Below are 61,205 nucleotides of genomic sequence, written 5' to 3'. Positions count from 1 at the left end.
ATACACTCGCCAAGAAAGGGAGAACAATCTCACAATTAAACATAACACTCTATCCAGAAGAAATGAAGAAACTAAATAAATAGTAAATAAAATAAATGAGAAATAGACACGCTGTCATCCGAATCACAAGAAAGATGATGCCCATTATAAGCTATCCCGACAAGATCAACGTCTAATCTTTCAACTCAGGACCGGACACAACAGAATGAGACAACATATGTACCGCAAGCTCAAAATTGGAACCAGTGAAATTGGCCCTTGTGGAGTGTCTGTCACAAGAGAATGCTGATAATGTCCTCCAAAACTGCTCTCTTTACCAAGAGGCCCGTACAAGACACTGGCCCCAATAGAAAGAAAACTATATGGAGAGCTCCCTGATTTGAAAACCACTGCGCAGTTCATCTCATGTATTGGTCTAGTCATCTGAACGCTCCAACATAAAAATGAGAATCAAGAAGAGGAAAAAAAAAGATATTTTTTCTTTACAATTTTTCTTCAACGTTCGTGATGCCCATTGAGGGCCATATTCTGCTTTGAGAAAAAAATGTATGATATCCAAGATTTTTTTCATTTTCAGATTTTTTACTTTAGGACCATTTGATCTCTACCGTCAACCATTTTAACCACTATGAGCGCCAGCCAGACTTATCAATCTAGAGCAGCGCCCATAATATTAACCAAAGTGGCAAAATAAGTATATTTTTTTAATGAAATACAGTAGTTTATGTTTGTTCATGTATGTACAATGTGTGCAATTTTTGCTAAGAAATTTTGTGCTCAGTTTGATGCCCTGTGCGGTCCGCACCACCCGCACATGGCTAGCTACGTCATATATATACACTAATACACAGTGCTTTTTTTTTAAACAAAAAAAAAAATAGGTCACAATGATCCCATGACCCATGTTTGAACCATGCCTAGAGGAGTTGTCAAACTACGATGAAATAATTTCTAAAAGAAAAGAAAAGGCCTATTAAAATTATTATTTGGGAAAGAAGAAGACCCTTGTGTTAAATATGAGTTATCCTGTAGACATAAGTGATTTTTAAATTGAAATTAAACTATTAACACTGACAAAGGTTTAGATTTCAACAGGTTTCTTGTAGTGGAAAGCAAGATAGTGTCTGTGATCAGGGCCGGCCTTAGGTCATTGGAGGCCCTAGGCGATTAAGTGAGTAGATAAATTCATACAACGCCGATAACACTAATGTGCTTCATGGATGATTCATGATGATCAGACTAGAAATAGCGTTTGGACATTTCACCAAAGAGAAGAAGAAACTAAACAGTGGCTAATAAACCTTCAATCCTAGCTAGCTAGTAGAGACTTGTTAGGCTAGTAGACTTAGAGCCATACAGTTTGTTGAGCTAGTAGACACTTAGAGCCATACAGTTTGTTAGGCTTGTAGACTTAGAGCCATACAGTTTGTTGAGCTAGTAGACACTTAGAGCCATACAGTTTGTTAGGCTAGTAGACACTTAGAGCCATACAGTTTGTTGAGCTAGTAGACACTTAGAGCCTTACAGTTTGTTGAGCTAGTAGACACTTAGAGCCATACAGTTTGTTGAGCTAGTAGACACTTAGAGCCATACAGTTTGTTAGGCTAGTAGACACTTAGAGCCATACAGTTTGTTGAGCTAGTAGACACTTAGAGCCATACAGTTTGTTGAGCTAGTAGACACTTAGAGCCATACAGTTTGTTGAGCTAGTAGACACTTAGAGCCATACAGTTTGTTGAGCTAGTAGACACTTAGAGCCATACAGTTTGTTGAGCTAGTAGACACTTAGAGCCATACAGTTTGTTGAGCTAGTAGACACTTAGAGCCATACAGTTTGTTGAGCTAGTAGACACTTAGAGCCATACAGTTTGTTGAGCTAGTAGACACTTAGAGCCATACAGTTTGTTGAGCTAGTAGACACTTAGAGCCATACAGTTTGTTAGGCTAGTAGACACTTAGAGCCATACAGTTTGTTAGGCTAGTAGACACTTAGAGCCATACAGTTTGTTAGGCTAGTAGACACTTAGAGCCTTACAGTTTGTTGAGCTAGTAGACACTTAGAGCCATACAGTTTGTTGAGCTAGTAGACACTTAGAGCCATACAGTTTGTTGAGCTAGTAGACACTTAGAGCCATACAGTTTGTTGAGCTAGTAGACACTTAGAGCCATACAGTTTGTTAGGCTAGTAGACACTTAGAGCCATACAGTTTGTTAGGCTAGTAGACACTTAGAGCCATACAGTTTGTTGAGCTAGTAGACACTTAGAGCCATACAGTTTGTTGAGCTAGTAGACACTTAGAGCCATACAGTTTGTTGAGCTAGTAGACACTTAGAGCCATACAGTTTGTTGAGCTAGTAGACACTTAGAGCCATACAGTTTGTTGAGCTAGTAGACACTTAGAGCCATACAGTTTGTTGAGCTAGTAGACACTTAGAGCCATACAGTTTGTTGAGCTAGTAGACACTTAGAGCCATACAGTTTGTTGAGCTAGTAGACACTTAGAGCCATACAGTTTGTTTATCTTTCAGATTTGATCCATGTTTCGAAATATTTCTCTAAAATAATTTCTCTGAGTCCTGTGCGAGGCCACAAAAATTAGGCGGTTGCCTAATTTGCCCATGCCTAAGGCCGACCCTGCTGTGATCATCTAACTGTTGGTCTAATGATGTACAGACCAATTTGAAAAAAATAATCCTTCCACTACAACTTGACTTCATCAACATTTTACAGCCTCCATTGGACACTGTTAAATCAGTTCAAAACAACTGTGTCCAAGAAGTGTCCCTCAGTTACAACACTTTGAAAAAAAAAAAAGTATATTTTAAAAATAATTTATTTGCATTTCAATGTACCAGCATATATGTACTATATAAATGGTTGAAAAAAACAACATTCCACTATATATGTTTAAGAACTGAAGTCATTAACGTTATAGGAATATTCTTGTACATCGTTCAACTAAATCTTTCTCTCTAATTAACACGCGACTAAACAATAAAGCAGTGATACCCTTTAGGGAAACTTAAAGAAGAAAAATAATTGACCAGTTGCTTGAAAAATCTCTCCAATGAAATCTTCTAGTCAGCAGTGTAAGAGATGCATTATACACTCATAGTGTATCAATAGATACAGCTCCTTCTGTCCTGAGATGCATTATACACTCATAGTGTATCAATAGATACAGCTCCTTCTGTCCTGAGATGTATTATACACTCATAGTGTATCAATAGATACAGCTACTTCTGTCCTGAGATGTATTATACACTCATAGTGTATCAATAGATACAGCTCCTTCTGTCCTGAGATGTAAAGATCTAAGGGCACATTCTCAGGCCTCAGATAAAGGTTGCTGATGCGTCAAAAGTCCCTCTCTCTCTCAATTTTAGAGCTCCTTAGATGTTAGGACTATCATTTATGACCATGATTTGGAAAAAAAAAATGAGTTGATCAAACTTTTGGCCCTAGTCAAAAATAATCTTAACAGTAAAAGTATCAAGAGAAATGGCACTGACATCAAGAGAAATGGCACTGACAGCAAGAGAAATGGCACTGACAGCAAGAGAAATGGCACTGACATCAAGAGAAATGGCACTGACATCAAGAGAAATGGCACTGACATCAAGAAAAAAACAACAAAATTAATAATTTTGTAGACAATATCAATAACTCAAAAACTTAAAACCAATACATGACATTATTAACAAGAATATACTACATCAAATAACTGGAACATTTCTATACAGAGCACATGCAAACTTAAATAACATTTTTACCATAGTATCCATATAAGTGAACCTGATCCACCATTTCTTACAATATGACAGTGATTGCACACAATTATTAGTCATTATAGAATTTACAAAAAAGAAATCATTAATATTAAAGAAAATTATTTTTTGGAGGAAGGGGGTGGGCTCAAACACATATTTATATACATTGTAATTATTCATTATTGAAAACATTGACAAATTGATGAAAATACTTTGCCTTCACAAATACAAATATCCATTTTGTTTGGGGTTAATATTTACTAATATGCTTCTCTCTTCATCGTCATTATAGCTACAGGGATCTCAGGATTCGATACATTCCATTCCTCTGCACACCAAGTTGGATAGAGAATAAAATTTAAAACAAAAGTACATTAGAAGCCAGGATAAACTTTGGGAAGATGTAAGGCTAATTTAGATCTAAATAATGGATAGTTGAAATAAGCATGGGGATCTGATTTCCTAATAATATTAAATTCAGCAGAATTATTTTTTTTAAGATTATAATTAGCTTTTTTTTTTAATTCCCAATAAATAAAAAAAATGTATTTTAGATTCACAAGAGTAATTTTTTGTCTCTATACAATAGCTATGACAACATTAGATTTAGATCTTTAGTTAACACATGGCATGATTTGTCCTCATATTCCTACTGGGGGGGCTCTGAAAGAATGTTTTATTAGCTACACAAGAGTCCTTGTAATCACAAAACAAATTACTGTATTTCTGTATTTTCTTTATTCTGGAAATGAATAAGTTTATTATTTCACATTTTCTAGTTTTTTTTCTCCCTAGTCTGTTAGTACTAGCATTGATTCAATACATTCAGATTTCTGATTATTAAAAAAAAAATATTTAAAATGTGCATATTTAGAACAGAAACATAATAATAATAATATTTGAGAGTGGATGAAAAATGTGTATACAATAGTGATGTAAATGAAACCAGCATTTTTGTATACATTTAAAAAAACAAACTGAAAGCAGAAACAATGAGTCTGAGAGATATTTACAAGCTATAGAAGGGCAGCACTAGAACATAATGTTGTCTTCTGCTCTTGCCACTGTACAAATAGAACACATATTGCATGGACCTTACGCATTGTTGGCTAGATATAGATTGTATAATACTTGACTTCCATTCATTTCATTTACTCCTTGAGGCTTAATAGTGACAGTGTCCTTATTAAACAGAAATAATTTGTTGCTTTAAGTAACTTTACATGATTAATGTAGGTAGTGGTCAGATTTTTTGATACATCCTGTAAAATTCTATCGCAAAAACATAAAATGTTCCAAGGAAAAAATTGGGATACCATAGAGTGTAAAAGCATGTAATTACTGAAGAAGATGAAAATAGTATGCTATTTTAAGAACAGAAACATCCTGCGGGCAACGAACTACTGCCCACAGGTTGTGATGTCCCAGGTCAGTGTTCAGGCCTTTTGTAAAGATTGTACTCTATCTAAGTCATTAATGGCAATATATTAAACTTATGGTGCCAACTCTTCTATACTATAACAAAGAGATGATTGTTTCAGAACATTTCCATGGGATATAGTTGTGTCCTTTATCCCTACACTAGCAGGAGTTTCATCTTGCTATCAACCAATATGCAGAGACTTGCCTCATTTGAGTTTGCCTATCAAACTAAGAAAAAAAATGGAAGTTATCTTCTGCTAAACATAATTCAAAGATTAAGGATGAGTGCAGTGCTTCACAAACTACACAAACCGAGTTGTGACATGAATCTTTTTCCACCTCCCTTTTAATGTTAGACTATTTTGTGTGTTTGGGCAGCACAATATCCAACAACTGTCTAGAGAAATAGCTAAGGCCAGCAGTGCTTTTGATTGTAGCAAAATAAGAGTTTAGCAGAAAAGGTCTCTCTATCTACTAATTCAAATCAATGTCTGTAAGGCAGTGGGTCTCACCACTCTTAAGTATGGCTCTAAGACCTAAGGCTCCTAAAAGCTTCTACAATAGTGTACATAGAACAATGTCCATAATAAATGCCTATATTCTCCTTGTTTTCTTGAATACAAAACATTCTAGTAATGTTTTGGATTCTGAGTATGGTCTTAGTATGAATCATGCTGGCACAGAAAACTTTGACTGCAGTAATATCTCACAAATCAGCACACCACAATATTGCCTACATAATACAACTTTGTTAATGGCTTCATCTTTTCACACAAATATTGAAAGATAAAAGTATATTTAAAAACAATAAATTTAATAGTTAGATACAATTAAAAAAAAAACAACACAAAAAAACCTAGAAAGACATTTTTCCCGTTGCTCTAACAGTATGGATACATTTTTACTTCATCTTAGATCACATGAGCGTCTGATCAAGTTAACAGCTGCTATTTAAAAAAATAATAATTAAAAACTGTCATTCAAGTGGCAAAGTTTTCTGTTTAAACATAGAAAATATGAATGGAAAGCAAAATCACATAAAATTGGGAGAAAAATGCACAAACGAAAAATGATGCCAAATTTTTATGATAATAAAGTTTTGTTTTACTATAGTTATGTACAGTTGTGAAATGGTTTTGATTAACTAAACTTATCTAACTGGCATATAATGTCACAGCGCAGACAATCTCATCATCTATATCAAAAGATAAAGCTACAAAGCTGAGCTTTTGAAGAACATCTCTTGCTGGTGTTGAGTCCCTTGAAGAGCATCCTCTATCTCTAGTTTAGTAAGTCCTATATCAAGCATCATATTGATTAGAGCTTCTTTGTTACCAGCTTGCAACATTATCTTCACTTTCAGAGAATTATTACATTTGATGAGATCATTCAACTCCTGTGTCAATAAAAATAAGGTAAGAAACATTGGATCAGTTTATTCTCTGAGCTGAAATATAATCCAACTATCTAGGCAACAACAATTCTCCAAAGACTGGAGGAGTAGTGGCTGAGTGGTAAAGAGCATAGCTTCTGAAATGAGGAGTTTTAGATTAGAATCTCTGTGTAGGCTGGGATTTTGTATCTCAGGATTTTTAGGATAACCCTAACTCTAATGGTTTCTGGCATTAATTGGGAAAAGTAAGAGGGGCCACATGACACCTTCATCAACCAGTAAACATAGAAACATTAGAGTTTTACATACAGATCATGTCTGAAAAGGGTATCTTTACTTTTTTTTTTTAATTCTCAAATCCACCTATGGTTTTAAAAGTGTTCAGTTCTTTTTAATTCTCTGACAAGCCACAGAGACTACTTAATGTGGACAGTGTTCAAAATAGAGCTGGACAGTTATGTCAATAAGGAGAAGACTGCCTGGTTGTGTGGTATGCCCTCTGGACTGTCATTTGATGGTTTTGGGTTTGAACCATGTCTGCTATTCCCCGCGAGGTGAGGGCTAGGATGTAAGAATCTTCAAACCTGAAGGAACATAGTAAAACAAACAGAGATTACATTCTATTCATGCTAATCAAGGGTGGACCATTGACATGCAACAAATATAGGAAGTTCTTCTGGTCCCACCCACACATAGTGCATTAAACAGATTCAAATGAAAGATTCCCTAATTAAATTGTCAGTCAGTGATAAAAAGACTGGGAACCAAATGACATATATATCAGTTTATCATCTTTGGTAACTAGCTTAAATTTTGGTTTGTTTTCTAGATAAAGATATTTACCTTTTCTAGTTCAATAAGTTCTTGTTTTTTTTTCCTTCTGTGTCTGGCCGCTGCCTCCCTGTTCCACTTCCTCCTTAGTGTCATTCTCAATCTGTCTTTTTCTGTTGTTGGTCGAAACCATAAACTAGGGAAAACTAACTATAAGGGGAAAAAGAAAAATTTGGATAATATGATATCTTTAATATAAAGTGCAAAAAATGTTTGTAAAATGTTTTACATGTTTCTGATACTCCTTCAGAAATGAAGATAATTTACTTCCTAGTCCAAACCTCCCCCAGGATGATGGGGGATGGCAGTGGGTAGGGTATCAACCCCGGAGCATCGAGAAGTCTGAACAACAGTCCAGCGTGCTTACCGCATGACCAGCCTTCTGTAAGGTGTATGTATGTATGTCCCGCATAGAAATCAAAATAGTTTTGACCACTCCTGATAAAACCTGGTATAAATATTCCTTAGATCATGGCAGAGACTGTAGTGTATGTTGAATGTCCCTCCCACAACCCAGAGACTCTAAAAATAAAACTGAATACCTAAATCTATCAGTATTAAAGAACAAGACTTTTTAACAAATCTGGTAAACCCATTTTCACAGTATTTTATACTTGATATCAATATGACGGCTAAAATGGTAACCTATTTTAACTATTTTTCCCTCTACTTTCATTTTTGTGGCGAAAAAATGTTTCACATAAATCTACATCCAATCCATTAGATCAGTTATACCCAAACTAAGGCCTGCAGATAATATTTGGCTAGTAATATTATAATAATAATATATAATATCTAGACAAATAATGTGCAATAATGGATAAAAAGAAGCCATTCATTAAGGAACAGTATATTCTAACAACATGTCATTGTTTAGCAGAACAAGAAAAGGTATAGGGAGGGGGGGGGGGGGGGCTGGCATACAATAGTTAAGACTTGAAGTGGGAATCCAGTAGTAAAAAAGAAATTATTATTCTTCATTAATTTTTTAACCCCTCCCTCCCTAGTGTCACATTGCCATTCAAGTGACCTAGTTGCATTGATATTAAATAACTTTGTGTACTTATGTTAATTACTTTATTTGATGTTTACTTATTCATTATTGGATTGCATTTATTTTTTGTGATAAAGTTTTAAGCTAAAACCTAATCACCTTATTTTCAGCACTGTTAGTTAGAACTTGCTGATCTTTACCTTACTTTGAGAAACAAAATGCAAGCTATGCAAAGAACACAAGTCATAAAAAAAACCCACATGACACCAACAAGTTTTGAGTTGTGTTTACATCTGTATCCAATAACAAACCTTTTTTCTTTGTATAAGTTGTACCCTTAGGTTTGTCCTCTGTCTTGCTTTGAACTTCCTGCTCACTCTCCTCCTTGGTTCAATTTGTCCTTTTTCTTCTTCTGTTAATTGCAGAACACAAGATGTTGGGGATTCTAACTGTATAGAGAAATAAAGAAAAACAAACACAACATTATATTGAATCTATGTAATGATGTAGGCAGGTAGGTTAGTGTGTGTGTGTAGCAAACATAAAAGTAAAAAACGTTGAGAAATACAAATACAGACTTAGGTATGAGAATAAGTTCTAGACTTGTCCTGGCAAGTGTGGCCACAAAACTGAAAAGATGGTACTATCATTAGAGATTTCTTGCTACAAATGAAACAATGGTTTTAAAATGATGCAGAGCTTGATCCAATGTTACCTTTGTGTCAGATCTGTGCAACTTGTCTGGAGATTGATGTTCTGGGCAAATATCCTACTGAACTCTGCCCAGCTACTGAAATGTTTGTTCCCATAAAATAATGCCTTACATCAAACAATGTAAGGTACTATAAAGTTGATAACTCTGCTTCTATAGCCTGCTCCATGAAGGGGTGAAACAAGAATGCATTTTAGCACTAAAACTAATCACTCTCCCCCTCCCTCTAAATATATCTATATTTAACTATTGTACTAAGATTTATTTTTTTTGGCAGCCCACAGCAAAATTCCAAAGTTAAAATTGAGTGGGTTGACAATTGACTTTAAACACATTAGGAACCTCTCCCCCCTTCCCCCCCCCCCCCCCCCACACACACAAACAAGGTAAAATTAATGATTCTCTAATCAAACCTGGAAATAAAATAGCTATCAGTGATAAAATAACTCAAATGCAACAATTCCCACCTTTGAATCCATTGCCATCAATCTCATTTCTTTTTGGGTTGTGTCTGGATCTAGATCTGTATTTAAAACCTCTAGTTTTATATCACTTGGATTTTGTTCCCATATCTGTAGCATGCTGTCCTCATTCAGATTCATCATTTGTTCATTTTCCTCTAATTTTACTTCTGTTAGCTGCAGAATACAAAATGTCATTAGGCTTGTTAGGTTTAGGTTTAGAGTCTTTAACTCTGATAAGTCACTGGTTTTCCTGGCTTATTCAGACAACCAGTTTTGTGCTCTAATGACACTATGGATGACGGAGCACTTGTATGTATTTGTCTAAGCAGATATATGTTACCGGCAAAGTGTGAAATGCATGTATTCTATAGAATGCCGGGCGTTCTTAAGTGAAGTACGAAATGATTCTTCATTTCCTATTTTCTCTAGGTATTCTATAGAATATATATATCTATAGAGAATGACTAGTTCTTTGTCAGGCAAAAAAATGTCTTCTTTAGAAAGATTTATTTATAACTTAAAAATAAATGAGGAAAAAAAACACAAATAAACAACAGGATTTCTTAAGACTAAAAAAATACCTTTGTAGGCCCATGTCTTAATACCCTATGCTAGGTGAAATTGCAATTTTTAAATAAGCAAATTATACTTTAATTCAACTAATCATATTTAAAAATAGTAATATGCATCAGTAAATATACCGTTGTTCAGTTTCATCTAACTAGACTCAAATGAGAAATCAAAAGATAAACATTGAGATGGTAAAACTGTCTACATGCAATAGCAAAAAGTCTACATACTCTATTTGTATGCATTTTGATTTCCACTTTTCCTTGGTCTTTTCTACTAATAAATCTTATGTTGAGAAAAAAATATAGTGAGACTGAGGCTTTACCAGAAATGTTCAACTGAGGCTTACCAGAAATGTTCAACTGAGGCTTTCCAGAAATGTTCAACTGAGGCTTACCAGAAATGTTCAACTGAGGCTTACCAGAAATGTTCAACTGAGGCTTACCAGAAATGTTCAACTGAGGCTTACCAGAAATGTTCAACTGAGGCTTACCAGAAATGTTCAACTGAGGCTTACCAGAAATGTTCAAACCCATAGGAAGACAATGAAGGAGATCAAGTCTCACCAAGAATGACAAACAATACAAACAAGACCTAAACTAGGCTTAGAAAATAGTGAATGGAAAATATTTGTAAGTCATAGGCTGTATCTTATCTTATCTTCTTCTTATCTTATACATTACAGATTGTACTTCAAAAAACAAGATAATTACATCCTACACATTTCATGTGCCAATGTGCATGTTAACCAATGACTTAAACTCTGCTAAGTCATAGGTTTTCCTGGCTGATTCAGGCAACCCATTCCATACTCTAATGGCACTAGGGAAGAAGGAGCACTTGTAAGAATTTGTTCTGGTGTATGGAATAAGAAATGTGCCTCTATCTTTGTGTTTTTCTGAGTATTTCATTAGGTTTTGTTTTTTCTATTTGTAAATTATGGTTCAGTGTTTTATGTATTATAGCTACTTTACTTTGTATTCTTCTGTCCAGAAGTGTCTCTAAGTTTAGTGATTTCACTATAATTTTACTGTTTTCTTGAGTTGAGGGATCCCAAACAGAGGATGCCTATTCTAATATTGGCCTAGTTAAAGTTAAATAGCATTTTAGTTTTATGTTCTTGTTTGATTAGTAAAAATTGCTAATGCAATTGGTAGGTCATTTATGTAGATTAGAAACAGTAGTGGGCCTAATTCCTTGAGGTACACCTGAGTTTACTATTATTGGTGTAGATTTGGAGTCATTTATTATTACAGTTTGTTCTCTTCCTATTAGGAAATCCTGAATCCATTGATGTAATGAACCATTAATGCCAAAGTGTATGGTGAACTTTTTCAATTGTCTTAGAAAATTCTAATAAAATGGCATCTATTTGCTCACTGTTATCTAATCCCTTTGAAAAACCATCAATTAATCCTATTAGTTGAATTTCATGTGACAAATTTCCTAAAGCCATGTTGGTATGGAGTATGGACATTACGTTTATCTAAGTAATTTATGATGTTGCTACATATTATGTGTTCTAAGATTTTACATGTGACCCTGGTGAGTGATGCTGGTCTGTAGTTCCACAGATCAGATTTTTCTCCTTTTCTAAATAGGGGGGTGACATTAGCTTCTTTCCAGTCCATCTGTACTCTGCCTTGATTTAGTGATGTCTGAAAAAGTATTTTGAACTAGCTCATTGCTTAGTTCTTTGAGCAATCTAGCTGGAATACCATCAGGTCCAGAAGCTTTATTTGGTTTTATGCTAGCTAGACAAAATTAAACATCAACATCACATTACAGTGGATCCCTGGACACATTGGCGTCATAGGAACTGAAAGGGCAGATAAGCTTTCAAAGGCAGGATCATCTATAGAACCCTAAGGTCAATGTTAATCAACAACCATAAAGAGGAGTGGCTCAACCAATGGGCAAAAGGAAACACAGGCAGAGCCATGTACAAAGAAATGAACATGCCTAACAAACTGGACAGTATTAACTTCCTTCCCCGCAAAGAGAAATCTACAATCTTCCATCTAAGGACAGGACACACACCTCTGTTAAATTACCATCTCAATAAAATAAATCCTACACAACTCTTCCTTTATAGACACTGCACCCACCCTTATGAAACCGTAAACCATATCCTTTTTGAATGCCCCTTCCTAATCCACATTAGGCAGACCCTACTACCACTCCAGCCCAACATAACAAACAACCTGTACGACAGTGCTGAACAACTGAAGAAAACAGCACACTATTTTTCCTTGGCACAGTCTTCAAAATAGCTCACAGCTCAGCAGCAAAAAGCTGGCTAGAAGAAGAAAAAGAAGAAACCCCATTTCATGTACATTTATATCTCCTATGTTTTCTACTTGGTTTAAATTTATAAAAATGTCTTTGTCTCCTAGGGATGAGAATGCTGATGCGAAATATTTATTAAAAATGTATGCTTTAATTTCATTATTGTTGTGTGTTTGGTTATCTTCAATTTTTAATGGGAATACTTCTGTTGTTTCCATTTCCTTAGATTTAATATATGATCATACATTTGTATTGTTATCTTCAGATCTTACTTGATTTATGTATTCACTCTGCAGCTGTCTGCTAACTTTTTGGGTTACGTGACAGTCAAATTAACTATTATGTTCATCATAAGTTGTTCAGACATAGTGACTTTTCAGAACTGTTTATTATTCGCACAACAACAAAAAAAGTTTGGAACTTAGTGTACAACATATTCTTTCAATAGAGACACATCTTTTCATCAGGTAATGTTAGCCTAGTGACTTTTTATTTTGATCTGAATGGGACTAAAAGTCAATTAAATCAAACTGAGAGCATTGTACATGAGAAAATACCTTATTAGAATGAGTTTAAACATCATTTCTGTTTTGAAACAGGTCACTTTCAAGACAAGCAAATTTATATACGGGAATAAGCACTTTTTTTTTTTTAAAGGCAAAATGTCAATATTTAAGACAAAAGATGAATTGCAATGAAGCCTTGTTTAACATGATAAATTAACTTCTTGTGTTTTCATCACAACAAAACTTGTTATTAGTTTGATCAATATCTAGTCAAGTAGTTATTTCTTAGTAATCATATTTGCCATGATAACATATTAAACCTATTTTCTTTCACCTTTCATACAACACAATATGAAAGATCTTTAGTATCAGCTTTGTACCTAGTACAATGAAGTTGTACAAGTCTGCACACTAAGACAGTCATAATTACATATACTCCACATTTTAATGAACAAGGCTAAATTATTTAGATTACTGGTGAATAAAAATATTATTATGAGAAATTTATATTATTACTGGAATACTTTGAATCACTTTGCCTGAAGCAGTTGTAGTCATTTTATACAATACCTAGGCAAAGTAGGGAATGGAGAAATCATTTATCAATTTACCTGGACATTTCAGGCATTCTAAAGGCAGGTGGGAAGCTGGGCAAACATTTTTCTCTCACACAGATGAGACATCCCAGGATTCAAGAACGAAGATGTTTAAAAATAAAAAAAAAACTAACCAATGACATCAAATAAAGAATGCTTTAATTTCATGTTTGCCATTTACAAAATGTACTCACTATTGGTTCTGGCTCTGATGTAAATTCTGCTTGCACTTTCTGGTTATCTTGATCATGACTACCAAGAAATGGCTCTGACATATGGCACTGGATTTGCGTCGCTTGAAGAGCTTGTTCTATATCTAGCTCGGTAAATCCTCGGTCAATCATCATCTTTATGAGAGCTTCTTTGTTACGGTTTTGTGAAAGTATCTTTTCTTTAAGGAAACCATTGTGCTTGATAAGATTTTTCCACTCCTGTGTGTAAATGAAAATTCTTGAAATGAACTTTTCCGCAAAATAAAATATCCATTTCTAAAGCAATCCAAATAGCAACTTATTCAGTTTTAAAAGAATACAAGGATTATTTCTGCAATAATCTAATAATTGATAAATGAATTGTTCTGCTGAATTGACCTAGATCTATACAAAGTTATTCCAAATTTTAGACAAATTCCTTGAATAAATAAAAAAAAATTAATGATGAGCCTTTTTCATTTATGACCTAAATTGTAATTTTTTTTAAACAATGAGCAGCCTAAGATTTTTTTTAATGAAGTCATTTTTTTGGTTTAAAAAAAGATTCTAATACCTATTAGTGGTCTAATACCTATTAGTGGGTATCTAAAAAATCTCTTTTGGCTATAGATTTAGGTAACTTTGTTTTATTTGAAGCCCTGTGAATGTTGAAGGGTACAACTTTTGCAAACAAAGATTACATTCTATTCATGCTTATCATAGAAGGACTATTGACATTCACAACACATATAGGAACTTCTTTTGGTCCCACCCAGACAGGTGCATTAAACAGCTTCAAATGAAAGATTCCCTAATTAAATTGTCAGTCAGTGATAGAAAGACTGAGAACCAAATGACATGCATATCAGTTTATCATCTGTGGTAACTAGCCTAAATTTTGGTTTGTTTTCTAGATAAAGTTCTTTACCTTTTCTAGTTCAATAAGTTCTTGTTTTTTTTTCCTTCTGTGTCTGGCCGCTGCCTCCCTGTTCCACTTCCTCCTTAGTGTCATTCTCAATCTGTCTTGTTCTGTTGTTGGTCGAAACCATAAACTAGGAAAAACTAACTATAAGGTGAAAAAGAAACATTTGTATAATATAATATTATAATAATAATATATAATATCTAGACAAATAATGTGCAATAATGGATAAAAAGCAGCCATTAATTAACTCTTTCTCTCCTAAGAGATGATGACAACGTTGATTGGAACCCATTAAACTAAATGTATTTTTGGGCGTAAAAAGAGAATGCATTCTCCTATAATTCGATACCAAATATAACATTTTCTGAAAACAAACAACAAATTTATTGAAGTTAAATCTGAACAGGAAAAAGTGAAATACAAAATGAGCAAAATGAATAACACTATCAGAAAGAGGAAAATAATTACGGAGAGATTGAGTTAAATCAACAGTATATTTTAACATTTAGCAGGGCCATATTTCCCTCAAATGAAGTCAGAGTTGACATTTATGATGGAGTTGCACCTCGACAACACTGCTTCTTGAATAAAATGTGCATTCTTACTTTTTCAGAAAAAATTATTAGTGGCTCGTATATCTAAAAACACATACATAAGAAGTACATATAGACATTTTTTTATAAGTTTATTTTTACAAATAATAAAACTGTGTGTACTAATGCTACAAAAAAAAAAGTATTATTTCAATATCTTCATTGTGACTCCCATAATATTTCCATTAATAGTGCTTATTATATGAGTATTTTGTTTGTTTTTAAAATGAAGTATTTTTATAAAAATAAAAAAGCTAGCATATTTATTTTCAAAATCAAAACAAAATGTAGCTATTGAAAGCTGCAAAATACGAAAATCCAAAACCTTTTCTAGATTTTGAGATCTAAGTGTGTAGAACTGATAGACTGACAGACCACATAAAATTTATAAAAGGCTTTTCTCCTTTTGCCATGGTGGCTCTGGTAAAAGGGTTGGCTCCTGAACCAGGGGGTCTCAAGTTAGAATTATGAAGAAAGAAATTTTGAATTTTGGTATTTTTGGTGACAACCCAGCTCCAGCTCAAACAGATACCTGACATTAGTTAGGAAAAGTTAAGTCAGTAGCTCATTTTGTTGGACATATGTTAGCTTTGTTAACCCTCGGCCATAGAAACAGAAGGTCTTTACATCATCTACTCTACAGATGGCAACGTCTGAAAGGGGTAATTTACTTCTATTTTTCCAGGTTCACTAATGATGAACTGATGAATCACTTCCTTTTTTAGCATCATAATTCATGAAAATGTTTCCTTACAAGGTCCTAGTCCTAGGAAGATCCTAGTTGGGATCACAAGAAAACTCTCGCCAAATAAAAATAAAAGAAACTTGCATCAGAATAAAGCTCTTAAATTAAAATATTTTTTTTTACTTGTATATGTGTTATTTTCCTACTGAATCATGTCACAATCTTCTGAATTCAGACTCTTCCTCTGTTCAATAGTTGTCACTGATAGGGGAAGAAGATACCAAGCATATCACTCCCGAGTTTGTGTCAGTAACCTTTTTAAATTTTTTTTGGGTTGTGTGTAGAACTGTATGTAACAGGTTGATTGATTTGATTTTTGATTTGAGGCACATCGGCACAATTTAGGCCATGTCGCGCCTGCAGTCCCTTAAGGACTACTCTCTCTCTAAACAACAAGGGCCAGATTCTATACAGTCATATCATTAAAATCAAGGTCTATTCACAGTTAAAATAGTAAAGGTAGTAAAAATTTAAATATTTGGTAAAAATCTAATGTAAATGGTGCATGTTCACAAATTCATAAATCAGATCTTCGTAGATAGCCCCACTTCCTGGATAAAGCCCAGTACCTTCCCAGGGTCGACATTATCAAATAGTGTTTTTAAATTAGTGGCTCTAAGATATTTCGCCCTGACATCCTGGTATCTGGGGCAATCAACGAGGATATGTTCCACTGTGAGGCGAGAGTCACAGTACTCACAAAGTGGAGGCTCCTCTCTCTTCAGTACAAAAGAGTGCGTGATGTAGGTGTGGCCAATCCTAAGTCTGGACATGGTCGTGCTACCACGCCTTGTCAGACCCTTAGATGTGGGCCGCCACCTGACATCTGCCACAATCTGCCTGAGTTTACTGTGAGTCTCAGCCTCCCATTGGTTCTGCCACTCTCGATAGGTGGCAGAGGCAATACTTTGTCTCAGGTCCGAGTAGGGAATTTGGGTTCCTGACACCGCATGATTTAGGGCTCTCTTTGCTTCTCTGTCTGCGGCTTCGTTTCCCTCAATGCCAACATGGGAGGGGACCCAGATGAAGGTGACATCCCTACGGTCGGCTGTTATTTGGTCCAACAGCTTCAGGCTCATATGTACTAATGGGATGTCAGTCTTCATCCGCCCCAAAGCTTGCAATGCAGATTTGGAGTCGGAGCAGATTATAAATTTCCTCCTTTCTGATGCTTTAACGGCCATAAGTGCAAGCAATATTGCGTGCAATTCGGCCGTAAAGATGGAGCAGCCATCGGGGAGTCTACGGGAGATTGTTTTGTTCCGAAAGGAGCAGGCACATGCGACCTTTCCCTCCATTTTGGATCCGTCTGTGTAGATGGTGCCACAATCTCCGTAGCTCTCCTGCAGTTCCCTAAAGTGGACTTGTAGTATGCTTGGGTCTGTATTTTCTTTTTTGAAATTAAGGAGGGATAAATTTAATTTGGGTTTATTCATTAGCCAAGGAGGATTCTGAGGGGTTTCTATTTTAGAGATTTGGTCAATGGGAGGGGTTAAATTTTGGATGGGTTCTCTCATTCGAAGGCCCAACGGCTGTATGACGTTAGGCCTTCGATTGTATAATTCTACCTCTGTGGGGTTAAATATGGAGTCGAAAGCAGGGTTCGTGGGGTTGGATTTTAGCTTGACTATATACTGCATTGCAAGCTTTTTTATTCTTATATCCATGGGGAGTTCTCCAGCCTCCACATGGAGACTTGGGATAGGTGATGTACGAAACGCGCCGAGACAGAGACGCAGGGCAGCATTTTGTATTGGTTCCAGTATTTTTAGGTACGACTTCCTTGCTGCTCCATATAATATGGATCCGTAGTCTAGCTTGGATCGAATTAGACTCCGATAAAGCAGCAGTAAGGTATCTCTGTCAGCTCCCCAGTCCGTATGGCTGAGTACTCTTAGTATGTTTAATGACTTTTGGCATTTCTTCTTAAGTTCCTTAATGTGGGGGAGAAAATTAAATTTGGAATCTAAGGTGAGGCCTAAAAATTTTGTAGTTTTCACGACAGGGATCTTCTTTTTGTGTATAAATAGTTCAGGGTCTGGGTGGAGTCCCCTTAGATTACAAAAATGCATACTAACTGTTTTGGAGTCTGAGAATTTGAAACCATTATAATTTGCCCAACCCTGAATTTTGTTTAAACATAACTGTAATTTTCTTTCTAAGGTGTTCATGTTTTTCCCATAAGTAAAAATGACAAAGTCATCAACATACAAAGAGCACTCTATGCCAGGGGACAGCGCATTTATGATGCTATTTATTTTAATGTTGAACAGGGTGACTGACAGAATGCTGCCCTGGGGTACACCCATTTCCTGGTCATGAGTGTCAGAAGCGGAGTTGCCCACTCGAACCTGAAATTTTTGATCTTTCAGGAATTCCTCCACAAAACGGGGGAGGTGTCCCTTAAGCGCCATAAGCGCCAGGTCACGTAGAATGCCATGTTTCCAGGTTGTGTCATAGGCCTTTTCTATATCGAAGAATACAGCTACTAGATGTTCTCTTCTGAGTAATGCATTTCTAATATAAGCTTCCAGCTTTACCAGGTGGTCAGTTGTTGTCCGCCCCTGCCGGAATCCGCACTGGTAGTTTGAGATCACTTTATTCCTTTCCAGGTACCAGACCAGCCTACTGTTAATCATTCTTTCGATGGTTTTGCAGATGCAGCTTGTTAGTGCTATTGGTCGATAGTTAGCTGGGTCAGAGCCGTCTCTTCCTGGTTTAGGTATCAGTATAACTGTGGCTTTCCTCCAGCTGTTTGGGAAAGCGCCTGTTTGCCACACACAGTTATAGACCCCTAGCAGGACTGCCAATGAGGGTTCGGGAAGGTGCTTGAGGAACTGGTAATGGATTTCGTCTTCTCCAGGCGCTGTGTCATGTGACTTGTCCAGCGATTCCCTCAGTTCCTCAAGCGAGAACGGTTTGTTGTAGTCTTCATTGTTCTCTGACCTGAAATCAATGGGGTGTCTTTCCTCCCTGGTTTTGACTTTTTGGAACTCTGGCGTGTAGTGTGCAGTGGATGATTTTTCTGCTATTGAGGATGCAAGGCAGTCAGCTATTTCTCTGGGGGACGTGACAGTTCGTCCTTGGTTTTTCAAATGCCCTATTGCATTTGATTCTTTCCCTTTGATTCGCCTTACTGCCTTCCAAACCGCTCTAGCAGAAGTTTTGGCATCCAGACTGCCGACAAAACTTCTCCAGGAATTCCTTTTGGCTGACCGTATGGTTTGTCTAGCCTTTGCTCTAGCTATCCTGAATAGCTTTAGGTTTTCCTGGGAAGGATTCTTTATAAATGCAGCCAGTCGTTTTTTCCTATCGCCAATAGCACTTTTGCAAGCTGTATCAAACCATGGTTTGCTAGGCCGTTTTGGATTTGCAGAGGTTAGGGGTACAACTTTCCTGGCTATACTTAGTAGCTTGCTAGCAAAGGTTTCAGCTGGGTTCTGTTCATGGAGGATATTTTCTGTGATATCCTCAGAGCATCTTTTTTGGAATTGTTCCCAATCGGCCTTATTCAGTTTCCACCACTGAGGTCGTCCCAATGAAGGGAGATTGTTAGTAATGATGATTGGGAAGTGATCACTTCCCCGTAGATCATTGCTAACTGACCATAGAAATCCGGGGACGCATACGGTGAGGTCAATGCATGTGAGTGATCCAGTTCCTGGGTGCAAGTAGGTCGGTGATGCATCATTAAGTATGCATAAATCATGTTGGAGGAAGATATCCTCCAGCATACGACCTCTTGTGTCGGTATTGTTGAATCCCCACATGGTGTTATGGGCATTGAAATCCCCAAGGATTAAATAAGGCCGGGGGAGTTGTTTCAATAGGTCCTCCATGTGTGTTGGGTTTAATGGAGCGCCTGGTGGTAGATACAGGCTGCAGCAAGTGATAACCTTGTGAAGGGTTATCCTAGCTGCTACGGCCTGTAGTGTGGTCTGTAGTTCTACCCTCTCATGGGGGATGCTATCCTTCACAAGGATACAGACTCCACCTGATGCTCTCTCTGCATCCTCAACATTCTTGCTGTAAGCACGGTAGCTTTGGAAGCTGATGCAATCTTTCAGAAATGTTTCCTGTAAGCAGACAGCTACAGGAGTCTCAGAGTCCATCAGTAGCTGCATTTCCTCGTAATTGGCCTTGAGGCCTCTACAGTTCCACTGTACAATTCTGGAATCCATGGCTTATTCTAGATGACCTACTAGGAGCTATTTGGCCTCGGGAGGCCCCCGGAGGGGTTTCCCTTTATTCCAGTGACCTTGGTATTTTTATTCTTGGGTTTGGATGGAGAGGAGGACAACCCCCTTTTGGGGGAAGTCTTTCTTTCTGGTTACAGCGGAGGTTATTTCCTCCTCTCTCACCTCGGGCATCCTCTCCACTTTGATTTCTCCCCTAAGGGAGTTGGTCAACCTCTAATTCGGTAGAGGTTGGGGTGTCTGGCTGGGTTCTCTGAGGAGAACCTGTGTCAGACATGATGTCTCCGGGTTCTCCCGGAGTATTGGTTTTGACATGCTGATCAGTCTCCATGCTCTCATCAGTGAGCACAGAGAACCTGTTCTTTAGCATGACAACAGGGCTTTCTTGTTTCTTCAGAGGTGTGTTCTTTGGTGGTGTTTTCTTCTGAGTTGGAGGAGGAGGAGGGGGTGGTGGGGTCAATGTGTCCGTCTGTGTGGCTATGGATCTTCCTATCTTAGCAACAGCCTGGGCGTAGGTCTTTGTCAAGCCGAATTGGCCCTTGGGTAGGGCCAGTACAGCCGATTTTGCCTGGCTGAAGATACATCCATTTCTTGCCTTGTACTCCTGCACGTCAACCTCCTGTTTCCACACAGGGCAGTCCTTGGAGTAGGCTGAGTGGCCAGCTTGACAGTTTGGGCATTTGAACTGGGCTGTGCAGCCCTTGTCCTCATGACCCTCTCCAGCACATCTGGCACACACAGTGTTCCTCTTGCAGACTGCCGCGCCGTGTCCATAACCCTGGCACTTGAAGCACCTCATGGGGTTAGGTATGTAGGGCCTCACTGGAACTCGTAGGTATCCTGCCTTCACATACTCTGGCGGTGTCCTAGTTCCGAATGTGAGGATAATAGTGGCAGTTTTGACCTCCTCACCATCCCTGCGTCTGGTAATGCGCCGGGCATGGGTGACTCCTTCAATGCCCTCCACTATTTCCTTCTCGGAACATTCCAGTAGGTCCCTAGAGCTGGTGTTCAGACTCTTGTGTGGCATGACTTCCACTTGGAGATCACAGAGTCTTCTGCATGTTAAAAGCCCATCAGAGTGTGTCTTGCCATCTACTTCTACAAGAAGTTCCATTGATTTGTGTAGCTTAGACACACTCTTGGGCTCTCCCACTACTGACTTGAGTCCCTTATAGATAAGGAAAGGGCTCAGCTTTGTCAGACTTTTCCCCTCCTCTGTGCACCTGACCACCAAAAATGATGGCCAGGTAGTACAGCTTTTTGTGGCCTCCTCCTTTTTTGCCTCAATACGGCGTCTCTTGCCCAGACTTAAATCTGGGGCAAGTAGTTTACTGTGTTTTTTTTTGTCCATATATATTCTTGTTAATTCGGCACCTGTGCTCCCCACCCGCCATCGAGTCCAACAAGGGGATGGGCCATTCGGAAGACCAGAATGAGCCCGCCAGGGCTACACAGGTGCTATACTCAGTCAGCTGCTGCATCGGACATGTGTCCGATACAGCAGCTCCCTGATTGACCCTACAGCCACCGCCCTCGGTAGCTCGGCATGACCAGCCGATTGACCCAGAGCGGGCCATCTGGGCCTCAGGTCTAGGGGAACTTGGAGCCAAAGTATTGTGCTGTGGTGGTTTATCCTCAGATAGCCACCACTCAAACACCAGGATCTCTTTATCCCCCCTTACCCGTCGCAGTCCACGGCAAACGGACTGGTCTAGGACGTAGTGAGATTTTAAAGATAAGGAGACAGAGTGATGATCAATGAAGGCAGACTGAGGAAAAAAGGAGGCAGACACAATAATAGTGTTATAAACCTGGTGGTGGCACAGATGGGGGTAGTGGTGTGAGTGTAGTCAGCCGACGCAAATCGCCCCAGGCCAGCGCTAGACGAGCGGTCAACCGTGACGAGCTACGACGGTCAACCGAGTCGAGTATCAACAGGACGGTACGGGAAGGATCGCCATCGTGAACAGAGCTTATGAGCGTCACGAGAGTTGTAGTCATCGGACCACCTAGAAACGTCGAGCGGCGTTCTGTCCGGTTCGAGAAGGCCAGTAGGGACCCTATATAAAGAGCGGAGGTGTCGCAGTCAAGACGGTCGAGAAAAGGGGCTCAATACAGCAAGGTTCAGAAAGGAGGTTCACGACAGGAGTTCAGAACACGGTCGACTACAGCACAGTTCAACGGTGTGGTTCTGTACGGAGCATTACGACGGTTCAGTGTGGAGTACTGTCAAGTACAGTTGAGACGAACAGCGTCTTGATCTTGGTCTGTGATCGAGTCCGACACAACGAGCCCAAGTGTGTGAAGTCAGTCCCGAACTGTTGAACCCAGTGCAAGCCCGAACGAGACGGAGAGGACAGTGCAAGACTTGATATGGCAGAACGGTGTTATCGGAGAGATATTTGTTATCGCAGAGCTATTTGTACTGTTCTACGTGCTGCCAATTGTACAGTATTGGCTGTTATTTATGGACATTAAACCTTTACGTTATTTTGGAGCCCTGACTTGTCAAGTTCTTTAAGTTGGTGGTGTATGGTGCAGTTTGCAGAGAGCCTGGATAGTGAGATTCGTAACAACTGGTCTCAGAAGTGGGATAGGATCGGAATCGGATTGGATCGGATCTACTATGGCTCGTCTGAAACTGCTGTACGAACTTGAATTTAGAGAACTGAAGGAAGAACTCCGTCATCGAGATCTGAAAACGAGCGGAAATAAAGAAACCTTACAAGCATGCCTCCGAGAATGTATAGTTGAAGAAGAGGAAGATCCAGACACGTATCTGTTTGAAGTCGCACCAGATTTTGGAGAGTTCATTCGGGCTATGAGTGTGACACTGAAGAAGTACACCGAGGACATCTGTAGAGAGATTAAAGAGATGGGTACCTCAGTGAAAGAAGTGACGAGCCCCGTGGTCAAAACGATGGACGTGGTGGAAGAAACCCTGTACGACCAAAGAGACTTGAAAGATAAAGGAGCTGCGCCATCGTTAAACAATGAACTACTACCCACCCAAAGCTTAGAAGAAATATGCAGTGACAACGGCAATGCTGATGAATGTGGTGCTGCCTGTCAATCTGAAAACAGGGAGTACAGACCTGTGGACCCGAAAGAGACAGATGAAGAGACAATGGAAGCTGCCCATAGTTCGAACGAAGCTTGTGATGCAGCTGTACCTGATATGAGCACCTCAAACAGCAAGACATATCAAGTGAATGTTTGCTCCGCGTCCAAGCATTTTGCTGAGGAACGTTTGCAAGTTGCAAGTGGCGTACGAAGGTGGGACCCTACTGACGCTTGCCCAGATTCTAAGACCAGCGAGAGAAGCCCTGATGGTGACCATAAGAACCCAATGAAATCTGACGAAGCTGTTGAGGGACATTTGCAAGCTAAGAGATACCAGCCAGGTCCGTACCCAACAGCCGTTGGTCCAGCTGCCAAGACTGGAGAGGAAAGTCCTGATGGTGGTAAAGAGAATCCAAGGCAGTCTGACGTTGACATTGATGGACATTTGAAAGACGAAAGTAATCGACAAGGTCTGAAACCAACAAGTGATTGGCCCGATACTGAGACGAGAGAGAGAGGTCCTGATGGTGGTGAAGAAAGCCGAATGGAGCCTGAAGCCGAAGACGAGGGACCTTTGCACCTGGAGTGTTGCCAACCTGCCCCACGAGCATGCACTCCAGACAAGGCTGAAGATGATGATCTGTTCCACAATTCCCTGTCCTGTGGATTTGAATCCCATCCCAGTCCTTCTTCGCAAAGCCCTATGAAGCCACCTCTTTTGCCAACAATCTTGGTAATACCTGCCCTTACATCCTATACCTCTCCATGTGTCAATTGGCTGCCCTCAGTACCAAACGACAAGAGAGCGATGCAACTACAACGTCACTGCAACAAGAAGACGATCAACTGGAGGAAAAGAAGAAGGCGGCGTTTGCTTAGTCCAATGTGCATGGTGATGCTACCAAGAAATAACTGCAGCCACATGAAGACCAACTGGCGGAGAAGAAGAAGAAGGCGACTTTTGCTGAGTGCAATATGGATGACCATGCGATCACGAGGTCGATACAACCAGATGAAGGCTAACTGGAGGAGAAGAAAACGTTTTCTGAATTCAACATGGATGGCGATGAAAGCACGACGTCCATGCAACCAGGTCAAGTCAAACTGGAGGAGAAGAAGGAAGCGACCATTGCTGACTGCAACATGGATGGCTCCGTCAAGCTCAAGAGGCAAGCCAACCGCCACCGATCGACCCCCGCCTGCAGCGATGAAACTCTACAGCCAATGTCATGATTGTTGATTCTGTCCGGGACAGACAGATCTAAGGAGGGGGCAGTGTTATAAACCTGGTGGTGGCACAGATGGGGGTAGTGGTGTGAGTGTAGTCAGCCGACGCAAATCGCCCCAGGCCAGCGCTAGACGAGCGGTCAACCGTGACGAGCTACGACGGTCAACCGAGTCGAGTATCAACAGGACGGTACGGGAAGGATCGCCGTCGTGAACAGAGCTTATGAGCGTCACGAGAGTTGTAGTCATCGGACCACCTAGAAACGTCGAGCGGCGTTCTGTCCGGTTCGAGAAGGCCAGTAGGGACCCTATATAAAGAGCGGAGGTGTCGCAGTCAAGACGGTCGAGAAAAGGGGCTCAATACAGCAAGGTTCAGAAAGGAGGTTCACGACAGGAGTTCAGAACACGGTCGACTACAGCACAGTTCAACGGTGTGGTTCTGTACGGAGCATTACGACGGTTCAGTGTGGAGTACTGTCAAGTACAGTTGAGACTAACGGCGTCTTGATCTTGGTCTGTGATCGAGTCCGACACAACGAGCCCAAGTGTGTGAAGTCAGTCCCAAACTGTTGAACCCAGTGCAAGCCCGGAACGAGACGGAGAGGCCAGTGCAAGACTTGATACGGCGGAACGGTGTTATCGGAGAGATATTTGTTATCGCAGAGCTATTTGTACTGTTCTACGTGCTGCCAATTGTACAGTATTGGCTGTTATTTATGGACATTAAACCTTTACGTTATTTTGGAGCCCTGACTTGTCAAGTTCTTTAAGTTGGTGGTGTATGGTGCAGTTTGCAGAGAGCCTGGATAGTGAGATTCGTAACAATAGAAAGAAGTAGGGCACTTTTGAGCTCCAAAAGTGCTAAGGAAAGAGGAGCGCAGTTAAACGACATGTCTCGGGACGGTGTATGTAACAGGACCAACCTTTTCATTTTTCCTACGTTGTAGTCTTTGTTTCCTCAAGTGTCTAGCTATGTGCACTCTGTTCAATCTCTTCCTTCGTTCAATTGTTTCTTCTGCTGATTGATGAACACATGATGGCGGGGTTACTAGCTATATGAAAAAGGAAAAAAAAGGGCCTTTACATTTCATCTACACAAATGTGATATATAAAAAGCCCCTACTTATTGAATCAATATTTTCTGCAAACATATTCAATCTTCTATCAGAAAGTTGTGTGTGTGTCTGAGGGCATGGAAGAGGAAATAGTAGAAAAAGTGAAGAAATGTACTGAATAAGCCAACACAAAACTTCAAGCATAGAAACAGAATAGAAATTGTAATGCATTATGACGTCCCAGGGACATGATTTATACAAGACACAAAAAAGGTAATGAATGAAAACTGCTACTAAAAACTAGATAAAAGCTTTGTCACACTACAAGAAAGAGCTCACCCTAGAGCAGTGATCTCAAATTGCTCTCAAGCTACAAATGTTTAATATTATTATATTATAATATTATTTAGTAGCAGTAAATTTGTTTTTGAAATGCAAGCCTGCTGAAAAGAAGCACATTTTTAGAAAGCAAGAAAAGCATGAATTGTCACTCAAATATGTGTATAATTATCTATGCTAAATTGCTGTGGGTCAAAATACTTTTTGGAGGGCTTCAATTCAACAAAACCAAGCAGCATAAGTATATGTGTTGTTGTTTTTTTAAATTATTGTTTTACCATTATTCAATTTGTCAGGCAACTGGGGTGATGACGGTGAGGGGGGAGGATGTGATTCTTGCATTTGCTGTTATCACCACTAAAGAGGAACTTTGGGATTACTGCCACTCAATCGACTAATGTGTGGTGTAGAAATAGCAAAAGTTGTAACTGAAAGCTTCAAAAAACATCAAATTCCACTATAAAAATAGTCTTGATTTCAAAAGACAAACCAAGAAATCATTTGTCGCTATGTTGAAAGAACAAAATTAATCATGAGATAATAACCAACCATTGTATTAATCATGAAAAGAAAAACACTAATTCTTTTTCATAGGTAGTGAAATATTGAGAAAATAATTCTTACATTGACATTTGCTATATCAGAACATCACAATTCAATGTGATATCTTTTCTAAGGAGATCCAATCACTTTGTTAAAAGAAAAAATTCTGAATATATTGATATTGACAGCTTTGAAAGGAGTTGCTGAATTATAAAAATATAGAATTGTGGAATTTGAAATTCAAACTTGTTCATGCCAGAGAAAACTAAATGTGAATGAAGGTTACAGAACAACTGGTTTGAACAGTGAAGATTTGTTCATTTTTAACACCTGGAATAGTATTCCTGTCTTGTATTCTCACCAGAAAAATAAAAGTAGTTTGCTGTTCTTTCCTTATTTGGGCCTACATACGAACAATAAACGTGACAAGAGTAAATTAAGAAATTGGCTTATTGTAGACAATTTTGAATTGTGGCTAAAATTACAAACAAAAACATAGGCTACAAACCTGACATCCAAGGAAATGCAAGGCCATCATTTGTAGTTCTTTTTCAAGGACACTTTTATATTATTGAAATTGTTCTATTTTTGCAATAAATATTATCTTTCTAAAGATATATATTTGATATACCATTACTTAAACTAAGAGATATTTAGCAAAGTTAAGCTCGAGATTGTACTTTTATTATTTCCATAAAATTTTATCAACTAAATCAAAGCTTAAGTTTAAAAAAAAATGGGTCTTTCCATCAGCTTCAATTCTGTAATTTAAAAAATATGGCTCTTTTGGATGACAAGTTTGGCGACCACTGCCCTAGAGCAAGGTTAAATACTGCAAGGCAAAATTGCTAGAAGATTTAAGAGACAGAGAAATGGCTGAATCTCTTTCAAAATATCCAGTTATGGGTTGACTTTGATAACAAATTAAAGGATTGGGTAAGGATTTCAGAATAAAAGTTCTGGATGTCAATAAGACGGCACAATTACTAGAGATCATAAGATGCTAACAGAATGATGGGTTGAATATTAAGTCAGAAATTGATCAGATAAAAATTGTTTATTTCTGTGATATCTCCAAACAACTCTCCTTTTCTTCCAGTTATTAATGAGCTGGGTTAAAATCACACTCAACAGCAACTCAGGACAGTTTTGAAAATGCTTATATATTTTACAATTATAACAAGAAAAACAAAAATACTTAGGGAAAATGATTGGGGCGAGGGAGAAGAAAAAATCTGAATGAATGTTACAGTGATCACTTTTTAAATGCATAAAAAATAATAATAAAACTTGCAGTTCACTTAGGGCTCAAGCCTGTGCCTCCTTAAGAAGACCAATTCAACTTATACAGCCACATTTGTCAAGTACAATTTCTTTCCCTTTTTCAATACCAAACAAAAAACAATGTATTACCTACAGTTAATTTTCTTTTTTTTTTTTTAAATAGATTCTTGTTTTTTCAGAAACAAGAAATAACTGCACAATTTTAACTTGATCCGAGATTGGGTGTGAGAAAATAACATGTTCAAACTTTTGACCAGACACCAAGACTAGAGTTGATACATTCTATATAGCAGGAGGGAGAGAGCACACTTAAAATAGCTCCAATGATATATCTCTAAGAATGAAGACTTGTTAAAAAATAAACGATACTCAAAACAAATGTTTGGCATTAACTAAATTTAGTTGCTAGTTTTGATGTACTCACCGGTGGCTCAGGATTTGAGGTCACTTCTGCTGGATTGTCCTTTATTAGCAATATCTTTTGCTTTAAAGTGTCAATTATCAAAGGCGATACAAACTGAGAATGCGCAGCTTGAAGAGCTTGCTCTATTTCTATGTCAGTAAGTCCTATACCAAGCAATGCTATCATCAGAGCTTCTTTGTCATTATTATGTAATGTTATCTCTTCTTTCAGAAACTCATTGAGTTCGATGAGATTTTTCAACTCCTGCATGTAAATGAAAATACTAAGCTATTAATGAGAACACTGTGGGTTGAATTTTTTAAAACAATTTTTAAAAATCCAGTAATGAAAATGTTCAGTGTTTTATACCCACTAGCACATCCTTACATTTGCTCAGTCACTAATCTTACAGTATAAGAATCTTGGTCCTAGCTGATTGATTGACTGATGACTCAATCACCAATAATTTGCTCTCTTGCAGTTTACAATAAAATACACAAATTTAACCTGTCATTGCTTGCTGGATACATAGAACAACTAAATCATTTTCATTATCAGAATCACAGCAGTTAAATTTACCAAAGTCAATTTTTTTACTTACAATTTTGACCCATCATGTTTTTGTAAAGCTGACTTTCAAAGGTACAAATTCCTTCCACTTTAAGCACTTATTTACATAAATTCTGTTCCTGTTTTTTACAACAATTATGGCCCCTTTCCCTAGATTATAAAATAGCACATCCTTCGCATCTTTTTCATAGGCCAAGGCTAGATCTATTCACTCTAATCTTCAAAAAGATAACTTTTTAGTTTGAGAAGTGATCGTATAAAATATAGTCTATCCATTTGATTATTAAACCAGATTTACATTCAAAACAAAATATTAAAGACGTATTATTGAACATGTTAGCCATTAATAAACTACAGTATATAATGCAACAATTATGGCACCTTTCTCTAGATTAGAAAATTGCACATCGTTTGCATCTTTTTGATTGGCCAAGGCTAGATCTATTCACTCTAATCTTCAAAAATTCACTTTTTAGTTATAGAAGTGAACGTACAGAATATAGTCTATCCATTTGATTATTTAACCAAATTTACCTTCAAATGGGCGTTTTAAAAACATTTTTAGAACTATACATCACTGTAGTTGTAAGTCTTTATTTTAGATTGTGTTTAGAAAAAAACAACAACTTTCAAATTACTAATAGAGGCCCACTTAGGTATATATTTGAAAAAAAATTATTTTATTAAAACTATTAAGGTATATTTCAAGTAGATCTATGTGTATAATCTATTTTGTTCATTAATTATGTTTAAAAGTACATAAGCACACACACCCCCTTGCCCACGTATTTTCTAGATCTAGTACGGTAAAAAAAAAAAAAAAAAAAACAAAACCAAAAAAAAAACGTATTTATAACAAATAAAACAAAAAAAAAGATTCTGTTCCAATCTTGAAGAAATCAAGAAACTAGCCATAAATATAAGAAAACAAAACATAATTCAAAACCCGAATAAAAAAAAAAAGTCAGTAAAATAGCTAGTTGTAAATAATAATGCATAAAATCTGGCAATCTGGGTATATTTAAAACTCGAATATAGATTTAGGCATTTTTGTTATCAAATATTGATCTACAGTGTTGACAATCAATCTAGATGCCTATTCTACACTGTTGTATTATATAAACTTAGCAATAATGAAACTGATAAGAGATTTAGATTAGAAAAACTTATAGACAAGTACTATGTCCAACCATTTAATTATTTATTTTGTAGGCATAGCAGGATGTGTGAGAACATGCCCAAAGCACTATAATTCACTAGAAATAGATTCTATTTTCTAGATATAGCTCTAGATCTAGTTCTACTTTAGATTACAGCATTTTACTTTGTTTGTAAACACTGTAGAGCTAGTTCCGTTAAGGAAAATGCCTAGATCTATTTTCTAGTTTTAAATTTACTCAGATTTATAGTACTTTATTAACATGGTTTTAAGTAGCATCATATATTAGATCTATTCTAGGCTCATAAATATTGTCTGCCAAAAAGCATACTAGATCTGATAGGCTATCGGTACATTAATTAGGTAGACTTACACCTTACGCGATGATTTCATTTGATTATTTTTAAATATTGTCTAGAATTAAAATGTCCATTTCTAATATAGTAAAGATATAGATAGTTAAGCTCGATTTTTATAAACATTGCTAAAAATATAATAGCACCATTAGATCTAGTTCTAAGTCTCTAAATATAGCGTCTGCGAATAAGTCTATTATCAATAGACCTAATAAGCTTACCCTTTTTTTTTTTTTTACATAATCTAGCATTTAAAACAATCTCTTAAAACTATATATGTAGATTATAGATAAATAAAAATTTACTTTTTATAAACGGGGTCCTTTCTATCAATCGCACGTTTGTTATCTTCATTTACATTAGGTCTATATGTAGAATGTAGACCTACATTTTGTAGTAATTACTAGTGACTGTTCTTATGCAAATATGAATTAAACTAATGAGAGATAGGAATGACATTCTCTATGGATTTCATTTTTTATTTTAAAATGTATATAAGTAGGCCTACATGTATAAGTAGCGCTTAAAAAAATTACCCAGATCTAGTAGAATATACCTAACATGAAATTTACTAAACGAATGGCAACTTCAAAACAGAAGCATATACTTAGAGTGAATTTGACGTGAAGGGACATAAAAAATAAAATCTTTTGTGATAATCTCTTAGTCTAATAAATTATATTAGTCTAATAAATTATATCTACCATAACAGCTGGTCTGAAAATGGATAAAGTTTTTATCGATCTGTTTATAAAAAGCAAAAAAAATAATTTTCAAATCAACATGGGTAAATCGCGCGTGTTCGAGGTGTAAAATCCTTCTTTGTCTCCATCATTTTATTTTGTAGGCATTGCAGGATGTGTGAGAACATGCCCAAAGAAACTGTTTTCTATACGGCTTTGTAAAAAAAACTCGAAGTCGGCGTTCCTTTAGTATAGTTCCATGCATAAACCTTTTAAAAAAACATATCAACAATCCTATTATTCTGTACACCTGATACACCAAAAAGCTTGCAATTGAAAATCTCTGAGAAACTCTTTTAATCCCTCTCCATTGCAAACTAGTTTCAAATAAAAAAAGTTTTCTTATTGAAATGTTCATCATTTAAATATCAGACAATCATTAGTGATAAAAAAAACTCCGAAAAAGATGCCATGCTTACATTGGTCACTAGACTACATTTGTTTGAGTGCTCTAACTCTAGATTTGTATTTAAAATGATCAACCTTTTGGCGTTTAGCATCTTGTAGCAGTATTTTCCTTCTGAGTTTTACCACAATCTCCATATTCAGACTCTTCCTTTGTGCAGCAGTTTTTCGGGCTCTAAGCTATATAAAAAAAAAAAGCATTATATTTCTATGTACAAAAATGAGCGTATTACACATATTAAGGATTATGAATTATTGAATGGCTGCCTGGTAGTGTGGTATGTGCTCTGGACTGTCATTCAGTGGTCTAAGTAGTCCTGGGTTCAAACTCTGCTGCCCTCCCCCGTCATCCTGCTGGAGGTTTGGGCTAGGATGTCATTATCTTCAAATCTGAAGAAACATCCGAAACACGTCAAACATTTTAAAAACGTTAAAGAAGCCATTTATTACATAAATAGTATATGCTAACATCAACATCATTTGATCTTTTTAGGAAAATACAAATCTTTTTTGAACACTAATAATACAAACTTCTATGAGAGGGGGGCAGGCGGAAGTAAAATACTGTTATAACCCCGCCATGCACACCACCATCCAAGACAGTGCAGAAGGTGTGCACTATTAGTGATTAGACTAGGAAGGTTGTTGACATTAGAAAAGAGAGAACGATTTCTGCCCAAGTCTAGGACCGATATGGAGATGCTGTGCTCAAGGCAAATGTCCTATGTGTTTGTCTTGTCTCCATGTAAATAAACATCTATATCTCGTTGAGTTGCCTCCATTAAGTTATTACAATACAAAAAAAAAATTTAAGTTTAAAATTATTTTAAATGCTTAGAGATCAGACTTTATCATAGATTAAAACTGTATTTTAAATCTTTCTCTTTCTCTCTAAATATATTTAATTATTAAATAAATAAAGTCAAATGTAAGGTGTGTTTGCAGATATCAATACAGTTTCATCCAAAATTGAATTTCACCATGACAAATCCTTTAGATTTTAATGTAGCTTACATGATATGTGAAAATCCTTTCAACACCTTGGAAGCTCTAATTTAAATTTCTATTCTATAGCCAATCAGAATATTTTTATCTAGATTTAGGAAGTACTTGATGTTTTGGCACTACCATTTTGGTTCAGCCATTTTGGCGCAAGAGGTTTTGTTGTGAGCCGTTTTGGCGCATGGTACGTTTTGGTGAGATATTCTGACTATATTTTAAAAAACATGCAGCTTTTATAATAAATTTTATTACACTAAACTATATTATTGTATGTATATCATCTCATCTCGTCTCTGCCTGTGGTCCCTTCTGGGGCATAGGCAACCAACCAGCTTCCTCCAGGCATCTTAGCTCTGGGTGAGTCTCTCCAACTTGTATGTATAGTATGAATTCAACTCCCATCCACCTAATTGTTTTTTTGATAAAGGTTTTAATTATTTCATGAAATATAATGTCAGATTCATATCTGAGACCATGGTAATAACATGCTTCCTTCTCCCCCCTAAACTATATCTGAGTTCTGCCAAGCACATTAGATTACATCCATTGATTTCTATTTCCTAAAGACATTTTTTAAAAAGTATTGAAATTAAATGTCAGTAAAAGCTAAGAAACTTTTAAAAGATAGATTTTAATTGATAAAATTATTTTGGGTAAGGATGATTTGGATGACAGATTTCTTCTTGGAACAGATAAAGACTAACAACTGAAGACTAGACCTCACAGAACATATTTTAAATATAGAGCTAGATATACCCTAAATTAATGTTAGTGAAGAAACAATTTTTAATTTTTTGTGTAAATGAAAAATCTCATTGATTTTTTTTCCTCTCATTGTTTTACTTGTTTTTTGTTTGTAAATTAGCATAATTACTTAAACAATTATTTTTGAAAATAAAAATGTTCCACTTAAAAACAAACATGCACAAGCCACCGTATGCCAAACACACACGTAATATATAATATATCACATTTATTAATGAGCATAGTGTTAACTATGGATGGCTGCCTGGTCGTGTGGTATTTGCTCGTGATATGTGGTCTTGAAAGTCCCAGGTTCAAACCCTTCCCGCTGCAATCTCCTGCCATCCTGTGGGAGGTTCGTTTGGGTATTTTAATCCTTACTACCTGGGACCATGATATTAATAGGTTTCCCCCAGCCCCATAAGTTGTACATAAGGTGTACACAGGATGACATCTCTCCTTTTTTTTGGTGAAGCTACTATATATTAAATAATTCATTATCATTTCCACTTAAAAAATTACATACATTTTTTCCATCATTTTCTTTTGATTTGGGCAATATTAAAACCCACACTTGCGTTACAATGTGATTTAAAAATAATTACAAAACAAAATAAAAGACCAAAATAATGGATACAAATATCTCTTGTTCTATGCATGAATAATAGGTTAGACACAAACACAGATACAAATCATGGATATGTATCATTCTTCTTTAAAAAAAATTATCATAAGAATATACACAATGTGATCAAAACATCTCCTGCCAAAAACGACCATGGTGCCAGAACGTCTGCGCCAAAATATTATACTTTGACATTTACACCATGAAATCTCTCTTTCTTTCTAGATTAAAATTATTGAGTACTTATCAGAATAAGGCTCTTAATCTAAAAATTTCAGTCCTCATATTGCTGAAGTTTTATTTTCTTCATGAGTCTCACTGCAATGTCCTTAATTCAGAATCTTTTCTCGGTTCAATAGTTGTCAAGTGTTAGAAAATTAAAACAAAAAGATGCCAAGCATTTATTAGTTTGTTGCAACTAGCCTATATTTTTCTTTTACTTGTGTCTAAATCAGCATTTAATACAACCAACCTTTACTCTTTTAAGAAGATATTCTTTTTTCTTTTTGTATCTTGTGGAGGCTGCCCTGTTCCACTTCTTCCTTCTTTCAATTTTTTCTTCTTCTGTTAATTGTTTTGTTTTTGTCGCTGCCTCCCTGTTCAATCTCTTACTTTGTTCATATATTTCTTCTTCTGTTAATAGTGGAGAACATGTTGACGGGGTTTCTAACTATATAAAAGGAAAAAATAAATTTATCTACAAAATGTTTGAGAAAATGTATAAAAATCACCTGTGACACTGGTATTGCAAATTGAATACAAATCAATATTTCCAGATATATGTTTGATGACAATATTTAAGCTTAGTCAGAGATTCTTGAAATAGTGAAAATTATTTACAAATCTACTTTATAAAATTTTATACTTCAATAACACAAATTGGAATCAATTATGAATAAGCAAGCACAATAGCTCAAGCATTGAGACAGAATATAAATCTGTATGAATTATGGATCCACAGTGATAGTATCAAAATGAATCACAATTAATAATGGGTAATGAGTTTTTGATTTTGCACCTTTTATACACCGACATCTCAGAATAGGTTTCAGAATTAAGCTGTTGCTTACTGCCACATAATTTAAGTTTTATTTTAACTCCATGGGGGTTTTATGACTATTTTTATTTTTAGCTCTACCAAAAGCTTCTGAACATTGATTTCTAGAAAAAAATGGCAGATTTGACAAGTTTTATTCTGTGACAGCAACCATTAACTTAATGTAAAAGGGTTTGAGTATAAAGATCTGGATGAGTCCTAGCAAGTGTGCCCTTTTGACATCCTAAAGATGGTACAATCATTAGAGGTTTTGTGTTAAGTCAGAAAAGGATCAGATAAAAATTGTTTATCTCCAATCAACTCTCCTTTTCTTCCGGTTATTCACAATCAATAGCAACTCAGTACAGCTGTGGAAATGCTTGCTCATGGCATTGAATTTATAGATCTGGGGGTTAAGAAAAATAAGAAAATAGTGAGAGCCATACACCAAGATGTACAAGACATCGTATAGTTCAGTTATTCTCTTCTAAGCCTTCTTCCATCAAAGAGCTGGAAGAAACACTCTTCCTCTGTTTATTAGTGATAGAAAAACATCAAACCTTTTCACTATTCTTAGGGTGTTGCATACGTTTCCTTCTGTATCTTGCTCTATCAGCCACCCTGTTCCGTCTCTTCTTTTCTTCAATTTTTTCCTCTTTTGTTAATGGACGAGGACATGGTGTTAGGGTTTCCAACTACATGAAAAGGGGAAAAAATTAATTAAATTTAATCTACAACACAAATGTGTGTAATAATGGCTTAAAGCAGTCATTTATTAAATGAACATTAAATCAATAGAATGAAAAAGGATTTTTTTTTTATTAAACACTTCATTTTCTCTAACAATATATATAAAATATATAGTCTATTGTAGCCTGTATTACAGTTATCAACACAGCTTGAATATATGGACAGATATACTAGCCGATATTACAAACTCTGATCAGGTCTTAATTTGCATATCAGTGCATAACATTAGAAACAAAATAATAATGTTATAAGTAAAGCAAATGGGTGAATGTAAAGTATTAATGAAAAATAAATTGTTATGTTTATTTTATGTAGATGTAGAATGCACAAGATTATTCATGCCATACTTCTATACCTAACATTTTTTGTCAGTATGTTGAAAAGCCTCAAAAACCTTTTAGGCTTTGTCAAATTGGCATTGCATTACATTAGCTTGCACACATAAACAGGGGAAATAAATGTAGATGTCTATACAAATAGCAATTCTTAAAGGTAATACAATTAAATTGAATGAAAAACTTTTTTGTTTTTAGCCATGGTGATACAAAAGATAGCGATTGAGTTGTATGACTGCTCTGCGATGCATGTATGTGAATGTGACCTTTTGGTCATGTCAAACTAGACCACTATGCAAAAAAAAAAAAAATCTATTGTGTTCATTGAGTTTGGCAATTTTTCTTTTTTTACAAAGCTTATTGCAACTCACTCTGGTAAAAAATGTGTACGTTATTTCTCCCACACCCATTCTTGGATGAAGTTGAAACTTAGAACAATTATTCATTGGCATAGACAAGACATGAATCAATTAGAAAAATTAACCAATTAGTAAATTAATTACTGGTAATTAATTATTATGTCCCGCAAAGCTCATGCGATGCTCTGTCACAACCTTATTAAGTGGTCAATTTCCAGTTCGGCATAGGGTTTCCTTGTTTGACACACTATCTCTATAAGTGATTTCTAAAATACGTCATTTTTGTTGAGCCACTTTACTATTTTCTCAATTTTGGCATATGACTTCCAAGTCTCACATGCATACGTGCTGTTGGCATGATGATTGTATTAATTTTTGTCTCAAGTCCAATAGCTTGGCATGTCCAAATAGGCCACAACCTTAAGAAAAATGCTCCTTGCTTTTTCTATTTGGTACACTATGTCAGGGTAGACATCCCCATCATTTGTTATGATGTGGCCTATATCATATGTGAACTTGTCAAACTCTTCAAGTTCTGACTCACTAAGTCCATAATGTGACCTTTACCATTAGTATCCAAGAAAAATTAATGCTTAGTTTTATCAAGATTTGTCAAATGGCACCAACATTTCTAGTAAATCTAGTTTATTGGATAGCACCTTTTTGTTTTCGGCCAGAGCCAGAGATGTCCAGATTTTAAAATAAGATAATTGGGATTTGATTAAACATGACCTAGGGTCGGGTGGAATTATAGGAAGCTGATAGAACTTATTATCAATGACAAAAACAATCCTGAAAGTTCGATATCTGATACGATATAAGAAGTGAGTAGCTCATTATCATTGTTAGTTAGTCATTGGTCAAACTCGTTAGTTGTTGATAATTGTTTCTAGTAGCCATTGTTACAAGTTTTATGTATTGGACTATTATTTCAACAATAATATTCTATTAAAGTTATTATTACACAAGTGAGTGATACTTTTAATTATTTATTTTCTTGAACTAAGTTAGAAAGCATTTAACTAAAGAAAAATATATTCAGTGCCATGTTACTTCAATATATCCTAGTAGTGAGTTGCAATAGATTTAATGGCAATTGCGAATCTTCATATACCTTTGGATTGTGGAGACAATACACAGCTCTCCCCAAAAGAACAAAACATGAAAAAGACAAATAGTCTTAATTACGCTCTCTGGCTATTCTTGCTTTTCAGTTCATAATAAACAAAATATTTGATAAGCTGTATAATACGTTTTGGCTTTTTTTCTATTACATCCTGAAAATTGTAACACTCACATAATATTTTAGCACTTGGGACTTTGTCTAGCCTCACACTCACCAACCAGGGATCAAAGAGGTCCTAAACAAAGCCAAATTGTGGGATATTAAAAGGAATAATGCTGAAAGCATTCAGTTGGCAAAGGTGTTAGGAACCAATATGGAAACCTTATCCCATGGTTGAGAAAAATAATATTAACATAGTTATTTTATTTAAAAGTTTAGAAAAATGTTTAGCAACACAAGATTTTAACATGAAACATAGTGATGGTATCCAGCTCCAGCTGGATTTCAAATTTTACCATTCAGCCCTATCCAGTTCCACAGGGATATCAAAAGGTCCTAAGCAGTGCAACCCAATTTATATATATATATTATGCTGCAATATATCTTGAAATATTGACCCTATTAAAATAATATGCTGAAAAGTTTGACAAGAGACAGCAGATGTTCCCCATTCATACATACACACATAAACTCCCATGATACAATGACGAAAATGTTAAATGATGAGGGAATGACATTAACATACAGTAAAGAATGCTTACATTTCATGTTGGACATGTACAACATTGAATCCCTATCCATAATGTACTCACCCTTGGCTGTGATATGAACTCTTCCTGGACATATTCTTCCCCTTCATTGCAACTACTAAGCAAAATCATTTGCTCTGGCATTTCAATCTGGAATCCTTCAAGAGCTTGTGCTATGTCTTGCTTAGTAAGTCCTTTATCAAACAGCATCTTGATCAGAGTCTCTTTGTCATGAGTTTGAGAAACTATCATTTCTTTCAGAAAATCATTGTGCTTTATGAGATCATTCAACTCCTGTATGTAAATCAAAATACTAGTAATGAGCTTTTGGGGTTATTCTGTGAACTGTGAGCTGAAATATAATATCAATTTATACAAACAATAAAAAACAATCCACTACATTTTGAATATGTTTTCAAATAACTTTTTTTTATTTAAATAAGCACAAGTATCTATATATATGGTGACCCGTCAAAATAGCGCGGACAAAATAGCGCGAAATTTCCAGACAAAATAGCGCAAGACAAAATAGCGTGGACTTATATGTGATGTCTCTATCTTTTCAATATTAATAGATCTGAAATTATGCCATATTTGCAGAGAACGAGAGTTCTTTAAATTTAATATCAATCCCCTTTTTCACCTTTGATTAAAATGCATAACTATATTGCCAATGAATGGAATCAAGCCAGTGATGGAATTTCTACGTGACATTTCCTACACTTTAACTTTGTGAAAGTAATTGTGTGTGTGTGTTAATTTGACAAGTATCTTTGCGTGTTTTCGAAGTACACTTTTATAATGTAAATAACTTCTATATTTTGAAATTATTCATTTTACTTGATTATGATATTAGCTTATTTATGTTTTAAGATATCTCAATTTTTTCCTGCAAAATGACTGAAAAATTATGATAACATTAAAACAAAATACTTTACGATACCGTATCTAAAGTATTTTTTTCAAAATGACTAAAATATATTTTTTTGCGCTATTTTGTCGGCGCTATTTTGTTCGCGCTATTTTGATGGGGTACCCTATATATATAATTCTCTTCTTCCATAAACAGGTCAAACAAGAAGTAAAGGAAAGATCACTCTCTTATTTCTGCGGATAGTCACCCCACGAAAAAAAAACAAGAAGGGGGGGGGGGGGGGGGGAGAACACGTTTTCCCAGCTCGCTACGGATGGCTGCGCGCTGGACTGTCAAACCCTGTCCACTCCCATCCCATGGTTTGGACTAGGAAGTAAACTATCATCAACTCTGAAGGAACATCCGAAACATGTAAAACATTTTACAAACACTAAATAGCAGGGCTGGACTTAAGCATTGTGGGGCCCTATTCGAAACGGATTTCGCGGGGCCAAGTTTGGGTAGGGAAGCGGACAATAAGTCAAATTTAAGAGTTTGTATTTGAAAATAAATTCGTCTATGCATTTTATTAATTCTTTACTACGTACAGAATTACTTTACGAGCCTTGTGTGTAGCAAATTCATACAGTATATCATAATAATTCTGTTTCCCACATAGATCCCGCTCAATAGCAAGAATTACCAAATGTTTCAATCTATCTTTGAGAATTGTTGATATCAAATAATTCTTCATTAGTTTGAGGCGGGTGAAGCTTCTTTCACCTGATTACACAATTACGGCTAATGCATAATGCCGTTTTTATTAATAGCGCATAGGATTGGCGTTTTCCATATTGAATGACACCCCAAAATGACAATTTTTTCTATGTATTTCCGTATATTTTAAGGACTTTTTTGTATATTTTGCAATTTCGAGAGATTTCCAGGAGCTCCTGGTAAATCAACAGGAGTGCGCGGGAAATCTGTTTTATGTTATAAAATGGTTTAATTTAATCATTTATGCACCTTGAATTAGCGCGGGTTCCATGAAAGTGCGGATCCTTCGGTCACATAGGTTGCAGTGGCCTAAGACCGGCCCTGCAAAATAGCGGCGTATGCTATGCCACCAGTCGACTAGTATATATATATATATATATATATATATATATATATATATATATATATATATATATATATATATATATATTCTCAGGAAAAGGTGTCTCCTAGTTCTGACCTTCTTTGTAATTTTTCAATATTTCATACATTCTCAATGAAAGGCATTTACCTCCAGTTAAGATTTGTTGGTAGACTACTCAACATTAAAATACTAAGTGCTTAAATGAAAATTAGTCACCATTATTAGGAACATGCTTCTCACAAATAAGGCAGCAGTGGTGACGCACCCACCTAGAAAGAGCCTCAGTCACTAATTTCCTCTTTTTTTCAAAGGATTTCTAGGATTATGTAAAGTAAAGTAAAGCTCCCCTTTCAGACCTTGTGATCTATAGAGCAGTCGATGGAAAGGGCATCTGTTTCTGTGGCCTATGGTTAACAAGGGTGTCATGGGTCCAGCACAGCGAATAACCGCCTTTACTTTTCCAAAACTATTGTCAGGTACCCATTAGAGGTAGGTGGACTCAGAGGCGCCCAAAGATCCCGAAATTAAAAATCCCAGTCTTCACCAGGATTCGAACCCAGGACCCCCAGTTCAGAAGCCAAGCGCTTTACCGCTCAGCCACCGCTAGGATTATGTGCTAACAATAAAAATAACAAAGGCAAATGTGAAAACTTCTTGACTCAATACCATCCTTTATCTTGTTGGATGCTGTACATGAAATCTGATCCTGTTCCAAGAAGAGATATATAGCACATGGGAGAGGATGCCTCAACTTTTGCTAGAACAGAAGATTATCATGGAACCCAAGATGGAAACCCAAATTGCATTTCAGCGAATGAAAAAAAAAAGAGAAAAAAAAAAAAAAAAAAGAAAAGGCTCATAAGACCACTTGGGAGATACCACTTGAATCTGTGAAATGTTATATAAATTTATCAATAGGTAATGTAAAATTTTATTTTATTTATTTATTTTTACAGTATTGAAAATAAAATTGGACATCACCTATTGAGAAATTAATATAAGATTCTTAAAAATTCATGCTGGTAATAAATTTAATTGACTTTCAAGGTATTCAGAAAAATACATTTGTTCCCAAGGAAATGCAAGAGGCATTTAGATTCCCTATTCAAAAGGTCATCATTAAAATATGATACATCAACAGTGATTGAAATATTCAGAACTAGTTGCCATGAATGCTAAGGACACTACTCAATTTAAACAAAATTGAAGTCCAAATCTAGATCTGTAAAATGTACTAAACCTTTTCCCTTTCATCATTGAGTTGCTTGAATTTGATTCTCTGTTTCAATGAGGCCCTTCTGTTGGAACTTCTTTTTCGTTCAATTTTCTCTGTGTTGTTCAACTTGGTCTTTTCATTGGAACTTTTTATCTCTAAGTCTTTTATTGGTAGCTGTAGAATACATGATATTAAAAGTTAATTCTAGTTTAGTCTTTCAATTAAATCATCTTTATTATAGGTATTAAATTATTGTTTTTTTAAGCCAGTGAGAAAAAAAGCACAGGACTTATCCTAACAGTGTCCCACTTAAGTCAGAAGATGGCACAGTCATTAGAGATCCTGATATAAATGAAATGATGTACTTAACATAATGCTGATATTTATCAGATTTTAAATATTTTTTTTCTGTGTCAGCTGTTTCAATTCCGAGCTGTTCAAGTTATAGGTCATCTGGACCAAAAACCCGCAGAAGAAAATCAGCACAAGGAATAGGACATCCAAAAGATTTAAAATACAGAACAAACAGTCATATACGTCAACACCTCATTTATATCAAGTTCTATGAGTGCCGTTCAGCGCTTTTCAAATAATGAAATATCATTTTGCACAAAACAAAAATAGTTGTATTAAATGTTAAAACTTGAAAGACAAAAAAAATTAATTTGAAAAATATTGACTACTGTGCTGATTACTAGTACATAATTAAACATGAAAAGAATTCAGTCCAATAACACAAATGGTAAGGAATGACATGGTACACACAAAATCAATTTTAAATGTGAAAAAAGTGGTAGAGAATTGTTGATGTGTGAGCTAGAAATTTGGTCTTTTGATTTATATATACGTATAAATATCACTTTTCATCTTGTTATAAAGCTTATATCAACTCTGTATGGTAAAAAGTGATACCCCGTCAAAATAGTGCAAACAAAATAGCGCAGAAAAAAATATTTTTAGTCATTTTGAAAGAAATACTTTAGATATCGTAAAATATGAATAAAGAGAATTTTTTTGTTTGTTTTAATGTATTCCTAATTTTTCAGTCATTTTGCGGGAAACACTTTAGATATCTTAAAACATAAATAAGCAAAAATCATAATAAAGTAAAATGAATACTTTCAAAATATAGCATTTATTTACATTATAAAAGTGTACTTCGAAAACATGCAAAGATACTTGTCAAATTTACACACACACACAAACTTTCACAAAGTTAAATTGTAGGAAATGTCACGTAGAAATTCCATCACTTGCTTGTTTCTGTACAATGGCAATAACGCTTCAAGTCGTCTGTTAAGTTGGTGGTACTTTGTGTTGCTTGCAGCTTTACTTCGTTCTCTAGCATTGTACCTCAGAATCTTGTTCTCAGTGTTCTCCTGTTCTCTGAGGAAGTGAGAGATTAACTTGTACACAATAGGGTGATGACCGCCATCAATAGTCAGTTGAAATGTATGGTGCCATCCCTCCACTGAATTGTTTGTTCATGGTAGATTGTCCTGCACAGGATCTCTAACATTCCATAATGATGCGGAAAGCTTGGAGTCACTCTGCGGTTTCGTCTCTGGCGACCAATAGGCCTATAGTTGTCTCAATAGTCATACAAATTCAAATACAAATGATATAAAATTTAAAGTACTCTCGTTCTCTGCAAATATGGCATAATTTCAGATCTATTAATATTGAACAAGATAGAGACATTAACAAAATGATGCCCAGGACATTAAATTACTAATAATCTGGTACTTTTATACACATCATATATAAGTCCGCACTATTTTGTCTTGCGCTATTTTGTCAGGTCACCTAAAAAGTTTGTACATATTATTTCTCCCACACCCAATCTTGGATCAAGCTGAAATTTTGCACACCTATTTCTTTAATATGCCAAAAAAAGAATCAATAAAAAAAAATTAACAATTAGTTAATTAACTATTGGTAATTAATTATTTTGTTTGCTATCTCAAACAAGAGAACAAAATTTTACTTGACTGATAAGGTGGTATAAGTTTAATTAGTCCCCTTTATTGTTTGAAGAAAGAAAAGTTTTAAATAACTATAAAACATATTTTCATAAGCAGCTTTCTGGCACAGTAGTCTACCATATTGGCTTGAAGAGGCTCGAATTCAGGTCACTCATTTTTCTAAAATAATTATATTTAAAAAGAAATCACCTATATTTCCCCAAACCCTAACCCTACCTCTTTCCAAATGGTCCAGACAAGTGATAGGATCACAGCGTATTGAGAAAGCTAAAAGCTGAAATTGCACTAAACAAAAACAATCGCACAGATTTATTGTTATTGGTCTAGATATATTAAAAATGTAATTATATGACTGATTCAAACTAATTGATACAACAACACTTAAGCTTTGTTTAAAAAATTTTTGTGTGTTTATTTTGCTTGTTGATAGTGTAATTCTACAGGGCAGGTGGGAGAGTGCATAAGACCCTCCTATACCCAGGCTTACAAATGACATCCTAAGAGCAGAATCAATGTTTTTGTTTGAAAATAACTGATGAATTAATGCCATCAGACAAAAAGAAATATTCAAATCTAATGTTTACCATATTTACAAGTTTCTAGTTATGGTGTACTTACCTTTGGTATAGGTAGTGGTGGGGCAAAGTCTGTCTGCATACCTTGATCACATCTAAGAAGAAACATTTTTTGATTTAATGTACACAACATCAGAGGCTGTACTATATTCTGTGCAATCTGCTGCTTGTTGGCCAATTCAGATTGGAGGTCTGTTATTTGTAACATGGAAGTTCTAGGGAAAGTGCCCAAAGGCTGTTCCAGCTTTTCTGTCATTGCCTGCTTATTGGCCACTTCAGATTTGTGATCTGTTATATGTAACATGGAAGTTCCAGGGAAAGTGCCCAAAGGCTGTTCCAGTTTTTCTGTCATTGCCTGCTTATTGGCCACTTCTGATTGGAGATTTGTTAAATGTAATGTAGAAGTTCTAGAGAAAGACCCCAAAGGTTGTTCCAGCTTTTCTGTCATTGCCTGCTTGTTGGTCACTTCTGAATGGAGATTTCTTAAATGTAATGTAGAAGTTCTAGAGAAAGACCCCAAAGGCTGTTCCAGCTTTTCTGTCATTGCCTGCTTGTTGGTCACTTCTGAATGGAGATTTCTTAAATGTAATGTAGATGTTCTAGAGAAAGACCCCAAAGGCTGTTCCAGCTTTTCTGTCATTGCCTGCTTATTGGCCACTTCTGAGTGGAGATCTGTTATATGTAACATGGAAGTTCCAGGGAAAGTGCCCAGAGGCTGTTCCAGTTTTTCTGTCATTGCCTGCTTGTTGGCCACTTCTGATTGGAGATTTGTTAAATGTAATGTAGAAGTTCTAGAGAAAGTCCCCAAAGGTTGTTCCAGCTTTTCTGTCATTGCCTGCTTGTTGGCCACTTCTGATAGCAGATCTTTTATCTGTAACATTGAAGTGTTAAGGAAAGTGCACAAAGGATGTTCCAGCTTTTCTGTCATTGCTTGCTTGACGGCCACTTCTGAGTGGAGATCTGTAATATGTCACATGGAAAAACAAATTGTGTTTGATATTATAGCATTTTCTAAAATGGTAAACCTTATTGAATAACTCTATAACTCTGAGTAGGTTAAATGGAAAGCAAGTGAAGTGTAATATACATGTTCTCCTTTCAATCCTGAAGCCAAATATGTAGGTCTTGCTTGGCTAATGCATCATGGGGCTATACAACAGCCTTAGAACCAGAAGCACCCCCATTCATGTGTATGAGGTCCAAAAAGGATGCTTTCATACCAGTGTACTTTATTACCTAGTAGAAAATTGATCTTGCACAGGAATACAAAACTAAATGTGTTAAATATTAGAAGAATGGATTTTGCACCGTACCACCACAGTATTACTGTAATAACATCAAAATAATGACGCATTGCTTAAAAAAAAAAGGTGAGATGTCCGATATGGAATACAAAAGGGGGGTTTGACAAGGCAGCTTTATAGAGTAAAGTGCAAAGTTCAAGTAGGCCTGATTTCTAGAGAGGCTCAATTGGCTCACTTTTTAGCACACCTGAAAGGGGAAAAGACGCTATTAGTTTTGTGTGAAATGTCTGTCTGTCAGTGAAAATGTTTTAGTCCATTCAAAGTTCTGATGCAACGGCTACTTTTTTCTTTTCTAAAAGCGAAAAATCTAATTTTTTAAATCACTTATTAAATGCAAGCAGTTTTTTCATAAAAATACACCACTTTTACAGCTATTCACTATTAATAGTAACAAACATGGGAGGATCTTAAGTAGGGGAGATGACTATTTAGCCTATTTATAACACATTTATGCAAAAGGTTTTGGACTTTTTGTTTAAAAAAATATTTTGTTTACATTTGTATTGCTACGTTATGTTAAGTTCTGTCCAACTAACTACTACATTTACCCAAAAATAATATTTACTTTTTTTTAAGAAAAAAAAAATCTATTTAGTATGCATATAAGTTAGACATAATTTGAAACAACAATTAATAAGTAGGTTTTCATATTATCGTGTGAACTGCAGTGCCATACTGCAACCATAAAACACCTAACTAAAGAATTTCTTTTTCTTTTTTTTTTGAAGATTTGAATAAGAGATTGACTCTTTAAAAAACAATTAGATCAATTAGATATTCATTATAAGACATCAGTTAGGCCAGGTTCGCATTTAACTTCACATTCACTTTCACCTATCCTTTGGTCTGCTGGACCGCTGGGGCACCACACAACATCTGTCAACCTTCTTTCTCCATTCTTCTCTGTCATTTGTCTTTGATAGAGTTTAATTCTGATGTTCTTTCTGAAAATATTGATATCTTGCCTTTTTACCTGCCAGGGTGGAACACTTCAGGGGCCAATTTTGAGTTTGTGTTTCCATACAAACTATCTTTGTAACATTGTTATTACTAAAACTTCTTTATTTGAAAATTTACAAAAGGACTGCTATATTTTTACTGTGCATGCACCTTTTTCTTCACTTCCAACACATATAATTTTTTTCCTTGTGGAATTTTTTTTTACCTACCGGTAGTGAAGGAGGCTTAGGGGTTATTTTAAATCTGATGACTCATCAGCTCAAAAAGACTTTAATATTTGACATATTTAGCATTTCCTTATTTAAGGAAACACTTGTGTTATAAATATAAAATATGTTGTGGTGCATTGAGTCTGAATTTTTTTATTCTAAGGGTTTTTCGAGCCCTATGGCTAAATATTAGCGATCAACATTAATTAAATCCCGTTGTTTTCATTTAATTCAGACAAATTTGACACACATTATTTGATTCCATAATTTATTTCAGACAGTCTATATATTTTGGCATCAATAAACTCAGATTTTAATTCTATATTAATATTAACTACATTTTAAGATCCCCAGGCATCTAGCCCCTCACATGAAATCATTAAGATGTTTTCAAATTATGCATAAATATGAACACAAAAAAAATAAAAATATGAACACACCTATTCTACTAAAATTAGATCTAGATTCTAGGTCACTGGGATAGTGACTTCTACAATGACATTTAGACTTATTTTATGTTTGCATGATTAGATACATGTGTGATCATGTGTGTTGAATGTTTGTTATTGAAGAAGATCTAGAATGTTTGTTATTGAAGAAGATCTAGAATGTTTGTTATTGAAGAAGATCTAGATACCTGCTTTATTGCCTTTATTATTCATTCTCTCTCCACTCATTTAGGCTTTACTCCTACTCCTGCAGTCCTAGTCCTGAGACAGTCACAGTGAGATGGACTGACTTAGCTAAAGTAGCCTAAAGTCTAAACTTTAGACTAAAGTTACAAAAATCAAAAAGAGAAAGAGAAAAAAAAAAAAACTAAAGAAGACAAGTTTAGTCTTTATCTAAACTTCCAGTCGTTCAGATCTATTCAATTCTAGATCTAGACTAGATTCTACTTTTCTAGATATTCTATTCTAAGACTAAGTCGTCTAAGTCTCAGTAAGAAGATATTCTAACCGTCTAACAACGTCACTAAGTTGCTAACGATCTCTAACTTAGTCTAAGTCTAAGTGAACTAAGTCTAAGTCTAAGTCGACTAAGTGACAGTAAGTTTGAGTAAGTCGACTAAATCTATCTTCTAGATCTACAGAAACAATCTAGAGTCTACATCTTGACATTTGAAATAGAGATCGATAACTAGGCTCTATCTAGATATCTAGAATGTATCTAGATCTAGATTAGATCATTAGATTCTAAATTAATATTTCAGGATTTCAGTCATGGCTGCGCCATATTTGTTTATGGTTTGACAATACTTCTCAAGCTTGGGTTTTTTCCTTAAATCTAGATCTAGTTTTTTTGTTGTTTTTTTTAATTAATCTCCAAGTCTTCTAAAATACCTATAGTCAGTAAATACAGCTTTTACATAACATTTTCACCATCATTATCCTCATTATCATCATCATTTTGGAACACCCCGAGAGCAAGGGGGTGAACTTACTCCAGAGGACACCATGAGGAGGTCGACGGGCACTGTCCCCCCATCATTCTCTTAGAATTTCATGAAAAATTAGGGCTTAAGAGGCTCAAATCTTTTCTCCCAAATGCCCTGAAAAAATACACACGGTACCATCAGATTTACCAAGTATGCTAGCTCCTCCTCTGTTCCTGCCAGAACATGTATAGTGTATAGCATCTGAAAACGCAAGTTAGTATTTTTTTTCTCCCGCAAATGCTTACCGAACCTTCGAAAGCATCCATACTCCTTCCAGGAAATTCTATTGAAAAATGTATATGAAAAGTTCACTTTTCCGACCTTGCGATCTATAGGGCAGATAATGTTAAAGTCATTCTTTTGGCCAACGGTTAACGAGTAGGGTGTCATGTGGACAGCACAACGACCAATCGCCTTTAGGCTTACTTTCCCCAACTAAAGTTAGGTATACCCATTAAAGTTAGGTGGACTCAGGTGCGCCCTAAAAATACCGAAATTCAAAATCCCAGTCTTTACCGAGATTCAAACCCAGGGTCCCTGGTTTGGAAGTCAAACGCCTCTCTATTGAAAAGTGTTTTGATAATTGGCATCCTTGTCTCATTCTCATTCCTAGCGTGGTTTTGAAAAGCTCAATTTAAACTTCACTTGTGGTCTGGTCATAAAGGCTCTGATTTGGAGATGCGCATAGAGAAGACTTCCGAAGCTAATGCCATGCTGATCAATGCCAAAAACAAACAAAAACAAGGTTACAAAGACAGTTTGTGTGGAAACACAAACTTAAAATCGGCCCCCGAAGTGGTCCATCAAGGCAGGAAAAAGGCAGGTTTCAATATTTTCAGAAGAATAATCGGTATTAAATTCTAACAGAAGTGGTCCACTCAGGCAGGTAAAAAAGCAGGTATCAATATTTTCAGAAAGAATATCATAATGAAATTCTATCAAAGGCAAATGACAGAGAAGAATGGAGAAAGAATGTTGACAGATCCTGTGTGGTGCCCCAAAGGTCCAGCAGACCAAGGGATAGGTGAAAGTGAATGTGAAATTAGATGTGAAACTGACCTAACTGATGTCTTATAATGAGTATCTGATTGATCTAATTGTTTTGTAAATGGTCAGTCTCTTTCTTATTCAAAGCCTCAAGCAAAAAACATTTCCGTAAAAAAAAAAATCCTTTAGTTTTGTGTTCCACGATTAATCATAACTCTGCAATTAACGCGATAATATGAAAAACTACTTATTAATTGTTGTTTTAAATTATGTCCAACCTATTTGCATAGTAAATAGATTTTTTCTCTTTAAAAAAATAATAAACATTTTTTTGTAAATGTGGTATTTAGTATGACAGATCTTTCATAACTTAGCAATACAAATGTAAAAAAATAAATATTTTTTGACCAACAATCTAAAACCATTTGCATAAATGTGTTTAAAAATGGTGTATTGGTGTCATCCTTACTAAAAGTCTCCAGTGTTTGTTACTATTAATAGTGAATAGTTATTTAAAAAAATGGTGTTTATTAATGAAAAAACTGCTTGCATAATTGATTTAACAAATTAGATTTTTCGCTTTCAGAAAAGAAAAAAGTAGCCGTTGCATCAGAACTTTGAATGATCTAAAATATCATGATGTCTGATTTTCTTTTTCTCTTCTAGTTTCTGAGATCTAAACGGGACGGACGGACAGACGGACAGACAGGCCTTGTAAATATGAAAAGCAACAGTCAGTCTCACTGCCAGATTTCTTTTATGTGCCTTAAGGGACTAAGTCTCAGTGTGTCTGCTACTAGCGTTTTCTGATACGGAAATGAAGAAAGTGTTTATTTAAAATGAAATGGTCATAGTTTAACTTGAATCAAGTCAAAATAAAAACACACAAATATTAGGAGTAGTATTAGCAGTGTACATTTAACTGAGAATGGTTATTGGGTCTATTCACTAAGCAACGCATTTTAAATTTGGTTTGTAAATACGTATTTCTTGGACTGTAGCAATTTTATCGATATGTAATATAGTTAATGATCATATATATATATATATATATATATATATATATATATATATATATATATATATATATATATATATATATATATATATATATTGTTGTAAATCTAAGGCAAGCACTCAACGAAAGGCAGGAGGTAATAATAGCCGATGTATTTATTTACAGTACAAAAAATGGTTGGACTTCAGTTATTAAGTCCCAGAGTGCCTTATCTTAAGTGACACCAGCCCTTTTCTATCAGAATACCAGTAGAGACCACCGACACTCGTCCCAGTTGGCCAGTCCGTTCTTGAGACGATGTCGTGATCGTTTTGTTGACTTCTTCATGACCATTGTCTGTGACGCTCGCCTTCTGAGATGTATAGAGGTCCCTGTATCTGTCATCAGAGCAGTTGGTCCTGCACGCCGCTTCAGCAGACCTTCACAATGGACGTCCCATGACAGACTTGTAGACCCACACGTAGCCATGGTTGCAAGCACATTGTGATTTTCAGCCATGTCACTAAGGTATGCCCATGAAGCATCCTGGCAATGTTCAATGTGTAAAAGTTCATAAAGAGCTGAACCGGGTCCAGCTGAGATTGGTCCACCATCGTTCATGTTACTCTCGCTAGTGAAAACAGTAAGTATAGAAGTTCATTGGTTTCAGACCCTGTTGGTGAGTTTCTTGACATTAGCGTTCTCTTCGTGAAGCACCGCATGTACAGTTCTTGTTTAACTCCTGCTAGCAGTTATAAAGCTTCGAGGTCTCTTTGTGGACACTAGACGATAGACAGAGGTCTTTAAGGTCCAAAGCGACAGGCTTGGACGCTGGCCCAAAATTATCTTGATCTGAAAATTCGATGTGGTACTCATAGCTGGTACAGCAAAGCTTCAGTAGCGAACAAACTTCTGAACTTCTGCTATTTCTTCTCCAGTCCTTCTTCCTGTAGAATCAACATGTCTTCTCCTGCTCGTGGTTAGTGGTGCTCTGATGCGCAGTGTGGCGCGGGAGCGGATTACAACAATATAAATTCAGTACTACTGTTGCTACATCAATATCTTAAACACAACACAAAGGACAACATAACGTAGCAATCATCTTCTTGTTTTAATTAACGTCTGTATTATATATGATACGATAAGATAACAATGTGATGTTATAATTGAATGTCCCACAATATCTGCTTCACAGGAAACAATAGTATTTTATCTTTATTGTAGAGCGAAAATGTGAAGTGCATTTCCTTTTATTTTTCCCCAAGCAAAATGTGTTACATTAACATTGTTATATATAAAACTAAAACAAGAAACAGTGCTGCTAATCATAAATGAAATGATCAATGTTCAATTAAAAGCTTTAAAATCTTAGCCACAATTGTTGATACAGCTCATTGCTTATCAAACAAAGTAGAGAGTCAGTTGTGATCAATGCCCCACAACAAACGTTACGAATTTCATCTACACGCAATTATCATAATGTAAGAATACATTTTTTGATTTATTCATTTTCATTTTTTAAGTAAAATTAGTGATCACTTAACACATAGCGATAATAGTCTTGTAAATGTTGCTTTGAATTTGGGACTCCCTGTGACGTAAATGACAAAATTAAACGAAGAGTTTATTTGAACAAGTATATTGACAGTCCAGAAAATTATATTTAATTGTTTTTGAGACATTCCAACTGATAAAAATAAAAGAAGTATCTGATGTATAAAAAGAGGAATCAACACAAGAAAAAAAATGAAAACACAAATAATTAAAACAATTTTAACAGATTTCATTTCTTTTTTACGTTTATCGATAGCTTCTATAGAAGACAATGTTGCCTTAGTTCTGGATGACATAGAAATAGGAAATATAGTGGCACAGGTACATATACAAATAACTGAAAAGGGACAAATGACTAAGAGTGAAAGAGCAGTTATTGCTGAATACATATTTAAAATGTAGTTATTTTGAAGAAACAAATCTCCATATTTTAGAGCTGGGAGTGTTACGTTATTGTATTCTATATAGTACATCTGATATTTTAAAAAAGCAGGCGTTCTAAAAACAATGTTACAGCAAATTATGATGAAAATAATTACTCTCATTCGTGGCAATGTTAGCAATCTTGAGACATGAAATTGAAAACAAACAGCAATCATTCTTTCTACAGACACTAAAGCCACCAGATGGATACTACAAAGAAGTGATATGTAATTAATTCGATCAAACGTAAGTAAGTGTAATATTATAACCCATGTGAAAAGGTTGATGTCGATTAAAATTGTTGATTGCGTTAAATTAAAAGATACTTGTGTAATGGAAAAAACTAAATCACAAATAGAAATAGCCATCAATACTACATTAGTTTTATCTTGCATTGTATGATAAGATAAAATTATTATATTAAGTATACTTCCCATGATTCCTAAGAAAGAAAGAATATTAGCTATAATAACATTGGTGACCAAAAGAATTGTAAAATAAACTTCATCGCTAACATCAAAAGTATCAGCTGATAAACTGTGTATAACTTGGCGTACCTAAAAAATAAGATTGTTTTTCTAGATTATACACTTTTTATTTACAAAGCTTATAACTGCAAAAATTTGAGTGAATATTTAGTTAAGGATAAATAAATTATATCAACAACAGTGATATTATTTACCTGGTTGATTCGTCTTTCAGTCAGAATGTATTAAAAATTTGCAAATTAAAAAAATGTAGGAAACATTTGCGAGTCAGTCTGAGACTACGGCATTGAATTATGAAATAAAATCATACAAAACAAGATTTTAAAGACAGTTTTTGTGGAAATGCAAACTCAAAATTTGCCCCCGAAGTGGTTCTCACAGGTAGGTAAAAGGGAAGGTTTCAATATTTTCAGAAAGAATATCCGAATGAAATTCTATCAAAGGCAAATGATAGAGAAGAATGGAGAAAGAAGGTTGACAGTTGATGATGGTAAATGTTTTGGCAATTCTAATGTACCACCACACACTTCTCTACCCTAAAGCAAAATATAAGGTTAAAGAAGTATACCCTTCCACCCCTTCCCTTTCTTCCTGAATCGATTTACTTTACTTTAATGGAAAACTTAAATTTATAAATAATAGGGAATATTATTATTATATTTAATTTCTTTCGTGGACCAAAAATACAATTATTTCGAAAGAAGCACTGTCGGATGGCTTTCCACGAAGCTTGAGCTACTTTGGTGAAATGATATAAATAACTATTTATTAAATGTATAATGTATGTATTTACCTAGCGCAATCGTTATAAATGTTACCCCCCCCCCCCAAATGAACTATCTTTATTGAAACATTATATAATTTAAGTATAAAGCAATTTGTTAAAAGAAAACAACTAATTAAACATCTTAGATTTCTTCCTGATTAACAGACCGAGAATAGTGTTTAGCTATGGCATTATTCCTAGACCATGTTGTGTTAAAATAGTCTAGCCTAATAAAAGCGGTAAACAACATTAAACTAAACAAGGTTACAAAGACAGTTTGTGTGGAAACACAAACTCAAAATCGGTCCACGAAGTGGTCCACCCAGGCAGGTAACAAGGAAGGTTTCAAAATTTTCAGAAAGAATATCAGAATGAAATTCTATCATGGCAAATGACAGAGAAGAATGGAGAGAGAAGGTCGATAAAATCTTGTGTAGTCCAGCAGACTAAGGGAAAGGTGAAAGTAAAGGTGTAATTAAATGACAAATAATGATTATCTAAATCAACTAATTGTTTTGTAAAGGGTCAATCTCTTATTCAAAGCCTCATGGAAAAAAAACAACATTTTCGTAAAAAAAAGAATTATTTTAGTTGCGTGTTTTATGTATGGTGTCAAGTTGTAGTTTACACGAAAATATGAAAAACTACTTACTAATTGTCGTTTTAAATTATGTTCCACTTATATGCATACTAAATAAATTTTTTCTCTTTTTTTACATATAGTAGTAAGTTTGACAGAACTTATTTAACTTGGCAATACAATTATTTAAAAAAATGACATACAATTTAAAAGCGTTTGAATAAATGTGTTAAATATATGGTAAATAGTGATCTCCTTTACGAAATAGCCTATCGATTTTGTTACTATTAATAGTGAATAGTTGTAAAAATTGGGTATTTTTATGAAAAAATGTACTTCCATAGTTGATTTTAAAAAATAAAGTTTCGCTTTTAGAAAAGAAAAGAGTAGTTGTTGCATCAAAATGTTGAAAGGTCTTAAAATATCATGAAGTCAGTTTTTCAATATATTTTCTAATTTACGAGATCTAAACGGGACGGACAGTCGGACGGACAGACTGACAGACCACACAAAACAAATAGCGTCTATTCCCTTTACGGGGGCCGCTAAAAGTCACTCAACTTAGAGCGTTTTTAGGGGTGAGGACTAAAAGGCAAAGTATCAATAATAGTACTACATGAAACATTAAATCATAATTTACATATAGTAACTAGCAGCCAAATGTAATTCTCAGAAAGAAAAAACGTACATTTTGTAATCCAAATAACTAATTCGTTCCAGTGCTCCTTCTTTGCTAGTACCAACAGAAAATAGAACGGTTTGCCATAAACAGCCAGTAAAAGAAATGTGAAAAAAAGAAAAGTTTCCTTTTGAGACTTTGCCATCTATAGGGCCTACGGTTAACAAGGGTGTCATGTGACTAGCACAACGACCAACCGCGTCTACTTTTCCCACTAATGTCAGATACCTATAAGAGCTGAGTGGACTTAGAGGCGCCCAAAGATTCGAAATCCTAGGATTCGAACCCGGGTCCCCAGTTCGGAATCCAAGCTCTATACCGACTTACCAAAAATATTTAAGTTTCTCATAAACAAGAACGACTGGATCAGGGCTGGTCCTATGCGAAACGGATTGCGCGGGGTATATTTTGGGTTGTGATAAGAATAAGAAGTGAAAATTAAGATTTTGTATTAGAAAATAAATTCCTCTTTGCATTTTATTCATACTTTACTAAGTACGAAATCACTGGCAAATTAGTTTTACGAGCCAACTACAGCAGATAGTAGTTTTTAAACAAAAAGCCGATAAACATTCAGATCTGCCTTTTAGATTTAATATTGACTAGCAAAATATCGCTTTTGTTGTTGTTTTTTTTTAAAGAGGTCGATATAGATTTAGATCTTTATTTGTATGCCTGTGACTATTAAAGTAAATTAAGAGTTTGAACTTCTTGTTTTGATTAAAATTCGCCCTATTATTACATTTTTATTAAATGAAAGCTGACAATGCCTTGTTTTTTTTTTATTGCTAGTTGAATCGGCCTTTCCCAGAAATGACAATTTTGTCTGTTTTTAAGAAGATTTTCATCAGTTTTCAGAAGATTTTAATAATTTGCGGAGATTTTCATGACTTTGTTGTATATTTAACAATTTCAGGAGAATTCCAAAAACCTTTAATATTAAGTTAAAATGGTTTATTTTAATTATTTACACCTAGAATTCGCGTGGGGCCTATGATAGTGCGGGGCCCACTGCGGCCGCATAGGTTGCAGTGGCCAAGACCGGCCCTGGACTGGATTGACACATACGCGTAGGACGCAATTATCTTCTGCTAAGAAGGAACATACGTAATTTACGATGGCTATCCTTTGTAGTCAAACTTTCACGTCAGTGCTCAATATAAACTGCATTTGTAATTTTGAAACTCATTTAATTATACACGCTTAGACCAACCATTTAGAAAAACAACATGCATTTCAATATTTATCTACGAAATTGTGTGCTGTTTGTGTATGTATCTCATCAGAGGGGTTTGGAATTTAAAACCGATCACGGTAAAAATCACCCAGATAACCTTTTCTCCACCAACCCAACACCCATTTTCCCATCTGTTTCAGATAACAGATAGTAAGCTTAAATCATGAAATAGCGCTAAACAAAAACAATTGGTAAAAATAGTTTTAATCAGACAGATTTATTGATGTTGGTCTAGATCTATTACAAATGTGATTACACGACTGATCCAATTAAAGTGATACATCTACACTTATCTACACTTATCTACATTTGAATACACTTATCTACACTTGACTACATTTATCTACACTTATCTACATTTGACTAAACTTATCTACACTTATCTACATTTGACTACACTTATCTACACTTATCTACACTTATCTACACTTGATTACACTTATCTACACTTATCTACACTTGACTACACTTATCTACACTTGACTAGACTTATCTACACTTATCTACACTTATCTACATTTGACTACACTTATCTACACTTATCTACATTTGACTACACTTATCTACACTTATCTACACTTGATTACACTTATCTACACTTATCTACACTTGACTACACTTATCTACACTTGACTACACTTATCTACACTTGACTACACTTATCTACACTTATCTACACTTATCTACACTTGACTACACTTATCTACACTTGACTACACTTATCTACACTTGACTACACTTATCTACACTTATCTACACTTGACTACACTTATCTACACTTATCTACATTTGACTACACTTATCTACACTTATCTACACTTATCTACACTTATCTACACTTGATTACACTTATCTACACTTATCTACACTTGATTACACTTATCTACACTTATCTACACTTGACTACACTTATCTACACTTGACTACACTTATCTACACTTGACTACACGTATCTACACTTGACTACACTTATCTACACTTGACTACACTTATCTACACTTATCTACACTTGACTAGACTTATCTACACTTATCTACATTTGACTACACTTATCTACACTTATCTACATTTGACTACACTTATCTACACTTATCTACATTTGACTACACTTATCTACATTTGACTACACTTATCTACACTTCATATACGTTTTTTTTAAACTAATTTTTGTTTTTCTTGTTTTGACAAGTTTTTTATAAACTCGCTACGTCTACGTCTGTCTGGTACAAATTTTGTATGCGTTATTTCTCCCACTTCCCATTCTCGGATAAAGTAGATATAGAGAAATAAATCTTACAGTATTGAGATATATAGATGTAAATTTTCTGTTCTTTTCTCTTTTAAAAGCTTTGATTGAAAAGAAAAAAAAGTGTTTATGTATTTTCCTTCTTCAAACTTAAACAGTCGTCTAACGGGTTTGATTAGTTTAAAGTTTAAATATACGAGAGCTGTCTTTCTTCCTGTTACGCCTCAGATACGTTTCTCAAAGATTCCTCAATGTCATCACGTGATCTAGTAGTTATAACAAATGCATGAAAGTACACACTTGTTTTAATTCGTAATTTGAAAACCAATGAGATTTAGAAGACAAGAAACAAAGGGTACGCAGAGACATATATTTTTGAGGTTAGGTTTATTCTGGATCCAGATGTATATATATGGCCAGATTTTTCTTTTACAAATCGATGAGTAGTAAATCTTCTGTATTCATTCTCTGACCTACATAATACATTTTACTCATTAGTTCAAGTTTATAGTTTAGGAGCTAGTTTATCACAAAGTCAATACACGATACACAACAATGACACTTTTGTTCACACGTACACAAAGGCACTCGCACACATACAGACATTGTGACACTACTCTATTGATTTAAAGAGAATGGACTCTCATAAGAGAGTGTATTGTCTTATTCATAACACTAAAATGACAAAATAGACTCAATTTGATAACTGATGCGACTACAACAAAGCCACTGTTTTATTAGTTATGTTCTGTCATGTCATTAATAAACAGTAACACATTCTTAACATTGATTATGCATTTATTTTCAATGCAGTGTACAGAGACAACTGATTCGTTGTCAAGTTTTCTAATAGATACAGTTATAAAAAAGCATTTATCGTTCCAATGTGAAGAAGCTACAAGACGTGGTCATCGAATATAATAAAAACCCGAAGTGACCTAAATAGTGTGTTTATTCGCCATACTTCAAATGATGTGGCACTGTTGCTTGACTACTTTATAATCATTTTAATCAACCACAAATTATCTATTGTCAAGCAGATTTATTATGACTTTTACCTGCTTCATTTTAATAATTCATGTACATTATTAAACCATTCTCAATCGTGACTTATGTTCAAATTACTGTCCTCGTTCTACTGCCTCTGGCTTCCGACAGGGACAACTGAAATATTGTTATAAAAATCATACAAAATCAAGGTTAAAAAGACAGTTTGTGTGGAAACACAAACTCAGAGTCGGCCCCCAAAGTGGTCCACCCAGGCAGGTAAAAAGGCAGGTATCAATATTTTCAGAAATGACATGAGAATTAAATTCTATCAAAGACAAATGAAAGTGAAGAATGTAGAAAGAAGGTTGACAGATCTTGTGTGGTGCCCCAGCGGTCCAGCAGACCAAAGGATAAGTGAAAGTAAATGTGAAGTTACACGTGAACCTGGCCTAACTTATAATGAATATCTAATTGATCTAATTGTTTTGTAAAGGGTCAATCTCTTATTCAAATCCTGTTAACTAGTGTGTATTTCTGTTGTTGTGAAACTACTTTAACTATTGCTACCCTTCCATTGTTGTTGTTGTAAGTAAGTCTGATTTAGTATTTATCGGATGTGTGTAAAATGGCTACCCCTTTATAGTTTCTCCCTATGCTAAAATGACCTCTCATAAATCCCATGTGTGTTGTAGTTTGTTTTGCTTGATATGTGGCAGAAGTATTTGTTTCTTAAAGGAAAATAAAATCCGGTTTATTTTTTTCTAGCAAGGTGTACTATATATTTATGTTTATTATTTAAGCTACGGATGTTAAGAGTTAAAATTTTAATGTCTGCAATGGTTGAGTGATGATGGGTTGTGTGTATATGTGTGTGTGTGTGTGTGAGTGTTTGTGATCATTTTATGAACTGTTTTTATTAACCTGTTTTGTTGTTTATTTACTGATTTGTGGATTTGGGACTGTAACAAGTCAAAAGCTTGCTGTCAGAGTCACTCAACCTATCACAGCATTAATCATTATTTACTATTATGTCTTTATTTTATTTTAATTATTTCCCAGTCCTATCCCCAATTTCTTCACCCGCCCCACCGTTTCCCCTCCAGGCTAGACTGAGCCCACCACCTTGGAGGCTTTTCAATTGTCTTCCCTTGACCGGGGTAAAGATAAACACAGTCTCTTTGATTGTACTGGCCGGATGTTTGACGGGCGCAGTTGACACCACCTTGGGTGGAATGCAAGTCACTCTTCCCCCCCCCCTTCTCCCACGTCTATCTTTGATCTAGGAGATCACTCGGACCAGCACGCCTCGTGACGCCCCAAGGTGCGACTCTTGTCGGACTTCTCCCACGTGGAAGATAATTCTTAGCCTAGGACATTTCCTGTTTCCGCCCACATTTTCCATGTCTATATATATAAGGTAAATTAAATCAAGCCAGACCCTCTCATTTCTCTATCGCTGTCAATCGAGTCTGGACTATATTATTTATTCTTACTCTTAGAGGAATACCTGGTGCCTTCCTCAGGTGTCTGCCTATTTGCTATTTGGTTGGATCATCTGCCTATTAACCTGCCTATTTGCTATTTGGTTGGGTCATCTGCCTATTAACCTGCCTATTTATTTGACATTGTCTGCCTAGTCAACTGCCTATTTGCTGTTGAGTATCTTCTACTGTCTACGTGGATCTACTAAACTCTACTACTTGGCGCTTTCGGCTCTACTTGCCTGCCTATTCAACAGCCCACCTGTCGACTTATTAGGTACGACGTCCCTATAGACCCAGATCTGTGCGAGACGTCATAGCTAAGCCAAACCCTCCCCCTTTTTATTCTTTTATGTAAATATTTATGTAAATAAATATTCTTCTTTTTTTTACTTGTATCTTTCTTTCATTGCGTGCCTCGTTGCGTGCCTGCTCCCGATTTATATGCTAACGGGTTGGTTTGTGATATTTTCAAAAATAATCATCCCCTAGACATTAAACACGCCAAACACACGTCACTTTCCCCAACCTGTCACAGGGACTTCCCCCTCATCTATCACTAATTTAGTCGGGGAGTCGGAAAAACTCTCCCCGATCCCCCCTTCCTCCTCTTCCATTCTCTCTTCCTCCGACTGTGGATCTATATTCGGCGCCTTGGGTTGGTTCTCCACGTTTGGGTCATTTGAAGAGGAAGAGAGCGTTCTTTTTCTTGTAATTTTGGTTGGGATAGTTGGAACTGAACTGTTTCCCATTGTTTTCATTTTTTAAGGTTTTTTTCCCCTGTCGATAGGGCTTGTAGGGGAGGGATCTCCACCTCTTATATCTGTGTTGGCCACGGCCCCGTTCTTTTTGTGGTTTACTACTAATGTAAAACCATCCTTTTCCAGCCATGTGTCATTTTGTGTTTCACTTTGTGTGTCATTTTGTGTTTAACTTTGTGTGGCAAGTTTTTTTCCCTTGTTTTATCCCCCCCCCCTTCAAGACCGAGGCATAAGAGCCTTTGGCATTATGCTCCTGCTTTTTCCCGGGGACTTTCCCTTCTCTTTCAAGATAGTCCTACTGGGACATTGGTTTGATCAGTGTTGATCTTGCCCACAGTGCCAACACTGCTGTCTGCGCCTCGGAATGGTCACAAAGTCCTTGCAGGTACTAAGATCACCCTCGTATTTTAGCTGAATATAGCGAGGGAGCCCAAGCCATCCACTTATCTGAGTTGCTCAGTTTGATAGGCTCTATCTTGGAACCTTCTTCACTGAAAGATTCGAAGATTTCCATGATCTTGTTTTTAACTCTGAGTCCACCCAGCTCTAATGAGTACCTGACATTAGTTAGGGAAATGTAAAGGCAGTTGGTTGTTGTGCTGGCCACATGACACCCTTGTTAACCTTTACATCATCTGCGCTATAGACAAAGCAGTGTTACTTTGACCTTTTCATCTTCTATAGTTGAAACCTCAACTTTGAGAGTGCTTTCTGTCCCGAAGGTCTTTCCTAGAATACAGGCTCTCACCATTGGACTGTTTCAAACTAAGAACCAGACTTAGGGGTTCTCGAATCTATAGAGAGAACCCACTTCATCCGGAGTGAGACAAAAGACACAAGAGACATATTGCAGAGAATATCATTGCATCACACCACCTAGGTTGCGCCATGGACCTTGACGCATGGGAAGCACTGTTAACAAACAAAATGTAGGCTCGAGGCGCTGTAATAACATTACAAATACAAACACGAAAGCTAAAATGACAAACTAATCTAAAAAAGTTTTAAACAGGTAGGTCTTAATGTTCTTCTTGAAGTAGTGTAGCAAGTTGTCTGTCTGAGATCAATGGGGAGTGAGCTCCAAACCTTTGATCCGTGCACTGAAAAAGCCCGCAGAACGTAGCTTTTATGGGAGATAACTAAAGTGACTAAATCAAAAACGTACGCTAAGGATTACTGAATAACTAAAACACTGAAGAAAGTCCAATATAACATTGTATCACTTTAATACTATTCCTTTAAACACAAACACAAATAATATATTCAATATTCCTTTCTAACGCCACTTTCAATTATTACAATTAAAATAAAACAATTTACCCCA

General features: G+C 35.8%; 1 protein-coding gene across 3 annotated transcripts; it reads right to left on the bottom strand.

The window, feature by feature from the left end:
- Positions 1-2,816: 2,816 nt before the first annotated feature.
- LOC106065316 (ciliary rootlet coiled-coil protein 2-like) lies at positions 2,817-47,494 on the bottom strand. Of its 3 annotated transcripts, none has more exons than XM_056024114.1 (15): positions 46,895-47,494; positions 43,828-44,744; positions 41,249-41,398; positions 38,078-38,308; positions 35,316-35,450; positions 34,192-34,389; positions 31,427-31,528; positions 28,137-28,379; positions 25,415-25,543; positions 14,668-14,805; positions 13,743-13,979; positions 9,591-9,761; positions 8,723-8,860; positions 7,430-7,567; positions 2,817-6,589 (listed from the first exon to the last, which is right to left on the bottom strand). In XM_056024114.1, the coding sequence occupies exons 1-15, from the start codon at positions 46,932-46,934 to the stop codon at positions 6,407-6,409; spliced, it is 3,150 nt and encodes a 1,049-aa protein (XP_055880089.1). In that variant the 5' UTR covers positions 46,935-47,494; the 3' UTR covers positions 2,817-6,406. The 3 variants fall into 3 exon arrangements, with proteins under 3 accessions (XP_055880089.1, XP_055880090.1, XP_055880092.1); XM_056024115.1 differs by having other exon boundaries at positions 43,828-44,747; positions 46,907-47,486; XM_056024117.1 differs by lacking the exon at positions 46,895-47,494 and adding an exon at positions 46,698-46,797.
- Positions 47,495-61,205: the final 13,711 nt, after the last annotated feature.

This window comes from Biomphalaria glabrata, chromosome 3, assembly GCF_947242115.1.
Source record: "Biomphalaria glabrata chromosome 3, xgBioGlab47.1, whole genome shotgun sequence".
In the NCBI taxonomy this organism is placed as follows: Eukaryota; Metazoa; Mollusca; class Gastropoda; family Planorbidae; genus Biomphalaria; species Biomphalaria glabrata.
The sequence above is the reverse complement of the archived record's forward strand: the minus strand, read 5'-3'. Positions and strand labels throughout refer to the sequence as shown.

What these genes read in the sequence shown, in the direction of transcription:
- LOC106065316 (XM_056024114.1), bottom strand. Translation starts at nt 46,934, where the DNA reads ATGAGTGGAGAGAGAATGAATAATAAAGGCAATAAAGCAG. An exon ending in CCTCAAATCCTGAGCCACCG is followed by an intron (nt 25,544 to 28,136) that starts GTGAGTACATCA and finishes TTTTTCATATAG; the next exon opens with CTAGTAACCCCGCCATCATG. An exon ending in AACTTATTGAACTAGAAAAG is followed by an intron (nt 13,980 to 14,667) that starts GTAAAGAACTTT and finishes ATTTACACACAG; the next exon opens with GAGTGGAAAAATCTTATCAA.